This window comes from Lagenorhynchus albirostris, chromosome X (assembly GCF_949774975.1).
Source record: "Lagenorhynchus albirostris chromosome X, mLagAlb1.1, whole genome shotgun sequence".
NCBI lineage: Eukaryota > Metazoa > Chordata > Mammalia > Artiodactyla > Delphinidae > Lagenorhynchus > Lagenorhynchus albirostris.
Window position 1 is genome coordinate 120,136,842 of NC_083116.1, and position 72,089 is coordinate 120,208,930.

The following is a 72,089-nucleotide window of genomic DNA, read 5'->3' on the forward strand; positions in this document are numbered from 1 at the left end:
GACGGAAGAGTACTAAAGAGATCCAGCAGAGGGGAGCACAGAATTTGATGGAGAAGGGAGTGCATTAAGCCTGGTGAGAAAGGCAGGGACTGGAAAATACTCAGCCCCACAGGCTGTACGGCAGATTTGGGAATTTATCCTAACAATAATGGAGAGCTACGAAAGAGGTTTAACCTGGGACTGACATGATCTAATTTACTTTTTGAAAGATCACTTTGGTTGCAGACTTGTTATCATAATTGGGGATAGAATTTGGGGCAAATGAGTCCTAGCATTCTTCCATCTTTGTCAGTGTGCCACACAATACAAACTGACTGTCTCATTTGTTACATTAAAATCAATGACTTTGTTTAGGCATAGTGGCTCCTGGACATCATCCCAGAGAGAGGTTAGAAGGGCTCTTCATAAAATTCTAAATTTACTAAATGAAAATTAGAGAGTAGCCGAGAGGATTGATTTGGGGGCAAGCCAACAGTCCTTGGTGGCACTGGGCCAAGGCAAAGAAGGGCTATTAGGCTGGGTTTAGAAGACTGTGGCCATGAGTAGCTAAGGGGGATGCCATTTTTTTCAATGGTGACTCATTGTGGAAATGAGATTGATAAGAATAAATAGAATTTTTCTGTATGAAAACTAAAAAGACACAACCCTTTCCAGCATAGCCTCTCTCTAATTACTCAGATTTGGATCTCATCTGGAGGTGCACTTTGAGGCTATGTCATATGTCCGAACATTGGATCCTCTCATGTAGAAGTTCAAGAGGGCTGATATCATGTAGCCTTTCATAGGAAAACAAAATTAAGGCAAAAGTGAGATCAGATTGACACTAGGTCTTAGAATCTTGAAATTCTGAGGACAGGAAATTAAATTACAAGAAGAAATTTGCCTTGCTTTTAAACTTGGCTTTTTTTTTTTTTTTTTTTTTTGTGGTACGCGGGCCTCTCACTGTTGTGGCCTCTCCCATTGCAGAGCACAGGCTCCGGACGCTCAGGCTCAGTGGCCATGGCTCACGGGCCCAGCCGCTCCACGGCATGTGGGATCTTCCCGGACCGGGGCACGAACCCACGTCCCCCGCATCAGCAGGCGGACTCTCAACCACTGCGCCACCAGGGAAGCCCCTAAACACTGTTTTTGAAAGTGACTATTGGACAGATTTTTAACTGTTTCTTACTTTAAAAATGGTGCCCAATTAGAAGATAGGCTATTTATAAACCGGTTCAGAGCTCCACGCCAGCCCAATAGGAAGACTTTTGGATACATTATCCTGTGGTTTCCATCATGGCTGAAGCTGTGAGTGAACACTGGGGTGAGATGTCAGAGGTGTTAGTTGAGTTTTAGAAAATCATTCACTGGTCTCTGATGAGGGTGAAAGAGTTTAAAAGGTGTGTGTGTGTGTCTGTGTGTTTGTGTGTTAGAGAGAGAACGAGAACATGAGGGAGAGCCTCAAGATCTAGTTTTGGAAGAGCTTGGAAACGTCTCAGAATTCAATGTATTTTATGCATGTGACAGAGCATGAAAAAATAAATATTCATTGAATGAAATATTCATTAAAGACAAGTTTGCTTTTTCTATTTACCTTTAGCTATTAGAACAGGGATTGAGAAATGCTGTGGATTACCAGGATGAAGGGCTGCTGACTTAGGTCACATGATTGTGTTTAAGAACACGTAGGAAGAGCCAAATAACATTTGTGACCACAAACAAGTGATAAAGGAAATTGAGAGGATGGTTTTAGAAATGACTTTCATTTAAAGAATTACTGGGATATGAAATGAGGAACTAGGCTCCCTAGAGAAATAGCTGAAGTCACCAAGCATCCAGTAATTTGAAATAGGGAGACTCACAGCGTGTCTTAGGAGAGTTTGTCTAGCCTTGAAATACTGATGGGAAGATTAGTCCAGGAAATTAGTGAGATAAATGTACATGTTGCCAAATTACCGAAGACAACGAAAGATGAAAATGGAGAATACAAATAAGCCATTCTCTAGCGAAGAATGGAACACCCACGCACAGATCACCCTGCAGAGTGCTAACATGGAATCATACTTTCATGGCTGGAAGGGCCCTGTAGGGGTTGAGGGTGTGAGCTCTTGAAGCAGACTGGCTGGGATCGGATCCCAGCTCTACCCCTTAGTAGCTGTATAGCCTTGAGTACAATACTTACTTTCTCTGTGCCTCAGTGTCTTCATTTGTAAAATGGGAAGAATAATAGCGATATCTACCTTATAGGATTGTTGTGGGGATTAAGTAAGTTAAACCATTGCAGAGGAGTTACAACTTGTTTCTTCTATTTAGAAAATGTTAGCTTTAATCTCCATAGGAAATGTTAACTATTATTATTAATCAAGGCTCAAGGGGACCATGACTTGCCCATAGTCATCGATCTAGCCAGGTACAGAGCTAGGCCTTGGACTCTCAGTTCACATCATTTACTTTTTTTTTTTTAACATCTTTATTGGAGTATAATTGCTTTACAATGGTGTGTTAGTTTCTGCTGTATAACAAAGTGAATCAGTTATACATATACATATGTTCCCATATCTCTTCCCTCTTGCGCCTCCCTCCCTCCCACTCTCCCTATCGCACCCCTCTAGGTGGTCACAAAGCACCGAGCTGACCTCCTTGTGCTATGCGGCTGCTTCCCACTAGCTATCTACCTTACGTTTGGTAGTGTATATATGTCCATGCCTCTCTCTCACTTTGTCACATTAATCATTAGAGAAATGCAAATCAAAACTACAATGAGATATCATCTCACACCAGTCAGAATGGCCATCATCAAAAAATCTAGAAACAATAAATGCTGGAGAGGGTGTGGAGAAAAGGGAACACTCTTGCACTGTGGGTGGGAATGTAAATTGATACAGCCACTATGGAGAACAGTATGGAGGTTCCTTAAGAAACGACAAATAGAACTACCCTACGACCCAGCAATCCCACTACTGGGCATATACCCTGAGAAAACCATAATTCAAAAAGAGTCATGTACCACAATGTTCATTACATCTCTATTTACAATAGCCAGGACATGGAAGCAACCTAAGTGTCCATCAACAGATGAATGGATAAAGAAGATGTGGCACATATATACAATGGAACATTACTCAGCCACAAAAAGAAACGAAATTGAGTTATTTGTAGTGAGGTGGATGGACCTAGAATCTGTCATACAGAGTGAAGTAAGTCAGAAAGAGAAAGACAAATACCGTATGCTAACACATATATATGGAATCTAAGAAAAAAAAAAAAGGTCATGAAGAACCTAGGGGTAAGACAGGGCAGGGTAAGCTGTGACATCATTTACTTTTATGTCAAGCTGTTCTCTTCCATGTAATGCATCTCTGTACATGTATGAACTGGGGGAGGTAAGAGAGGAACATGAAAGCAATAATAGTAAAACACAATTGTTTATGATTTTTATATCACTTTTATAGCACTATCATATTTGAATCTCAAAACAACTTTATGGTATAAGGTTAAAACTTTTCCATTTTATAGATAGACAATAGAAAAGTTAAGCAATAGGGTTTAGATGGCAGAGCTGATGAGTGGAACTGCAATTCAAAACCGGGGATTCTGACTCCCGATCTGTGACTCTTTCTTTGCACTCCACTCACCACCTATGGCTGAAGCTGAATGCGGGAGGAAGGATGGTGGAAGCATAAGTGGGGTTCTGGGAAGCACAGTGGAAGGAGGCCTGTTGTCTTACAGGCAGGGGCCATCAGGGAGGGCCTGTTGGAAGAGAGGACTCCAGTCTAAGTCCTTTTCTATTCCTTCTCCAAAGAGTTTTGGAATCCATTCATTTAATTCCAACCCCCGCTTCCATGTCCTCCATCATCTCTTACCTGGACTCCTATCTTCTGACTGGTCAATACACGCTCTACATGCAGTCATAATGATTAGTCTAAGAAACAAATCTGATCATATCCCTCCCATCCCCTCTTCCACCCTCATCCCTTCCCTGACTCTTCATCCCCTCCAGATCAAGCCAACCTCCTCCACAGCAGTTACACTCCTTAAGTTCTGGCCTGTGCTCCTTTATCAAGACCCGCCTCTCTCCACTACCCCTATGTTCCGTCCTTGCTGAAACATATTTCAGCCAAAACAGACTCTGCATCGTATCTCATTAGGGAAATGTGAATTAAAACAGCAATGAGATACCACTGTCTACCTGTCAGAATGGCCAAAATCCAAAACACTGACATCACCAAAAGCTGACAAGGAGGTACAGCAATGACAGGAACTCTCATTCATTGCTGGTGGGAATGCAAAATGGTACAGCCACTTTGGGAGACACCACTTAGGCAGTTCCTTACAAAACTAAACATACTCTTACCATACGATTAAGCGATTGTGATTCCTGGTCTTCACCCAAAGGAGTTAAATACCTGTGTCCGTACAAAAACCTGTACGTGGATGTTTATAACAGCTTTACTTGTAATTGCCAAAACTTGGAAGTACGCAAGATGTCCTTCAGTAGGTGAATGGATAAATAAACTGTGGTACATCCAGACAATGGAATATTATTCAGTGATGAAAAGAAGTGAGCTATCAATCTGTGAAAAGACGTGGAAGAAACTTAAATGGGGTATTACTGAGTGAAAGCAAGCAATCTGAAAAGGCTCTATACTGTATGATTCCAACTATATGACATTCTGGAAAAGGCAGATCTGTGGAGACAGTAAAGAGATCAGTGGTTGCCAGGGGTTAGGTGTAGGGAGGGATGAACAGGCAGAGCACAGAGGATTTTTAGGGCAGTGAAACTACCCTGTATGATGCTATAGTAATGGATACATGTCATTATGCATTTGTCCAAACCCACAGAAGGTCCATCACCAAGAGTGAACCCTAATGTAAACTATGGACTTGGGTGATAATGATGTGTCAGTGTAGGTTCATCAGTTGTCACAAATGTACCACTTGGGTGGGGATGTTGATAATGGGGGAGGCTGGGCATGTGTAGGGGAGGGGATATATGGGAAATCTCTGTACCTTCTGCTCAGTTTTTCTGTGCACCTAAAACTGCTCTTAAAAAAACGTCTATTAGAAATCACAATATAAGTTATAGCAACTTATATGATAAAATAATCCGTAATAAAATGTATATGTATATTTTAACCTTCTCTAAAGCATCATGGTCTCTTTTCTTCCTGCCCTCTTCATGTAACCTTGAGGCATTCAACACGTATTTTAATTGTCTCTGTGGACTTTGAGAAATGGGTAGTTTCATCAGGCAATGAAACTTGGGCAGAAGTCCTTGGCAAAATCAGACATTATTAATATTTAACATGTATTAAACATTATTGCTCTGGGTAGATGCTATAACTCGGCCTTGCAAGAGTTATAGTTTCTGCCAGTGGAGTACGTTTAAATTTTAACCTTGGAGCCAACATTTCAGAAAGGATCTTTCACCCTTTGTGAATTGGAAAACCAAAAAGCTCTTCAAAGACATGTCTGCTCTCTCCAACTTCTTCATCCTCTTCCCAACATGAGGGCGTCTCTGATTCTCAGAGAAGGTACATCTGGGGGTATTTGCAGTCTGGGCGCCTGTCCTCTGGCAAGTCTGTGCACGCAGCCAAACAGTATGGAATCCATGCCTTTCCATGGCCTTTCGTCCCGCATTTCTCAAGAGTGGGAACCGAGAGGAGCTGGAGTTGCTGGCTTCACCCATAAGCCGAGGCTTGTGCTCCCCGTCCCAGCACCCTTCAGTCCTGGCTTCCTCCCAGGCATGCTCGAGCTTGCTCCTCAAACTAAGGCCCTGCCTTTCCTACTGCCTAGGGTTAATTTGTATCTTTGTGATCGATAGGAATGGCCAAAGAGTTCATGAAAGGGGCATGTAATTACATTGGCTACGGCTTATCCGGACACATCTTACAATCATAAAATATTCAATCAGTTTGACCTAGAAAAGAAAGATTTATCTGGGAGACTCAATTTAGGTCCTTCAGATCAACTCAAGTGTGGGAGGGAATAAACTGACAGAAGGAATTCTAACTACAAATGTCCCGGATCTTCAGGGCAATTTAATAATATAAACGAAACTAAGGTTTTGATTTAAAATATTTATTTATTTACTTATTTTATTTTTGGCTGTGTTGGGTCCTCGTTGCTGCGTGCGGGCTTTCTTTAGTTGCGGCAAGCAGGGCTACTCTTCCTTGCGGTGTGCGGGCTTCTCATTGCTGTGGCTTCTCTTGTTGTGGAGCACGGGCTCGAGGCACACAGTCTCAGTAGTTGTGGCTCACGGGCTCAGTAGTTGTGGCTCACGGGCTCTAGAGCGTAGGCTCATTAGTTGTGGCGCATGGGCTTAGTCGCCCCACGGCATGGGGGATCTTCCCGGACCAGGGCTCGAACCCATGTCCCCTGCATTGGCAGGCGGATTCCCAACCACTGCACCACCAGGGAAGAGGTTTTGGGCTTTCTTAAAAGGAAAAAGTTTGGTGGTTATGGAAATATCCCATAATTATATGGAAATTGCTGTTGTTTTCTCCATTAAATTTCAGGTCCATGGTGACATCTGGAAGAACCTAATTTAGTCCAGTAAGCATCATAAGTGATTATGGTTTCTTTTTAATACAAATGAGAGTAGATTAAAATGGAAAAGAGCCTTTTACTTCAGTTTGTATATTGAGACAATGTTCACCTATAAATAACTTAGTAAACGTAAGTATTGGTAGAAATCTTATTCCCAAGCATAGCTAGAAATATCTCCACTCATGTTCTCAAATATAAAATGATCTAGAATATAAACTTCATACTTGTTTTAAGTTTTTGTTGCCTTTATACTTTTTTTTTGGCAGGTTATCTCATTTTGCTAAGGCTTGAAGGCTTACCTATACTTGTCTAACTTACCTCTATGACTCTTAACTTCCAGATAATAGGGGGTCTTTCTTTCCATTCTCTGTATCCAGGCTTATATCTAGCAGGACCTTCAGTTAGTATGATAGGAGGCAAAGGAGAATGATTCAAAATATAAGGCTCTAGATCGGTGGTTCTCCGCCAGGCGTGATTTTGCCCCCCTGCCCCCAGGGGATATGTGTAATGTCTAAAGATATTTTTGGCTGTCACAGCTAGGGAGGTAGGGTGTTACTGGCTCTAGTGGGTAGAGATCAGAGATACTGCTAAACGTCCTACAGTGTACAGGGCAGGTCCCACAGTGAAGCGTTATTTAGCCCCAAATGTCAGTAGTGCCAAGGTGCAAAAACTCTGATCTAGGACCATGGTTATAGGCTTTTTACATGCAAAAAATTAAGATTACATTACTGTCTCACGGTACATATGATCCAGGTACATAGAAAATGTAAATGTGGAAAGTAAAACTTTGGAACTACTGAAAGAAAATATCGTTATGGCACATAGAAGATGGGAGAGAAAGCCCCAGTAAAGACTCTCACAGAAATACCAACTTGATATGCGATTAAGGGAGAATTACAAATTAAGTGGAAAGAAGAGCCTATATGTAGCAATTATTTTTTTCCATTTTACGAACAAGAAAATTGAGGCTTACAGAATTTAAGTGACTTATTTTGGCTCAACAGACTATAAGTAACAGTGTGAGGTTTTGAAGCAAGACATCTTAAACCAGATACAAAAAGCACAAACCAGAAAGAAAACATGGATAATTTTGACCATAATAAAGTCTAAAACTTCCATCTAAAAAATACCCCTTAACCAAAGTTAAGAGACAAATAACAGACTGAAAAAGACATTTGCGATACATATAGTAGACAAAGCATTAATATCAGTAATGCACACAGAATGCCTATAAATAAATGAGAATAAGTGAAGTGTCCCACTAGAAAAATGGGCAGAGGATATTGTGATAAGCAGGATAGTGGCTCACTCAAAACTGTCAATGTCCTAATCCCTTCAGTCTGTAAATATGTTACTTTACATGGCAAAAGGGGCTTTGCAGATGTGATTACGTTAGGCATCATGAGATGCGGAGAGGATCCTGGGTGATCTGGGTGGGCTCAATGAAATCACAGGTGTCTTGTGTCTTAGAGGGAAGCAGAAGGATCAGAATCAGAGATGGAGACGTGAGGATGGAAGGAGACAGCAGAGTGATGCAGTTGCTGGCTTGGGAAATGGAAGGGCGCCAGAAGCCATGGAATGCAGGCAGCTTCTGAACCAGTGGTTCTCACCCAGGGGTAATTTGGCCCCCGGGGTACATGTGCAATGTCTGAAGACGTTTTTGGTTGTCACAGCTGGTGGGGGGTGGCTCTAGTTGCTTTCACTCTAGTGGATAGAGGCCAAGGATGTTGCTAAACATCCTACAATATATAGAACAACAAGGAACTCGATTCTTCCCTAAAGCTTCCATAAGTGCAGCCCTGCTCTCACCTTGATTTTAACCTAGTGAGAACCATTTTGCATTTCTGACCTCCAAAACTGCAAGATAATAAATTTGTGTTGTTTTAAGCCACTAGGTTTGTGGTGATTTGATACCGTAGCATTAGGAAAATAATACGTATAGGAAAAGGCAATTTACAGAACAGGAAACGGGCTGGGCCTGTGAGCATGGCCGCTGAGCCTGCGTGTCCGGAGCCTGTGCTCCCCAGCGGGAGAGGCCACAACAGTGAGAGGCCCACGTACCGCAAAAAAAAAAAAAGTCCAGGACCAGATGGCTTCACAGGTGAATTCTACCAAACACACAAAGAACTTATACCGATCCTTCTAAACTCTTCCCAAAGATTGAAGAGGAGGGAACACTCCCTCTTTGAGAGGCAACACTCCCAAAGACATTCTATGAAGCCACCATCACCCTGATACCAAAACCAGACTAAGACACCACCAAAAAAGAAAATTACAGGCCAATATCTTTGATAAATATAGATGCAAAAATTCTCAACAAAATATTAGCAAACTGAATCCAACAACACATAAAACAGATCATACAGCACGACCAAGTGGGATTCATCCCAAGTTCACAAGGATGGTTCAACATACGCAAATCAATCAATGTGATACACCACATAAACAAAAGACAAAAACCACATGGTCATCTCAAAAGATGCAGAAAAAGCATTTGACAAAATTAAGTGTATCGTCTCCACAATCTTTTTGAGACACATAGCCACACTCATGATGTTTGTAAGACCTAGAGGGAGTCTCTATTGCTTCAATGCTCCTTGCTGGAGGGGCTACCAGAACTGGATGAGTAGATTCTTGCCTCCCCTTATTAGGCCAGTGTTAGGGAGAACGATAGACAGAGTGATTCTATTTCTCTCACCTAGGTCAGCATCTCTTCCAAAATAAGAATTTCCTTTTAAGCATCACTGAAAATCATTCATCCAGTTTGTGCTTGAACTCCTCTGAGGCAGCCCATTCCTTTTTTTTTCTTTTTTTTGACAGATCTGTATTTTAGAAGTTCCATATTCTTAGCTGAGAATGGGCATCACTGTATTACTTCCTCACTTTGGTTTGACTAATTTTTTTTCATTCCTCTTCTACTTGGAAATCAGATGGCTTGGAGATCAAAAAGTTAAAGGGAGGTATCACTTCCCCTAAGTTTTCTCTTTTCGCGGTGACATATGACTGGTTCCTTTAACAATTCCAAATTTAACATGATTTCTATACTTTATTACCTTAATAACCGTTGCTTGTTTCTCTTTTACCAGTATCCATCTTCATATTGCTTGCCTGGGACTTTACCCAATAAAGTTTAAACATTACAAGTCCCTCCTGTGATGTGACTACTGTACTAGATATTAACCCAGAATACGAATCATTTGCTTGTTTGTATGTTTGCTTGCTTGTTTAAGCAGCAAGTTCACAGCACAGACTTGTATGGCATTTGGGTCAACTAGAACATCTAGGGTTTTTTGTTTTTTTACAGGAACAGCTATTAAATCAGCCATTTCTCATCCCAGGAGGCAGTTGGTCTAATACAAAAAGCATGGTACTTCAAACCAGAAAACATGCGTAAGTGGCAGGAATAACAACCTCTTGTTCTTGCCACTTGCCAACCGTGAACAACTCACTGTCCTCTCTAGGCCTCCATTTTTTGACCTGGAAAACAGGACTGTTCAAAAGATATGCCTCACCCAGCTGATAGGTTTCTTTAAAAAACTCAGCTAAAAGACAATATATGTTGGACAGTTTTCTTTTTTTTTTTTTTTTTTTTGTGGTACGCGGACCTCTCACTGTTGTGGTCTCTCCCGTTGCGGAGCACAGGCTCCGGACGTGCAGGCTCAGCGGCCACGGCTCACGGGCCCAGCCGCTCTGCGGCACGTGGGATCTTCCCGGACCGGGGCACGAACCCGTGTCCCCTGCATCGGCAGGCGGACTCTCAACCACTGCACCACCAGGGAAGCCCTGGCCCTGGACTTTTGACTGTAGGGATTTTTTTTTTATTACAGATTCTATTTCACTTCTAGTGATCAGTCTGTTCAAATTATCTATTTCCTTTTGATTCAGTTTCAGTGGGCTGTATGTTTCTAGAAAGTTGTCCATTTCTTCTAGGCTGTCAGATTTGTTGGCATATAATTGTTCATAGTATTCTCCTTCTTTTTGTATTTCTGAGGTATCAGTTGAGATTTCTTTTTTTCATCTCTTATTTTATTTGGATTCTCTCTCTTTTCTTCTTGGTGAGCCTGGCCAGAGGTTCGTCAATTTTGTTTATCCTTTCAAAGAACCAGCTCTTGGTTTTATTGATTTTTTTCTATTGTTTTTTAAATTTCCTCCCTGATCTTTATTATTTCCTTCCTTCTGCTGACTAGGTTTTGTGAGACAGTACACTTCAGACCTTGGAGAGGGGTGTGCCTTCTGGCTTTGTCATCCAAACCTACTCTTGTGGGGTCTTCAAGGCTGAGGTCAAGTATGTCACTAAGAATGTCACATGAGAAGACAGAGGAACAGATGGGTATCACCTTTCATGGGAGCTCCAGGGCTTGGCAGGTACATACATACATAAGCAAGTTGACAACTGCAATGAATTGAGGCTACATGGCCGACTGGGAAACTGTGTGCAGAATCTGGCATGTAGGTTGTCTAGTTGCGGTATCATGAATCAGTATATTACTTAATATGAGATCCAGAATTGAGAAGTGCAAGAGGGAAATAAGTCAAAGCAACTTGGATACCCGAGGTCATCTGATATCTGGAGGCTTGTGTGGGAAGAATAGTGGGCTGGGCTAAGTCTTGTGGATAACAGAGAGCAGATCCAGTACCTCCATTTCAGTCCTCCATCTTCTCTAGGAGTACGATACAAAATTGCAACACAATCTCCCTAGAAGGCTTAGTTTTCTTCTCGCACTCTTGTCCTAGAGGTCCACCATCTCTCGTCCTAGAGGTCCACCATTTCTCTCTCGTCCTAGAGGTCCACCATCTCTCGTCCTAGCGGTCCACCATCTCTCCATGCCCTCCTGGAGGCCTTCTTGCTCTTGCCGGCATTGTCATAATCCTTTTTGAGGACTTACGATATCAGAATCTGTCCTTTAACAAGATCATGGTCATTTGTATGCATTGCCTTAAGGATTTATAATCTTGGCCCAAATCAGGACTGCATTTGTGAATTAGCTTAACTATACAGCAACCAACCAATAAGCAGATGTTATTCTGAACCCAAACTTTTCCAAAGTTACAAAATCTAGTTATGTACCTGAACAGAGTGGACCATGGTGGTAAAGATGAAAGATGTGTTGCTGGACACCAGAGTGGAGAGAAAGCTTAGGAACTGTGCAGTAGTTTTAAGAAGATACTACTCCTTCGTTTTTGCAAATTTTGAACCGAGAGAGAGAGAATGAGATCAGAGAACCTACCAAGGGGTTTTCTTAAGGGGCTACTTCTCAGGGCATGGCCTATTGTGTCACAAAAATCTTTGGGACTACAGAAAATGATGGAAGGGTAGGTACTCTCACTTTTAGTGTTGATGATTTTCAGTGCATTAAAGGAAACTGACTTTGCTAAATTAAATCATACTTCCTGAGACTGAGTTTCTCAGAGAGGGCTTCCTGGATGTCCTAAGAAGGTTTAATAGTGAACTAAAAAGTACTATGGTATGGTGTCTCTTGTGCTTAATTCTCCACAATCCACTCCACTCCAGCCAATGAGTCTCCAAGGCAATCATAGAAATTCCATCTCTCTTGCCAGTGATTTAGTTCAGGGCTGGGCAGGCGTAAGCTAGTCTGGACCAAAGAGACATGCTAGGGGAGGCTTGCTGAGGGCATCTGGGAAAGAAGCTTCCTCAGTGTTAGGAGAGGCCTCCCCTCACTTGATAGACATGAACAAGGGTGGATGGGGTGCAAGTTACTACCTCTAGCTATCCTGTAACTACAAGGGGAGCATGTCTTAGGATGAAGCCAACCCTACAGACTTGAGAAGATACTATTTCTTATTTTTTGCAAATTTAAAATCCTCAGAGGGGAGAAACAGAAAGAACTCAGTCTCTATTGTCACTATGGAATCCCTGAAGCTAACCCTACTTCTCGACTTCCTGTTGCACGTGTTATTACATTACCTCCCTGCGTAAGTCGGTTTGATGCGAGGTTCATTGCTGCCCACAGCCATAAACATCCTTGCTGATACAAATCATCGGTAAGAGTCCTCTCTTTATGGCAAGCACAGCACAATGGCATAATCAGCATGGATTCACAAGCGTCATTTCTGAAGCGATGCTACTTAAAATCACAGGCACTTATCCCAGGTGAAAGAATACAATTTTTACCAACTAATAATATTCAACAATCACAGCAGAGTAATTTTGAAAACAGATGTCATGATACTCCCATCTTGTGCAAAGCTTATTTTAGTATTTTTATTGGCAGTTCTTCACAAGGTGCTCAGGGCTGCTGTCGCTGTAACTGATAAGACTGATTGCATCATGAAGAACATTAACATGCTAATTGCATTTCAACTTTTAGACCGTATGTATTGAGTCGACTCTGTGGGAAGGCTCTCACTGTTTTCACTTGAAAAGCTCAAAACTGGTCTCAGTTTTACATTTTATTTATTTATCTCTACCTTTAACCAGTACCCCATGTCTCAACATGTCTGGAATTTGCATCTCAGGGAAAAAGGTGAGTTTTAGAGGTATCTTGGCAAGCTGGTAACTGATTAGATCTGTTAGGGATGGAAATGAAAGTCTGCAGCCATTATTCCTAAAAAAAAACAAAAAAGCCAGTGCATCACAGTTTTGAAGTCAATACATAAGCCACTTGTCAAATATTAATGTGCAGAATTCCCCATATATTAGTTCTCTTCCCTCAGATAGCCCTTCCTTATTTTCTCTGCTAACTCAAATCTTAACTATCCCCTGAATTTTTTTTAAAGACAGTAGTTTTATTTATTTTATTTTAATTTTTATTTATTCATTTTTTTTGGCTGCCTTTGGCTTCATTGCTGTGCACAGGCTTTCTCTGGTTGCGGCGAGCGGGGCTACTCTTCGTTGTGGTGCGCGGGCTTCTCATTGCAGTGGCTTCTCTTGTTGTGGAGCACGGGCTCTAGGCGCACAGGCTCAGTCGTTGCAGCACGCGGGGAGTAGAAGCCCACAGCGTGTGGGGATCGAACCCGTGTCCCCTGCATTGGCAGGCGGATTCTTAACCACTGTGCCACCAGGGAAGTCCCTCCCTGGATTTTTAAGACATAGTTCAAGTAAATTCCTTCTTTAAACCTTCTCTGAGTTATGCCGTGGATTGGAGGATAAGCAGGTACCATATTGACAAAGCTGGGTCTTTGAGTTCCAGCAGATCATTTCAGCACTCAGCAGTGGAGACAGATTAGACAGTCAATATTGCATAACCCCAGTTCTGAGTTCTAGGTCTATCCTGGCTTCTGAGCCTTAGTATTCTCCTCTGAAAAATGGGGAAATTGAAAGCATATAACTCAAAAAGTTGTTCTAAGGATGAAATGAGATAATCCAAATAATGCCTTAATCCAGTGCCTAACGCGTGGAGAATGTTCAAAAAAAGTTGTTATAATTATAGTTTGCATATGAGATTTCAGTGGGCAGAGATAAATATACTTTGGTGGTGCAGAATTCTACTTTTTATTTATACATTGCCGTAATTTTGCTTATTAAAAAAGAAATTCTGTGTTTTATTCCCTTGAGTCAACTCAGGCTCTGAGTTTCATATATAATGATGGAAACTTTTCCTTAATCAAATCACTTGATATCTTCCCAGTAAAAAGGCTGTTTTCCTGATGCGGGCATCTTACGTATATATATGCATGTAGAATCAAGATTCATAAGTGACAACCAACCGCTGGATTTCCTTTGAGATTTTGAGTAGCAGTAAGAGTCTATTCAACAAATGGACAAGTAGATACCAAGCATCTGTTGCTTAAAGGGTATGGTGTGACCCCTTGACAACTGTGGAAAGGAGGAGGAGGACATGGAAAAAACCAGCAAATTTTTATAAATAAATGCTTCATGGGTTGTATAGGCAAAGTAGTTTATATTACAGGCGGAAGCTATCGTCTTTCAAGATAAATCAGAAGCAGTAACACCCCAAATTTACTTTCACTGTATAGTTGCCTCACGTTAATATCGTCTCTCATTTCTGAATTATTCTTTCGGGAAAACACAGTATAGCGGCTGCAGTCCAAACTGTGACATTTAGGTATGAATTCTAGCTCCACCACTTACTCCCTGGGTGACCTTGAGCAACTCATTTAACTTCTGACTAACTTCTCATTTCTTCTCAGCAGCATTTTTTCAGCAAAAGGGACCACATTATCTCTTCCATTATCCAGTATTATACGTTAAGGGGCTAAACAAGCTTGACTTGTAGCTTCTCCCATTAAAAACTGTTTTTGCTTTTGTTTCAGAAAGACTTTTTAGGTAACCAATTCCACTGAATGCCTTACTCAATTAACCACTGTTGGAAATTCTATTAATATTCGGAGAAAATACCCCTACCCACCAATTCTTTCAGTTTCTCTCAGTGACATCACCGAATGTAATAAGGGAAAATAGAGACCATCCAGGAAGTTATCCAGTATTTCTAAAAGTTATTTGACCAAAGTGTTCGTTTCCTGTGCAACACATCTGAGATGAATTCAGGGGGAAACACATGATAGTATATTAATAGTGTTTACCAGGCAAGTGGTCGCAGTAAAGATGAAAGATGTGAGTGGAGTTACTTACCCAACTGTTGCTACTCTTTTTTGTTACAAATGAGATAACATATGCAGAAGGCATACAATAATCGGTTTTGCTCCGAGTTAAGAAAATGAAAATAAAACAACAATCAGTCACCATTTTTCATCTGTTATGTTGGCACACAACATGGTACGCAGTTTTGGTGTGTGTGGTATGGGGAAACAGATATATGCTTGGACAATCTCTTTGGAAGACAATTTGTTAGTTTCTGTCAAAATTACAAAGTCCTATGCCATTTAACCCAACAATCCCTTGCATAGGAATCTGTCTTACATATACATTTGCATATATGTACAAAGCCATATATTTGAGACTATTGCAGCATAGTTTATAACAGTGAGAAGCTGAAAAAAAAGCCTCACCATCCATCACTGGGGACTGGATAAAATACATTATGGGACACCGGTACAATGGCAAACTATGCAGGCAAGAAAAAATAGGTCATTGGAATGATCTCTATGAGGCATTATTAATTAGAAACAGCATATAGATTGGATGGGGCTAAGGGACATTTCAACCAAATGCAATGTGTGGACCTTGTTTGAATCCTTACAGCAAATCAACTTTAAAAGTGCATTTATGGGCTTCCCTGGTGGCGCAGTGGTTGAGAGTCCACCTGCCGATGCAGGGGACACGGGTTCGTGCCCCGGTCCGGGAAGATCCCACATGCCGCGGAGCGGCTGGGCCCGTGAGCCATGGCCGCTGAGCCTGCGCGTCCAGAGCCTGTGCTCCGCAACGGGAGAGGCCACAACAGTGAGAGGCCCGCGTACCGCAAAAAAAAAAAAAAAAGTGCATTTATGAGCCATTTGGGGAAATTTGAACACTGGCTATCTTGATGATACTAAATAGTTATTGTATGTTTTTAGGTTTGATAATGATGTTGAAGTTTTATTTAAAGAAGAGCCGTTATATTACAAAGATACATAATGGAACATTCTGGGTGAAATGATATGGTGTTTGGGATTTGCTTCATAATAATCTATGGATTATGAAGATTACCAGTCTGTTAATCTGTGGGAAGGAAGGAGAGTATGGGTAAGACAAGATTGGCCCTGTAGATGAGTGATGGAAACACAGAGTTTAATGAGAAGAATCGTATAGTGATACTATTCTTTCACTACACCAGTGTGTGAAATTTCCCCTAAGAAAAAGTCAAAACTGAAAGTTAAAAACTGAAGCTAGAAACGTTCAGTTAAAAAGTTAAAAACTAAATAGAGCAAACATGAAAATGTAAGGTGGATAATTATAAGTGTAGTAATCTAACAATGAATCTGCATAGAAAAATTCTGGAAAAAAACCTTGCTGAGGCCGCAACGGTGAGAGGCCTGCATACCGCAAAAAAAAAAAATAAATAAAACGTTGCTGATGATTTTTTCCTTCTTGGGAGGGCTAATGGGGGCCTAAGATAGAAGGAATACTTACTTTTCAGTATTTTGATAATGTTTTAAAACAGAGCGATAAAAACGAAGTGCTGTACAAATATTAAATCTCCTATTAGAAATAATGTATGCCACAGTTAAATGCAAATGAGGTAAGGTTTCAGCAGGCCTATCCAATTAGCACATTTAATTCAGGTCCTGCTTAGACTTCTACTAACATGTTAATTGTTTTAATTAAACTCTTCAGTTCTCTGGCAGTCATTTAGTACTTGGTAGAATAGGGTAATATAGTAAACACTATCCTTTCATATTTATTTATATATAATTAAATATAATATAAATATAATTAAAATATATTTAATATATGCAGGCATACTTCAGAGATATTGTGGGTTTGGTTCCAGACCGTTGCAATAAAGCGAGTCACATGAATTTTTTGGTTCCCCGGTGCATATAAAAGTTATGTTTACACTATACTGTAGTTTACTAAGTGTGCAATAGAATTATGTCTAAAAAAGCAATGTAGGGACTTCCCTGGCTGTCCAGTGGTTGAGACTCCACACTTCCACTGCAGGGGGCATGGGTTTGATCCCTGGTCGGGGAACTAAGATCCTGCATGCCGCGGATGTGGTAAAAAAAAAAAAAAAAAAGCAACGTACATGCCTTAATTTAAACATAACGCTGTCAGAAAAATAGCGCCGATAGACTTGCTCGATGCAGAGTTCAGTTTGTAAAAAACACAACATCTGTGATAAAACGAGGTATGCCTGTATTGGATGTATATTTAATTAAAACATATAACTAAATCTGCAGGTTTGGTGTAATTCATTCAACATTTATTGGCATGCATATCAACTTTTCAAATAAATAGAAATAAATGGACATCCATTGTCTAGATTTTCCCATATTTGCTTCATCTATTTTGTCTGAAGTATTGTAAAGTAACGTACAGACATCGTGATAACTCACCCCTAAATAGCGCAGTATGCATCTCTCAGCTGTGTTCAGTCTACTAATAAGCCCATCAGAGGCTTTCTTCATTTCTGCTGTGGTGGTTTTGACCGCTAGCATTTGTTTTTGGTTCTCTTTAGCATCTCTCAGCTTCCACTGCCCAGCTATTCTTACATGCTGCCTACTTTATCCATGAGAGCCCTTAGCATATTAATCATGATTGTTTTAAATGGGCTGCTAATTCCAAAATTCCTGCTATGTCTGGTTCTGATGCTTGCTCAGTCTCTTCAAATTGTGGGGTTTTTTTTTGCCTTTTAGTATACCTTGTTATTTTTTCTTGACAGCCAGACGGGGATGTATGGGGTAAAAGTTACTGCTATCAATAGGCCTTTGGCAATGTGGTGATAAGGCGTTTTGGGGAGGGGGTCGAGAGTTAACCTTCAGTTAACCTAATGCAACTTGTCCCCTTCTCAGCAGGACCACCCGCTTTGCCTCCCCTGCGATGGAAGTGGCGTGTATTTAGGGCGGTGGGAGGAGAAAATTCTCCAGGTGGATGGGGAAGGGTCTGGTCCGGGCTCTTCCCACCCCCATCCCCTTTCCACCCACTGGGGGAGCCGTGACCATCTCCCCCCACCCCACGCCTCCACGTCAAGGGCGTTCTCACCAGCTGTTTCAGATGACGAATTAGGCTGATGTGCAAAGTCTGCAGCGTCCTTTTTGCCTGCACCTTTTTAAATAAGAATATATTGTAATACTAAAAAATATTAAATCCGTACCACCCCACCTAAAAAAAAAAAAGGTCTCAGTTTTCATGGAGCCTACGCCTCTGGATTGTGAATTTCGCAGGCGCCCCTCAGTTTCCCTCTCCCCTCTCAGGTGGAACAGGACGGCTAGAGCGGGCTGGGGCTGCGTGTTTCCCTTCCTCCACGGCACTTAGGCTCTGCTTAAATAGTTTCTCCTGGGGGTCGACCTTGTTAAGGAAAAGAGTGCTCTGCTGTCTATCAAAATGGCTCCTCTATCCCCGCCTCCGTCAGCAGCACGAGGGGATTTGTCTCCGGTACTTCCTGAGATCCTGGTGGAGCTCCTGGAGTTAAAACTCACAGAAGTGTGGAGGCCCTTCTATGACCCGGTCTACTTGGAGCCCGAGGCTTGTCCAGTTTGAGCCCAGAGCAATTCCTCCATTACGGTTCTGGCTCCCCCGGAGGCTGCAGCTCTTCCACTTCTGCTCCGGTAAGCCGTGATTCTCTGTGTTTGCCTGTCAGTCTCCCCAGTTTGGGGGGCAGCAGTTTGCCTTGTGACCTCACTTCTCTTAGGGATCTAAGAAGAGTTATTGATTTTAAAGTTTGTTCCGTTTCGTACTTGTTTTTAGGATAGATTGATGACTTCCAAGCTCCTCAAACACAGAACCAGAAACTGGAGGTCCCATCCTCGCCCAACACCCACGGCCCCGATATTGACCTGTTGAAGTCCCCATAGGGGATTATCCCTGTAAGGAGACAAGTAGAATTGTCCACTGAATGGCACTTGTTGGTTCTCTCCAGGTTTCTTGCTACCCGGGATGGGTGGCTCTCCTCACCACCACCACCCCCCCCCCGCCCCCAGCAAGTATGCTGTACATAGCCCCACCTTCCCACAAGACTGCCAGGTGTTATCCACAGAGACATCCAACTACACAGTAGTTGTTTACCACTTTCCTGAGTCCAGGATTGCCCTGTCTGCAAAGTCACTTGTGAAAGTCCATCTTTAGTAATATCCCCCATGATGCTTTCTGTAGAAAGCGTGCATCCTACTGTAGAAACCTCTGCCTATGAGTTCCGGCCTACACTATGCAAAGATTGTTGGTGTTTGTTCAAAGCCTTTGACAGTCAGTGGGACCCAACATGAAGCTCTGCTTCAAACCATAACTCCATAACTGTTCCACTTCCTGGACGTGTTCAAGTGTTACCTTGTGGGGTCATTTTCTTCTCCTGATATGCCCTGAATTTTCTGTAAAGTGGAAGACAGATCTCCAGGCTCACTTTAGTTCACATTAAACATTCCTTGGAAGGAGTACTTCATCACTATGGTGTGTCTTTCCTACCATATCGCCTCAGGCGCCTCATAAGGTCTGATTGTTCCATTAGTAGCGAAAATGCTGATTGATCACTGAGTTAAAGTGGTGACAGCCTGATCTCCTCTTATAAAGTTAGATTTTGCCCCCTGGCAGGCAGTGCGTAATCTCTGGGGGTGGTTCTTTGATACCATGTGATTATCCAGTTCCGCGTCAACAATTTACCTAATGATTTTTTTTAATTTAAAAAAATTTTTAAATGTTTTGGCTGCGTTGGGTCTTTGTTGTTGCATGAGGGCTTTCTCTAATTGAGGCGAGCAGGGGCTACTCTTCATTGCAGTGTGCGGGCTTCTCATTGCAGTGGCTTCTCTTGTTGGGGAGAACAGGCTCTAGGTGTAGCGGGCTTCAGTAGTTGTGACTCGCGGGCTCTAGAGCACAGGCTCAGTAGTTGTGGCTCAGAGGCTTAGTTGCTCTATGGCATGTGGGATCTTCCCGGACCAGGGCTCGAACCTGTGTCCCCTGCATTGGCAGGCGGATTCTTAACCACTGTGCCACCAGGGAAGGCGTGCCTAATGTTTTTAACATCTGTGGATAATCCTTGCCCTAATGAAGGACTACGTAAGAGGCTACTGATTGGTGGTTTTCTAATTCTATCATTTGTTCTACTTTTATCAGCTGTCATTCTACTTTGAGAAAGAGCCTTCCCATCAGCTGCGTCAATTCAGTTACTCTGAAATATAATTCCTTTTGCAAACCAGGATAAACGTTTCTTTTTCTTCAGTACATATTCTAGGGTAAAGAGTAGGTGTAATAATCTCCTCCACTGATGGCAAATGAGTATTTTGTTGTTGTTTTCTTCTTAGTTAATGAATTTCAGTTAACAGTAGTCATATACGTATTTTTTGGAAGGCATGTGATTTTTCTTTATTGCAGCAGAGATTTATAAACTTGCCAGCTAATTTTGATTGGAATATTATGAAAATTAGTTTGCATTCTTTAAGTATAATCCTTTATTGTACTGTTTGATTCTTAAGTAGCCCCAAATTTGGACAGTGGGAACTCCTTTGAGCTAGCTTCTTTTAGCTGAATCCCAATAGTCTTTGTGTCCTTCCTTGCTTCCTGGCTCATCAGGTCGTCCCATGTTCACCTAGCATTTTCCATATCCCGTATCTAATAACAGCTGTTTCTCCAAAGACCCCTGCTTTTTTTTTTAGTAGTTAATGGCACTTAGGAATCAGTTTCTGGCATGTCATTGTTTCCAGGTGCCATAGGCAGACAGGCTTAGAACACACACACACACACACACACACACACACACACACACACACACACACACACACACACACACACACACACACACACACACATGAGTTTATATTGATTTTTATACAGCATTCTCGCTTATTTGGTTTTATACTTACAGCTCTTTTCTCTTACCCTGCAAAGTCTTGGCCTGTATCATTTACTTACTTTATTCTTTAATATATAAAAATGGTTTCAAAATGACAATACAGTATTATCACTAACCATAAAACTACTGAATACAATTTAAAGGGGTTTTTTTTTTGCATTTCTTTTTTCCTTGTAATGTGTGCTCTAAGGATGCAAAGTTAACATGCTGTGTTTTAGAGACAACTGAAATAATAATTTTCTCTGGTTATATTGCCAATTTGATACATAATTAGGTTCATTTGTTTCAGTTTGTTTTCAAGCAGGAAATTTTTTTTCTTTGACAATCTGAAATTTTTCTTATTTTAATTGCAGAGGAACCCATTAGTTTTCATGGCCATGAGTCCTTAGCCAACTCTTAAATAGTTAATCTCCCCTAATGGACCACTACACAGAGCTTGTAATCCTTGAATTTTTCAACTGGTTCTCCAGTCTCTAGGTAATAGCCTCTGTGTAAACTTTTATAATAATTATACACATACAGATCTTCAGTTGTAGATAGTTTTTGAATTTGGATAATTGTGTGAAATTATTTCCTCTCTTTCCATCCTTTTAATTTCTTCCCCACAAATTCCAGTTATTTTTCTTTATATTTGCTTAGGGAGTTTAAAACTGATGGTAGAATACCAACTGGAAGAAGAATCATAGGATGTAAAGAAAGAGAAAGGAGCTAAAGGCCTCTGGATGTGTCTCATTCTATGAGAAAAGTCTTCTCATTGGCGGGACCCTTTGTTCAGCTGCTGCACGCCCACGTGGCTGGAAACATTACTTACAGCTGGCATCCATCTTGATCGGTTGGTCCCCATGCCTGACCAGTCATGAAATATTTTTACTATCATTCCTGTTTGAAGGCATAGGATTTCATTTCCCAAGTCAATCCCTGTTCATGTTGGAATCCCTTTCAAATAAAGATAAGCAAGAACAAACTTCTTATGTGATTTAAAAACTTCACAAGGAGTCTTCTGAGCAAATATGAACTGATTGACTTTAGTTCCCATAATTTTATCTGAGAAGATTAAATATAGTTGTTTTCTAGCGCAAGCTAATTAGCTTCTCCCTTGTGTCCACTGATGGAACACATTTTGCTTTCATAAAGACTAACTACACAGTTTTCATGGTAATATGCCTCCGGCTCTGGAAAAGAATAAGAAAAGTTGCTGTTGAAAAATTGATTGCTTTCTGTTCCCTCTTTAGATTAAAAAATAAAATACTGAAGGTTTTCTTGCAGCATGCAATTTGGATGTACTTTACCTTTGAAGAGTGAAGGTGGAAAAGACCAAAGAAATCAATGAATCATTAAAATCCCTATAGAAAATATGGGCACTAGAAATAAAAACATCAGAAAACAAGAAATACAAATGGCAAATATGTACATTATTAGTGGTTAAGTGCTATAAATGAAATTTAGGCAATAATGAAGTTTTTGCCTATCTAAAAATGTGATTTTTTTGTTCCCCTAACACACAGTACTTGGTAGTGGTAAGGGTGTGGTTAAATGATCACTTAACGAAATAGACGTTGGGAGTCCAAATTCGTCAGCCTTTCTGGAGGACAGATTGGAAATGCGCATCACAAAGCTAGATATTCAGTTCCCAAGGATATATCCTAAGGACATAATTGGGATGTGAGCACAGATTTATGGGAAATAATATTCACTGTAGCACTGTTTATTATGACAAAGAATTAGAAATAAAAGAGCTTTAAAGACAAACTGGTTATATGAATTATGGTCATCTATATAATAAAATCCTATGTAGCTTTTAAAAATTTTGAAATATATGATGGCACAGGAAATTTTCAATTGAATTAAGTGAAAAAAGGAAGATATAAATTAAGATCACAATTTTGTAAAGAAAAACAAATAGCAAAAACCAAACACTCCATCCCCCCTCCTTCCCTCACACTTACACACGCATATATGAATTACTGGAAGGAAATATACTAAGGTGCAAAAATAATTTGATATTCTTTTGTATGACTTTAGTATTTCCCAAATTTTTAACAATAAAGATACATTACTCTATAAAAAATAAACTGAGTTTGATGTCAAGAACATGCATTAGGATAAGCATGTATACCTCCACCTTCCAATCAATACCTACCAAAATGTACCCAGAGAACAAAATTTTAATTCAAAACCTTACAAGGAGGACTTCCCTGGTGGTGCAGTGGTTAAGAATCTGCCTGCCAGTGCAGGGGACACAGGTTCGATCCCTGTCCCGGGAAGATTCCCACATGCCGCAGAGCAGCTAAGTCTGTGTGCCACACCTACTGAGCCCACGTGCCACGGTACTGAGCCCGCGTGCCACAACTACTGAAGCCCGCACGGCTAGAGCCCGTGCTCTGCAACAAGAGAAGCCACCGCAATGAGAAGCCCGCCCACAGCAACGAAGGGTAGCCCCCGCTCACCGCAGCTAGAGAAAAGCCCGTGTGTGGCGATGAAGACCCAACGCAGCCAAAATAAATAAATAAATAAATTTATATTTTTTAAAAAAAGCTTACAAGGAAGCTAGAAAAGACTCTCACTTTTTACCAAGTCTCTGGAAAACAATGATGAGGCACAATAAAATTAGTCAAAGTTGAGAGAGGACTTTGCAGCTCACAGCAACTTTTCTGCATGTGAGGCAGGTGCAAAGTTCCTGGAGGTGAGCGAGAAAGGTTCGGAGGACCAGGGCAGGGCCGAGGTGTGGGTGGGCTTTAGCAAGAATGACTGATGAGCATAATTTGTTTAAGCCATTATTTGGGAGTCTGTAGTTGCAGCTGAATCTAAACTTACCTGATACAGTGATATAAACAAACAATTTTAATATAAGTAATTGGATTAAAAATCACAGACACGGTCACAGAACTGGGAGATGAGGAAAGTCAGAATTTTCTCTCATCTCCCATACAATTGTTAGTAGATATTGTTCCATTTCCACTTAAAAATTTTAAAATTAATATATTTTAAATAATTATATGTGTTTATGCTAATCAAAATTACAATTTAAAATAAGGTACACAATTATAAATTTACCAGAGAGGAGCTGAGAGTTGATGAAACATTTGTGTAAAAAAGAAAAAATAAAGGAAACCTCACAAAAGCAGTTAAAAAATAAATACTATGGAAAGATTATTCATAATCAAGCATCTGTTTTATTATTAAATGGAAAAGAGTAAATTTGTACATTAAAAGACAAAGCTCTAAGATAGGTATTTCAAAAACAAAAGTGCATGCTCTGTACAAAAAAACAATGATACAAATATATGCTGAAAATAAGAGAAAGACTTAGAATGATTAAAAATAAAATAATATGGGAAATATATTAGGCAAATAAAAACAAATAAGGGCTTAGAGATTAAAAAGCATCAAGTAGGACAGAAAGTGTCACATTAAAACAGTGAAGGGTAAAATCCACAACAAAGATGTAACTGTCAGAAGCCGTTAAATCCCAATGAACATAATAAGAAATATGACAAAAAATGTTTTGCAAGAAATGGAGTAATAGTGTCCCATACATCTCTGTCTCTGACAGATAAAGTACATAAAAAGAAATTAAGGGCAGCCATCTGCTGGTGCGTAGTCTGCTATCTTTCTTAGTAATAGAACCCTCTTCTTATTGGGAGCACCAATGTGCCCAGACTCTCAAGGAAATTGTATTTTCAGTGTTCCTTGAAGATGAGGAAGACTTAATGAGAGATAAGCAGAAATTGTTGGGTCAGATTTCCTGGAAAGTTAAAAAAGATATTTTTTAAATTTTATTGTGGTAAGATCACTTAACATGAGATCTATCCTCTTAACGTATTTTAAGTGTACAATACATTATTGTTGGCTCTAGGTACAATGTTGTATACCAGATCTCTAGGGGTTATTTATGTTACTTAACAAACTTTATGCCTGTTGATCAATAACTCCCCATTCCCCCCTCACTCCAACCCCTGGCAACCACCATTCCAGTCTTTGATTTTATGAATTTGACGATTTTAATTATCCCATGTAAATGGAATCATGCAGTATTTGTCTTTCTGTATCTGGCTTATTTTCACTGATCACTGGTCCATCCATGTTGTCACATATTGCAGAATTTCTTGTTAAAAGATAAACTGAGGCACAATAAAATTTTGAAGACTTATTTGAGCAAACATTGATTTGAAGCAGGCAGTGTCAAAGTGAAAGTGGTTGGGGGCACTCCACCGGCAGCAGCTAAGGGAAAGGCTTTTATAGAGCAGACATGGAAACAAAGCAAGGAAATTATTTGATTGGCTTTAGCTTAAGCAGTTGCCTTATTTGGGAAAGCCTAGTTGGCTATTTGTGATTGATGGTTCTTAAGTTTTGAATTCTTAACCTTGAAGCATTTACAGGCATTAACTCTGGTTTAGGTTTCAGTCTGCTTCTGTAGGCTGCCAAGTCTGCCTCTTTATTTAATTACTGTAATAGGGCTGAGTAGTATTCCCTTGTATGTGCAGACCACATTTTCTTTATCCAGTAATCTGTCGATGGACACTTATGTTGTTTCTATATCTTAGCTATTATGAATAGTGCTATAATGAACATGAGAGTGCTTAATCTCTCTTTGAGATCCTGATTTCAATTCTTTTGGATAAATACCCAGAAGTGGGTTTGCTGGGTCATATGGTAGTTCTATTTTTAATTATTTGAGGAACCTCCATACTGTTTTCATAGTGGCTGCACCATTTTGTATTCCCACCAACAGTGTGCATGGGTCCCAGTTTCCCAGGAAAGTTATTTTTTTTAAAGGGAACTGACTCAGATAGGAGGCCAGTGCCCTTTTCTTGTCCTGTTTTTCTCCTCCTTCTTGACCTAATAGGTATTTTTCTTCTTTGACTTATCAATAAGATAATTGTAACATAATTGTTGATATCCAAATATTGAAAAAACAAATTTCTAGAATGAATGAAACTGGTTAAGATGGCATATTTCTAGACATACTGGTAGATTTTTTGAGGACACTTTATTTAATATTTTTACATTGGTATTTGAAGAGGTTTAGCCATAGTTTTACAGTGCTTTCTTTTTCAGCTTATGGTATCATTATTTTATCTTTATCTGGTAAGCGCAGTATGATCTTATCTTGGCAAACTCCCTTCCCCCATGCCATAAGATTCTAGAAGGGCTCTCTACCATGGTTCTCCATCCTTTTCTTCCACCTCAGTGAGAAAGAGACTCAGGGTAATCAATCATATTAATCTATTCTTCTGACCACCGTGATTATAGGCCAATATATGACCCCAAATAAGCCAATCATCATCTTCCTAAGATTCAACATATTGGCACTGCTTTGTTAGCAACATGGGAGAAGAGAGAATAAATCCAGAAAGCAGAGAGAAGCAGAGATGAGTAGAAGTGAGGGATGGATAGAGGTCAATCCTTGGTGATAGTTCAACTGAGGATCCAGTCATTCTTGATCTAGCCATTAACTTTTCAGTTATATTATCCAACAGATTCTCCATTTTACATAAACTAATTTGAATTTGGTTTTGTCACTTGCGGCCAAAAGAATCCTGATATACAGCCTCGATGTACATTGACTGGAACTGATTAAAACTATTATGGCAGACATGTGCAATAGAGAACTGTTCAGCTTTTAGAAAGGATATTATAGATTTATGTTTATTGATATGGAAAGATGTTAGTGACACGTTATTGAGTGAAAAGAATCAGTATTTGTAGTATGATTCCATTGAACTAAAATAACATATATACATAGATTTATATGTATTGGAGCCATCCTGAGGACCATAGGGGATTGGTTTCAGGAGCCCCCGCCCCCCCGCATATACCAAAGTCTGCGGACACTCAGTACCTTATATAAAATGGCATAAGACAGTTGGTCCTCCAAGTCCCTGGGTTTCGCGTCCATGGATTCAACCAGCTGCGGATGGACATTTCAGTTCCCCGGTTGGTTGAGTCTACGATTGTGAAACCTGCAAATTCAGAGGGCTCACTGTATATTTACTGGAAAAATAAAACATTTATAAATGGACCCGTATAGTTCAAACCCATGTTCAAGGATCAACTATATATGTGTATATATACAGGTATAATCTTTAATGACCAGTGAGAAAGTGTTTAAAAAAACAACTCACCTGAGAAGTCTGGTGAAGCAGGCCAGAGATGGATTGTTGAGTTTTGTTCTTCCATACGATGTTATTTAAGACTGAGTAATGGGAATGTTGGGAATTGAACTTACGTGATAAATCGTAAAAAAAAAAATCAAAGTAGTCTGGGAACTGAATTTTTTGTTTGCGTATAAAAGGAAAGCTGTGTCACTCAGGTGTGAGTTCAGTGCATCTCTCTGAACAGAAATGAGAAGAGTGAGACACAGGGCAAAAAGGAATATGTACACCACATTGGGCAAGTCATGAGTCGAGTTCTCTGGCTGACGCAGGAGGAGGTTCCTTGTGATAAGTTGTCTTTAAGTTTTGTGTCACTGATGCCAGGAAGCTGGTTTCAAACAAGTTTGGGATGGGTTGTTTAAGATTCTAATGGGCCCAGGGTCAATCAGAGGATGCGCTGTTATTCTCACACTCAGTGCCTAATAAACTGTTCCATTACTAGTTGTCATCTGACCTCTGTGGAGGCCATAAGACTGGACCACAGCTTTGTAGTTGAATAAGCGTTTGTACCTAGACAGCTTGTCATCATTCTCCCTCTTGATCGCCCTGTGAAGAGGTTAGTTTGGCGTGTGAAATGTGGGCTGGTAAGGTGGCCACTATAACGGAGCAAGGAATTCTTCTCTTTCTGGAACTCAGAGTCAGGATGACAGGAAGCCCAATGAGTGCTTAAGAGTGGGAGCTAGTCTGCCACGAGGAGCCTGGGAGCAAGGCTGAGAAATCCTCTTCCGAGGGACCCTAAAGATGGGTCTTCATTTGGGTCTTGTTATCAGACCATCCTGTTTTTATTTTTGGTTTTTTTTAACATCTTTATTGGAGTATAATTGCTTTACAATGGTGTGTTAGTTTCTTTTTTTTAACATCTTTATTGGAGTATAATTGCTTTACAATGGTGTGTTAGTTTCTGCTTTATAACAAAGTGAATCAGTTATACATATGTTCCCATATCTCTTCCCTCTTGCGTCTCCCTCCCTCCCACCCTCCCTCTCCCACCCCTCTAGGTGGTCACAAAGCACCGAGCTGATCTCCCTGTGCTATGCGGCTGCTTCCCACTAGCTATCTATTTTACGTTTGGTAGTGTATATATGTCCATGCCACTGTCTCACTTTGTCACAGCTTACCCTTCCCCCTCCCCATATCCTCACGTCCATTCTCTAGTAGGTCTGCGTCTTTATTCCCGTATTTGCCCCTAGGATCTTCATGACCATTTCTTTTTTTTTTCTTAGATTCCATATATATATGTGTTAGCATACGGTATTTGTTTTTCTCTTTCTGACTTACTTCACTCTGTATGACAGACTCTAGGTCCATCCACTTCACTACAAATATCTCAATTTCGTTTCTTTTTATGGCTGAGTAATATTCCATTGTATATATGTGCCACATCTTCTTTATCCATTCAGCTGTTGATGGACGCTTAGGTTGCTTCCATGTCCTGGCTATTGTAAATAGAGCTGCAATGAACATTTTGGTACATGACTGTTTTTGAATTATGGTTTTTTCAGGGTATATGCCCAGTAGTGGGATTGCTGGGTCATATGGTATGTTTTTTTTTATTTTTTAAAAAATTATTATCACCAGCTTCACAGGAAAGTCTTGTAAAAAGGCGTACCCTGGTTTGTGTTATGCTGATGAGAGATGTGGAAGAGGGTATATCCCTCACTTGTGATGAAGACAGTGATGGGATAGTAGTGTCCCTTGTGAGAAGGTAGAGGGACGTAGCAGCAGAAGTCACCTGGCAGGGATAGCAGTGTCCTGCAGCAGAGCCGGGACCCAGTGCACAGTGCTCTGTTGCAGGGGGTCGGGGTGGAGGCGGCGGGTTGGCCGTGTAACAGGTCTGCTGGAGTGGAGTGTGCTCCCCAGCATGTGTGAGGTGCTCCCTAGGACCTCTCGTAAGACTGGTGGAGAGCTGTTGATGCTAAAGATACATAGGCGCGTGATCCCAATAATTCCACATGGGTGGGTGTGTGTGTGTGTGTGTGTGTGTGTGTGTGTGTGTGTGTGTGTGTGTGTGTGTGTGTGTGTGTGTGTGTGTGTGTGTGTGTGTGTGTGTGTGTGTGTGGACCGTGAGAGACAAAGTAGAGGAGAAATTGACAGCAAGCAGTTTGGAAGGATGTTTAAATGTTCCAAATAATTGTGGTGTGACTTCAGCTGATTTTTCATTTCTTCTTTGTGCTTTTCTGATTGTTTGACTTTTCTTTTTAAATAATGAAAATACGTTGTTAAAATATTTTTACATGGGCTGAAAAAGGAGCCAGGTTCCCAGGTTACCTGATTTATAGCAGCACTTAGCAGGAATTACATTTGCTATTTCATGTTTAATTTTGGAATGGACTTCACCTTTGGAAAATATTCCTCACAATGTAGCAAAATCCGTGAGCTCTTTGACGAGACAAGGGTTCAGTTTTTTTTTCCTTCCTATTCAACAACTATGTGACCTCAGATGAGTTTCTTTACTTCTTGAAACTATTTCCTTATCAGTGAAAGAGAGCGGTAATTTCCGCCCTATGGAGTGGTAGTGAGGTATCATTGAATTGTGTGCACATGCTATGAGTTTTGAAAACTTCAGGTTTTATTAGTGTTATTATTGTTATTTGTACTGGAATCCTGATGATGTCAAGTTTTAGGGAAATAATTTGCTTTCCCAACTGGATATCTGGTTGCTAAAAATGATGAAAAGGCTTAATACAGACTGTCAAAAGAAAGCAAATAAAACTTAGGTCAAAAAAGAGGAACTGGATTTGTGAACTGGAATTTAATGTGCAATGCATGAAATGCCTTACAGAGATGACTTAGAGCACTCTATGAAGGGCTGTTGGTTGGTTGATTTGATTTAGAACAGCAAAATCCGTGAAAATAAACACTGACCCATCTACCCAGGAAGGGCTTTGCAAATCAACTAGCTTTTGGTCAACAGGCTTGATGACGATATGGGAAATTCAATTTACTCCACATCTACTTTCATATAGGATTGGAATATTCTGGCTTTTTGTGTGCATCTGCAGCAGAAATTGAGTGTTTCATCTGCAAGTTGAAAGTATGAGTCAGTTTAGTGAGCAAAGAAATACAAGTTGTATCACTGCTTAGGAATATGATGTGGGGTATAAATGGTATACCTGGGTGAGGCCTTAATGAAACACTGTGAGCCCAAATACATCTATTCTGGTCAAATGTCCTAAAAACTATTTTTAAGGCTCTTTTTAAAGTACGGAAGGCTCCAGACCTCCTGTAGCCTAGTAAAAAGACACAGAGCTCCGTAAAATGTGGGCAAAAGACTTGAACAGACATTTCAATGAGGGTGATATACGAGGGGTCAATGAGCACATGAGAAAGTTTTCAACATCATTAGTCAACAAGAAAATGCAAATTATATACAAGTTTTAAACGTGTGAGTTGCTTTCTGGAACCTCTGAGATGGTTCCAGGAAATACTGCTACCCACCGAACGCTTAAAATTAAAAACACTGACCGTACATACCATGTGTTGGCAAGGAGGTGGAAGCACTGAATTCTCTCAGACATTACTGGTGGAAATGTGAAATGCTATGAACACTTGGGAAAAGTTTCCTTTTCTTAAACAGTTGAGCACACACCTACTTTTGTCCCAGCAATTCTGCTTCTAGGTATTTACCCACAAGGAATGAAAATGTATATTCAGCAAAGTGGAGTTGAACCAACTGTGACTCAGAGCTACGTCTCAGCCTTGACTCTCTGGGGGTTTCAGTGGGTTCTGTCATCTTTCTGAGCGCCACCTTCTCAGTTTACAAGGATTGGTGAGATTAGGTGGTTTCTCAGTTTCCTTAGAAGCGCTACTTATAAGAGTCTATGAAATACTCCCCTGTGATATGGTTCTTACCTCCAGAGCCGTGAAGGCGCTGCCACCCTGGTGCCGGCATGTGTATGGGCTCAGATGGCAAGTAGTCCAAAAGGTTTGATAGCTCTTCAGGAATTGTCCCCTTTTCAGAGCAAGACTCTTCCCCATCTCCTCCCCATCAGGGCTCAAAGGGAACAGAGACAGAGGTGTGTTGGCATATTTTAAAGTTGCTCTGATCTTGTGTCTGACATGGACCCCCCACCCTTTAAGAGAGGGGGACTTTTTTTTTTTTTTTTTGCGGTACACGGGCCTCTCACTGTTGTGGCCTCTCCCGTTGTGGAGCACAGGCTCCGGACGCGCAGGCTCAGTGGCCATGGCTCACGGGCCCAGCCGCTCCGCGGCACATGGGATCTTCCCGGACCGGGGCAGAAACCCGTGTCCCCTGCATCGGTAGGCAGACTCTCAACCACTGTGCCACCAGGGAAGCCCTGATCTTGTGTCTGAATCCATTAAGAAATCCATTCACCAACAAATATTTATTAAACACCTGCTGCATATAAGGCGTTGTGCTAAGAATTGGCTTTGAGGGAATACACAGCCATGGATAAAACACATTTTTCTGTCCTCACAGAGATGATCATGTGGTTAGAATATAGACAAAAATATGATGACTTTGACCTATATGGCACAGGTGAGACATACAAAAAAGGCCGTGAATCAGAAGAATGTGAGTGATTTTTTCTGACTGGGGGAAGAGTCTTCAAGGAATTTCTCATGGAGAACATGGCACAGGAGCTGTACCTTAGGACATGGATGGGTTTTACCATGTAGAACCGGTTAAGAGCAGGGAGAGGAAAATGCATGGTAATATGCCAGCCCGTGATATATTCTGGAAAGATGAAAAACTGGATACCCCTGGATGGAAGATGGCTGGAGCATGGTAGTGGGAGAAGAGGTTAAGGTCAGGTAACAAAGCCTTGGTATGCTAGAGTAAGATGTTTGGATTTTATTTTGTGGACATTTAGGACCCCTGTTGATATTGACAACATTCCAAAGGACAATTTACCTAGATTGGGATCAGCAAACGATAGCCCATGGGACAAATCCGGCCTGTGGCCTATGTTTATACAGCCTGTAAGCTAAGAATGAGTTTTTACATTTTCCAATGGTTGAAAAAATCAAAAGAAGAATAGTGTCTCATGGCAAGTGAAAATTATTTGAAATTCACATTTCAGTATCCATAAATACCTTTCTATTGGAACACATTTCAGTGACCATAAATACAACCACACTAATTTAGTCACGTATTGTGTCTGGTTGTTTCCTGCTACAACAGCAGAGCTGAATAGTTGTGGCAGAGGCAGTGTGGCCCGCAAAACCTGAAACATTTACTATCTGGCTCTTTACCGAAGCAGTTTGCCAGCCCCTGGCCTAGATAATCAAAATCTGAAACCTGTTTAAGAACTTCATTTGTTTTTATTGATCACTTAACCTGAAAAAACCCCGACAACTCTTCAGCTGTCAGGCCCTTTTTATTTTCTACTTATTAACATTTCATGAGAACCCAGTATGCTGTATTAAAAATTCTTTACAGCCAAAATCACAACGCTTCATGGCAAGGTTTTCCTAAGATGAAAATTTCAAAAAGAAGGCCCTAAAACTAATCCACACTGCAGACAAATGCTGGAGTAGCTATAATACGTGGCATTATAATCTGTGACTCCCAGTCATAAAATATATAGGCTGCGTGACAGTGAACGTGTATGTGCACACAGTGAATTCATCCAAGGACAGAGCAGGTGAAGTGTGCTGTGGAGTGCTTTCCTCCTGGCATTTGAGCACAGACTCTTTCCTAGTCAATGCCTGCAAAACTTAGTGGCAGCCAGGTGCAGAGCATTACTTGAGAAGGTTATTTTGCTCCTGGGAAATGAAGAGTTTGGAATAATGAGAGGTTGCGGGCCCATCATTTAAATGACTCTGTTATAAAATAAGTGAATAAGTCTGCCACTTCTCCTGGCTTCCTACAACATCCTAAGAAAAACTGGACGGTGTTGCTTATCTTCTGGATAGGAAAAAATCAGAGAAAAACCAAAGTATCACAGAAAGGCCCTCAGGGTTAGGAATTCTCTTTTCTTCTTCTCCCCTCCTGTGGTACCTTGCAACAACGACAGTATCACCGTCATCACTGTCATCATTACCAGCATTATAGCCATTATTTTTTTGAGCAGAATAGAAGCTTTACATCGATGATGACCTTTAGTATGATGAACGGTGTTACAAGCTGAGTGTATATATCATAGATGAGGGAGCTGAAGCTTAGAACCTCAACTTGCCTGACACAGCAGAACTGGTAAAGGGCAGGGCTGGATTTGAACCTTGGTCCACCAATGTCACAATCCGTGTTGTCTTCTCACTACAGCACACTGCCTCTTCAGCCTCTGTGACAACATACGTAAAGAGTAGTGAATATTTTAAAAATTAATTTAAAAACTTGTGGTAGAACACACACACAATTGGCCGTCTTAACAGTTTTTAAGTGTACAGTTCGGCAGTGTTAGCTTTATTCACATTGTCGGGCAACAGATCTCTAGAACTTTTTCATCTTGTAAGATGGAAACTCTACACCCACTAAACACCAGCTTCCCCTTTCCTGCCTGCCTCCTGCCAGCCCCTGGCAACCACTGTTCTGTTTCTATGAGTTTGACTGCTTTAGGTACCTCATATAAGTCGAATCATACAGTATTTGTATTTTTGTGAGTTGCTTATTTCATTTAGCATAATGTCCTCAAAGTTCATCTATGATGTAGCACATGACAAGATTTCTTTCTTTTAAAAGGCTGAATAATATTCCATTGTATGTATCTAAAGTAGTCAAACTCATCAAAACAGAAAGTAGAATAGTGACAAGAGAATGGTTAACAACACTGAACTGTATACTTAAAAATGGTTAAGCCTATAACTTTTGTGTGTGTTCTACCACAATTTAAAATTTTAGTTAAAAAAAATACGTCCTAATCTTTACACATGTCATCACGAAGGCTGAAGAGGCAGTGTGCTATAGTGGACAGACAACGTGGTAGACCAAGGTTCACATCCAGCCCTTGGTTCATTTCCAGCTCTGCTGTGTCAGGCAAGGTAAGGTTCTAAGCTTCAGCTCCCTCATCTATGATATACTCAGTTTGTAAGACTATCGATACTACATTTTCTTTATCCATTTATCCATCGATGGGTTACTTCCACCTTTTGGCTATTGTGAATAATGCTGCTATGAACACGGGTATGGAAATATCTCTGAGATTCTGCTTTCAGTTCTTTTGGATATGTATTCGGAAGTGGGAGTGCTGGATCATATGGTAATTGCACTTTTAATTTTTGAGGAATCTCCATGCTGTTCTCCATAGCAGCTGCACCATTTTACATTCCCTCTTGGTGAGCATTTTTGAATGAATATAAGCCTAAATGTTTTCATTGCTCTGGGTAGATCAATGATATAGTGATTCTAAAAGTCCCAGTCAACACTAATCTGGATTAATTAAAAGAAAAGTCCCATCAGAACCATTAGAACATATGAATTATAGGATATTTTAAAATAAATGCCTTTTGTTTCATACAGATATTTAGAAACAAAATAAAACAAATCAGCTTGCTATATCACCTAGTGAAGACTCTTCAGGTTTCTATTTAAGGAACAGAGAAAAATGGCATCAAACTAGAAATAAGTCTATAAGTATGAATCAAGTCCATAAGAAGTATCTAATATTAATTGTGTCCAACCTATGTAGAGTTTATTCAGAAGAGGCAAACTTTGGCCCAAGTCTTAAATCATTCACCAATGACGTTAAGTCAATGCAATCTGAAATTGAGACTGTTACGCATTTAAATGTCCTCTAAATAAAATTCAGGCAGTTGTGTCTAAAGCTGATCCTTGACCTCCCATAGCGTGGCCATCTTATCCTTGAGTTATGTTAGCCGGAGTCATTTTTTTTCATTTCTGAATCAATATTTTTCATTCGTTTTTAAGTAACCATTCTTTAAGCTCATCTTGCCGACACGGGCGCTGGATCTTTAACGTCGTCTAGATTTGTAGGCCTTCGAAGAGCCCTCCACAAATGATGTCAGCTGCTCCATCCTCCACCGACAGTGCATTTGGCCCTTATTACTCGCTGTATTGTTAATAGGTATCTGGACTCTCTGGGGGTATATAAGTAGCTATTATTTTTTCCTGTGTAAGTAAGCGTTGAAAATCTTCTAGGTGGATGGTAGGGAATAAGAGGGGGGCAGAATATTTGGAATAATGTGGCTTTTGGTTTGATTGAGAACCATAAAGCCCTCCTCATAACCCAGCCACTTTGCATGAAAGTGCAAAGTGACTGGGTTATGGGTTATGAAAGTGCGTGAAAGAGAGAAGGTTTTCTTATAGCCATTTAGCCTGGAAGTGAGAATCTTCATTAAATAATTGAGAAAGGGCAGCCCAGCCTGGAGCAACAGCCTCGGCCCAGGTTACATCAGACACAGGATTAGGGGTTCGAAAGCTGAAGGGCTCTATTCTCTACCTTGAACAGAAAAGCACTTGGCCTGTGATCATCTAACCTGCTGAGCAGACAAAAGGGCTCAAAGCTATAGCTGTAGCTTTGCGGGAAACTTTTAAGGTGTGAAGTCATTAACACAGACCGTGAAATTTGTACCGTATCAGGAAACATCACTGGACTAGGGATCAGGAAACGTGGGTGTGTATCCTGGCTCTTCCCCTAACTGGCTAGATGGCACTGAACAGCGGCGTTCTCTGAGTCTCCTTACCTATCTGGAAAACGAGGACAAGCTTGGAATTTAGAGCCTCGCTTCTCAAATTGTATGGGTGAAGGATCAGGTGTTTTATTTCCATTTCATCATCAATTGATGCTTTTGTTAAATACAGTAAGAATGAATTGCTGAAAATAATCGTGTGCTTGGATATTGACAACGTCTAACAGCAGTATGGGTTTCGAAATGCTCACTGTCGATTTCTCTACCTAGCTCATTGTGGACTCGTGGCAAACATGCGCTTTGGCTGGGCGTTGGGTGTCAGACTGTATTTTAAGTGTCACTGGTTTAGAGCAGGTATGGCTGTGTACCATTTGCTTACATATTGTCTACGGCTGCTTTCAGGGCCACAGTGGCAGAGCTGAGTTGTTGTGACAAAGACCATGTAGCATCCAAAGAATGTACTGTCTGGCCCTTTATGAAAAAAATTGTACATCCTGGTTTAGAGGGGACACAAAATAAGAGAGCTGGATTAATTTGCTAAGGCTCTTTCGAGCACAAAAAAATAATAATTCTGCCAAGATGCTTGGTAACGGGGAAAATTGGCTGTCTGACCCTGAAAGAGAAATAACCAGAGAACGCTGTCCCTTCTGGTAAATTAGATCAGTATGTTCTCTAAAGACATTCTGTTCCGAAAGGAAATATTTCCATTTTTTCATCCCTTATAGTTCTAATATTCCAGGGTATTGCACCTATGCACTCTGATTACATATATAGTTGTATGTTGGGTCAGTTGAGATCATTCAGAGTCAAAACTCTGTCCAGATTTCTGGCTTATCCCTTTGTTAAATTCCTGGAAACGTGTGCTCTCTTATTTCATTTCCAGAACCTAGTCTACTCCTAAGTCATTGTTAAGTGTCTCCGTTTACCACAAAGGCCTTTCTGGAATGAGCTGCGGTTTGTGGGCAGGACTTTGGTGGTTCTTCTTTACTATCTGGGCTCTAAAATCACAAGGAAAGCCAACATTTAGGATATTGGGGAATGTGATTTATATTTGTGGACAAGTGGGTTTCTTAACACTGATCTCCAGAATCAATCAGACTTACTGTATCAGGTCACCAGCATCCGGAGAAAACCGCAAGCCTCTTATACAAGGGGAGGGCTGAGAGAAAGCAAAAGCCTGTACTCTGCAGGTAGGCTGATTTGAGAGAGGAGGGGGAGGGAAGAACAGTTATGGAAGCCTGTTTTATGGTCCCGTACCAAATAGGTAAGTCATTCTCAGAGGGGTATCTTTCCATGTGGAAGGAAACATGAGACACAGACACGACTGAATACTCACAACCCCAGTATCACTTAGTATGAAACCTCTTCATTAATTCATCTTAACTGCCTACTTTGCTGCAGAAAAGGAAGCTCCCTTAGTTTCCCACTTACTTTCCTGGGTTGAGAATGCTGTTACCACAAGGAATTACAGAAGTCTGGAATGACCTCATGATGGTAAGAGAGTTGCCTCTCCAAACACTGTGGAAACTAGAAAGCTAGCTGATTGCTTATCTTCCACCAGGTATTGGGTATCACCGATCTCTTTATTTTCCTTTAACAAAAGGAAACCAAACCATATTACTACCTGGCCCCATATTACTGCCTCAGTGATTAACTCAATTATCTATCCAGACTTCCATGCTTGCAGTATCAAGTTCATTCAGGATTTTTCTATTTGACTAGTCACGACCCTGGTCATTTCTACCTCCGATGTCTCTTGAAACCTTACTCCCTCCTTCTTCCCACCACAACTGCCTTAATTCAGGCCATGAACAAAAAGCATTTGAAGTATATTTTCCGTAACAGACAGCTTTTTGTCCCATGTCACATCCCTCTGATTTCAGCACCTCTGAGGCAGACAGTTTCACATACCCTAAAGTTATCCAACCTCGAAGACAAACAGAATTGCTTTTCTTTTCTGCCCTAGGGCCCCAGAGGCCCTCTTAACTTCTGGACAGGCACAGCTGGAAGTGCTAGGGGACTCACATCTGGTGGCAGCCGCCAACAAGTGGAGAGCGTCTGGTTGAATGCTTTAGCCACTGCCCTTCTCTTCTTTCAGAGAAACAACTCGGAGGATAATTCTCTGTGGATGCTCAGAGAGTCCCCGGTGGGCTTGAGTTCAAGTTACTTACGGTGGTAACAAGCTCATTCCTGAAATTTTTAATTATATTTTTCTCCTTCCCTGTCTCTTTCTTCCTGCTCTCTCACCCCTGCTTTCTGGGACTACCTTCCAAGGAAACCACCTGCTCTCTAGTTCTTGTCTTGGGCTGTGCTTTGGGGGGGAACACAAACTAATATATTTACTCATTATTTATGAAGTTAGAAGGTTTTATTACTATTGCTTTAAAGATGCGAAAGCTGAAGCATGGATGGGTGAAGTAGCATGTTGAAAGTTTTATTTCTAGGATGTGTCCTAGCTAGGAATACATCCCGGTCCACTGTGTCCACAATGCCAGTGTCTCCTTTCCACCTAAGATCCAAAGCATTTTCCTTGTAATACCTTAAGTATTTGTGTAAAAATTCAGTGGCATAGTTAGGCATAGGGCATTTTACAACCCGTTTGTAGAAAGTGGCCCCTTTGCAGTTAGTCAAAATGGTAAACATTCTTTAGATGAGCTTTGTTCAAGTGCGAGGACCCATTTACGGTGAGTCAAAGAATGGAGACTTTATTAGCTCTTTGTTTTCCGAACCATTCATATTACAAGTAGTTTGCCAATATTGCATTTCTTGAAATACAGCCAAATGAAGCACTTTATAAACAAAATAGGCCACTCAAATGATTTATTATCATTCATAAATTAATGGAAATGCTCCAAAGCTGAACAGTTAAACTTTCAAATATAACTACTCAAGGTCGGCTTCCTCATTAAAAAAAAATTCAAATTAGCTTTAAAGTTTTAGCTCTCATTTCTACTAAGCAGAAAAGAAAATCCCTGTCCAATTGTGAGCTATTTTTATTTTGCCTTTCTCAGTCTTTTAAGACATCAGAAGTACGAAGGCAGAAAAAAAGACTGGTGGAAGAAATTTGCCTAGTATCTGGAATAGTCATAAATAACAGGCAGGAGCCAGAGATGTCCTAGGAATGCTTTCTCAGCTTCTCTAGCTGTGTAATCACACAAGTGAAATGGGAAATTGGCCAAGGAAAATGAGTATATAGGTCAGAGTCCCAGAAGAAAACAGGATACTCAGTTGGGAGTTTTGAAGAGATCTTTTTAGTGAAGGAACTATTTAGAGGCACAGGTAGAGTTAAGAGAACCATTAAGGGACATTGCAGCACCAGAGTAGAACATCAGGCCTGATGAGGCAAGAGAAGAAACAGAGCTACCAGGTACAGTGATAGTTGGAACCCTGGAAGAGCCACCCCTGCTTCTGCCCCCCACAAGAAATGTCATCACAGAAGAATTGTATGGAGGTAAGACAAAGCCAGGGGAATAATCACTTGCACCTTTTTTCAAATCTCCTGTGCTGTGATCACTCTCCAGGTGGCCCCCATTAGCTAAACGCAACCAGAAGCCAGTGGTCCAGAGGTCCGAGTAATGCAGTCCGTAGAAGTCAGCCTCCTGGGGCACATAGAGGGACAGAGAGAGATGTAGGAGAGATCTAAGGGCTGGTAAAGGAAGAGGGAGGTCCTCACTTTGCTTGCTCACTCGTGAATCATTTCTGAAATATACACAAGCAAAATCAGTTTCAAGGGAGCTTTAGCTCCCCAAAAGATGGGACTTGGACCCCGCACTTACAGTTGAGGAACACTTAAAGTAGCTTTTAGCCTAAAGTTTAGATTATCCACTAGTGTTTATATGAAAGTCTGTACACATTTGGGTACATATTTAAGCTCTTCAAATTGGACAAAAATATTTTTTCACATATTCTTTTTGGGAAAATGGAGAGATCACCAGATCGGCCTCCGGGGAATGTTTTTGCCCTAGGGGACGTTGGCTTTTATTGGAGTATGGCTCCGTGCTCGTGAGTTTGCTGAAGTTTGTTCATCCATTTATTCAATGAACACCTGTTGGGCATCTAGCAGTGTACGCAGCATGAGAGATTTCAAAATGGTCCTTGCCTTGTTCAGTATTACACGCTAGTTTAGAAGATAAGAAATGAGTAAATTCTTTCATAAAATATGTACAGATTATGATCAGCACTGTACAGGAAATGAAAACAGTGAGGGGCTGAAATATAACTACAGATAAACAGTCTCAAGCAGATGGGGTGGTCAGGGAAGATCCTTTTGAGACGAGAACATGAAAATCAAGACCTGAGTGATGGGGCGGTGTAACCCAGGCAGAGGGAAGAGCAAATGCAAAGGCCTAGTGGAAGGAAAGGGCCTGATTCTTATGACAGTGTGTCTCCATCTTCCTTTAGGATAAGATGACCTGGGGGTACTTCAAAAAGTGTGAATTTCCGGGGTGGGATCTAGAGAGGAGAGTCCTGGGAAACAGGTAAATGCTATCATTAGAAACATTTGGGAAATCCTGCCCACAAAGAACTAACAGTGGTATTTGGACCATAGAGTGGTGAAGGAGATGGGGGCTGAGTGTAAAGGGTGCTGTGTAATTTTGTTGGTTTTTCCACCATTCCTCATTTCAGCACTGTCAGCCTCTCAGAAGCCATGATCAAAGTTAGCAAGCTCAAATGTACCAGACACAGTCTACTCTCTGGGCCCCGAGGCTGCCATCTGCTTTAGGTATATAAGTCATGAAATTTGGTAGGCAGAATTCCAAAGACGTGCCCCCAGGATTCCCATCCCCTGGTTATTCAATCAAGTACTAATCTAGATATTGCAGTGAAGGGATTTTGCCGATCTAATTCTGGTTACTGAACCTTAGAATAGGGATATTAACCTGGATCACTCTGATGGGTCCGATCTAGTCACATGAGTCCTTACAAACAAAGAAATTTCTCTGACCAGAATCAGAAGAGAGATGTGACAGAAGAGGACGCCAGAAGAGACAGAGAGATGCAGCAGAAACACAGTTGTAGATATTTGAGGCATGAGAAGGACTTGACCTACTGGCGGGAGTCGGGGGAGGCACCCAGAAAGCGTAAGAAAGAATGTGGGCAGCCTCTAGGAGCAAAGATAGCCAGTAAGGAAATGAGAACTGCAGTCCTATAACCCCAAGGAACTGAATTCAGCCAACAACTTCAATATGCTTGAAAACCGACTTTTCCTAGAGTCCCCCAAAAGCACCCAGTGAGCCAACACATTGATTTTGGTCTCGTGAAACATGAAGCTGGGAAACCAGCGAGGCCCACCAGGGCTTCTGACCTACAGAATTGTGAGATAATAAGTTTGTGTTGTCTTAAGCCACTAGGTTTGCAGTGATTTGTTATGGCAGCAATGGAAAACGAATACGGGAGGTAACAGTCAAACATAGCCGTTCCCAACCTTAAGGCCACTCTTTACACCATCATCGTTAGGATTCCCACCAGTGGTTTAGTGAATCGAACTATGTACTGGTTACCTTTATCTGAGACTTACATTCCTGACCTGTAAAATAGAGGTGAAATTATCCGTATCTCACAAAGTAGATTTGAGACTCTAATGAGATGAAAGCACTACTGGATCTTCTTTTTTTTTTTTTGGCCGCGCTGCACGGCATTGGAAGCGCAGAGTCTTAACCACTGGACTGCCAGCGAAGTCCCACTATTGGATCTTTGAAACACCACACAAACATCTAGACGTTGTTCCCATAGATTTGGAGGTTTTAAGATGCATTTTGGCAAGGCGCTCGCTCTTAAGCACTTTCCATTTGTTACAAGTTGGGTTGCCTAGGAAGCAGACTTGGAGATGGTACTTAGAGTTAAGATTTGAGGCATTTATTAGAAAGTGTTTGGGGTTAGCAGCTATGGAAGGGAGGGGAAAGAAGCATGACTGGGCTAGGGAGAAGTTGAGCTGGGTTGCTTGCTAAAAGAAAAAAAGGCCTCAGCAGATCCCATGGGGACTTTGGAGCTAGGATGGCCCTTCAGACTTGTCCAGGGATGTCCCAGGGTCTAGGCCTTTATGCCACTTGTATTGCTAATGATTGGATGAGGCTGACCTGGCAAGAGAACATAGCTTGATCCAGTTTGCTAGATTCAACTGAGGCGTTCCCTGGTGAACACTCCCAGCAGCTTGAGGTGTAAGCCCTTCATCCCTGAAGGGGCATCTGGGCAGTCCATGATAGTGTTCACCAATATTCCTGACCTTTGTGGATGTACAATAAGAAGTTTTTCCATCACACAAAGGAAACCATGTCTTCCTTTTTGACTTCTAAATCTTTCTTGTGGGTCAGCGGTTCTGCCTCATGCAAGATAGTTGGTGTTCTGCTATCAGTATCCTACTTCTAACTCTCAACAGTCTCTTGAATCAACCCGTTGTCTAGGTCCTCCTAATACCCACTGATTCCTTGGCCAGATCGGCGCCTGCTTTACCTCTCTAGCATATATGTCTGACCAGACTGTGTCAAAGAAATAACAGTGGGAAGGAACTAAGGAGAATCCCTCAGGAACCATCTGAAAATGCCTGTGGGCTAAATGCTTAAATGAACTGAACACCCGCTGGGGTCCCCAAGGCTCCAATTTCCTGTGCTAAAAGGGAACGTTTTGTTCAGTGGCAGCCACAGGATTCCAAGAGAGTTTCAGGAGAGACGTTTTAATATTTCATTTTCTCAAGCCTCTTCTCTCTTTCAAGTGGCACAATCAACTGGAAATGTCTTCTGATCTTGAAAGTGTTTTTGTACCATACTCCAAGCCTTACAAGTTACCAGGGCATGTGAGAGCTGAAATGTTTCGGTAATGTGTGATTAAGAAGGAAGAAACTAGGGAAAGAAAGGAAAAGGATGGAAGAGATATGCTTTTTAAACATCTTGGTGAGTTCTACTTCCCAGCTGCTAGTTTTGTCCCTTTGGAATCAGAATTAATTTTCCCCTACCTATCATGAATGTTATTGTTTGGTTATTCTAGGAAGTGGAAAATGTTAACCTGTACTGAGACCTTTGGTATAACTGAGAAAACATATTTTTGACTCGTGAGATTTTTGGTAAATATTCTTTCCTCAGATAATTTCTCAAGTGAATATTTTCCCCCAAAACACTACAAGTAAGACATACTCCTAATTCTTAGAGAATTATAGATTAAAAGGGGAGGAAAAGCTTCTGAGTAGAGAGCATGTAATTTGATCTCTACCTAGATGTCCCACAGGCAGAACATTTGTCCAAAATTGATTTCTTCTATATCTGCTTCTCCTTCTGTATTCCATGTTCTGGTAAGTAACCCAAATATCCTGTCAGTCACCTAAATCAGAAACTTAGGAATTAAAGAAATTGAGGATAGGGAAAATGGAGAGCAGGAAGTTTTTTAAACCTGACACTAGGAACATTCTCCTCTGAAAGCCACGGGAAGAAAATGTATTATAATAAAAGCAGACATTTATTGAGGAGTAACTATGTATAGTCACTATATATATATATATTTTTTTGGGTGTGTGTGTGTGTGTGTGTGTGTGTGTGTGTGTGTGTGGTACGCGGGCGTCTCACGGCCGTGGCCTCTCCCGTTACGGAGCACAGGCTCCAGACGCGTAGGCTCAGCGGCCATGGCTCACGGGCCCAGCCGCTCCGCGGCATGTGGGATCTTCCCAGACCGGGGCACAAACCCGTGTCCCCTGCATCGGCAGGCGGACTCTCAACCACTGCGCCACCAGGGAAGCCCAACTATATATATATTTTAAAATTTATTTTATTGAAGTAAAGTTGATTTACAGTGTTGCGTTAATTTCTGCTATACAGCAAAGTGATTCAGTTACACACACATATATACACACACATTCTTTTTCATATCCTTTTCCATTATGGTTTATCACAGGATATTGAATACAGTTCCCTGTGCTATACAGTATGACCTTGTTGTTTATCCATTCTACATATAATAGTTTGCATCCACTAATCCCAAACTCCCAATCCATCCCTCCCCCTGCCCCTTGGCAACCACAAGTGTCTGTAGGCACTATATATTTTACATATACTAATACACTTAGGTATTCATACCAAACCTATGAGGTAGATAAAATTATTATTCCATATTTTTCAGATGGTGTAATGAAAGCACAGTGAAATTGCTTATCCAAGGTTACACAGATAGTACAAGCAGACTGGGATTTCAACTGTCTCTGGCAGTCTGCCTCCAGAGAACATTGTTCGGTTCTAGGGTGAACAACGTTTGGTCAGACCTATGTTAACTAAGCTTATAGGTTTTTAGCCTTTAGGATCAATCTGTAGACAAATCACGAGAGACTGGACTATGGTTACAAGTCAGGATATACATGTTGTCATGCAAAGAAAGACATAATTGACAGTAGCTGGGAGATTGAAGGGAGGGAGGAGACATAGAAAGAAGGATGGGGGGACTTCCCTGGCGGTCCAGTGGTCAAGACTCCGTGCTTCCACCCCAGGGGTCACAGGTTCGGTCCCTGGTCGGAGAACTAAAGATCCCACATGCTGTGTGCCCCCCCCCGAAAAAAAAAGAAGATTAAAAAAGAAAGAAAGATGGGTTAGTACTATCCTTGACTAACACAATGAGAGAAAGAGAGCCTATGTTTGATAGTTGTAGACATGGAGGTTTAAAATGCTATTTCATGTTGCAGAGGTGATCACTCTTGTCAGTTTATTGGCTGGAATATAGAGGAGAAGTGAAGAGTAGATAAGTGGGTTAAGTCTACATCTAAATATCGAGACATCGATGCAAAATGCTTAAGGTTATACATAAATTAAATATCAGTATAAGCAAATTATTGAGAAAGCAGTGCCTATCATAGAAACATAATTAGAAATAATGGTTTCTCCCAAGGTAGGCAGCTGCAGTTTTTCATCATAAATTCTTTCCTACTACTGTGTTTTTAAGTATATTACTTTGCACATATTAAACAGTTTGGTAAGCCAGAGAAACAGAAGATGCAACATCAGCTCGGTTTCAGGAAAACAACATCATCCATGATATTAAGTGAAATGTGGCTCATTTGGAGTCTATTGGTATTGGAGCTTTGATCATATTTATTTTGTAAATGTGTTCCGATTTTATAATAGAATAAAAGCATAAAGATTTTATATCTAGTTTTATGTGTGTACATTTCAAAATATCATTAGAGTAAACAATGCTGAAAGTCAATTCTGAGAGGCCAAGCCATTTTTTTCTATCGCTTTATCTCTCAAGTTTGAAAAATACCGCTTCACTGTAAGAGGCTGAGCTACCTTGGTACCAACCCATTACTCAGGGCTTGCTTCAATCTCATCTCTGCTGTGAAGGCTTTCCTTAATCTTCTAGGAAGAATTGATGATGGTCTCCTTTGGGTCTCATTATACACTGTGCGTGCATTTATCACAGCCTATGTCGCTTCTTTATAGAGTTACTTGTTCACATTGATGTTTGTTTATGATTTCTAGACTAAAAGTGCTTATGAGTGGGGCCTTTAGCTTATTCATCTGTATCCTTAGCACCCAGCTCACAACCAGTCACATACCAGGAGCCCAGCAAATGTTTGCTGAATCGATGGGTGGTAACAGCAATGATATTCTCCTGCCTTTCAGATTTCCCTTCAAGGGTTAGCCATCACACTGGAAAAGCACAAGGTACTTCATCCGCCATAGCTTAAAAGCTTTTTAGAGGGCTTCCCTGGTGGCGCGGTGGTTGAGAGTCCGCCTGCTGACGCAGGGGACACGGGTTCGTGCCCCGGTCCGGGAAGATCCCACATGCCGCGGAGTGGCTGGGCCCGTGAGCCATGGCCGCTGAGCCTGCGCGTCCAGAGCCTGTGCTCCGCAACGGGAGAGGCCCGCGTACTGCAAAAAAAAAAAAAAAAAAAAAAAAGCTTTTTAGAAACAGGAAAACATCGAGCTTTAAGCCGTATAGTCAAATTTATGGCACGTTAAGGGCATCATGAAAGAGTTGTCTTAAACTCCTCTTCTGAGTATCTGTACTACTACTGTACATAGAGAGATAAGGTAATGGTGTCGTCATATTCAGGTATAGTCAATGTTGGCACAGTGGTAGAATATCCTAGCATATAGTGACATATCATAGTTACTTATCCATGACCAGCTTTGTTAAGACAACTCGGCAACACAGATTTTCACTGCCCCAGTTCTTACCTCCCATAGAGATTATCCTTCTCCCAGATAAAAATGAATCTGCCTTATTGGCATACCTATTTAAGAAAGGAGACAGTAAATCTGTAATAGAAGAAAGTGAAGAGGTGAAATGGTCGAATTTTTCTGAAAAGGTCAGATTCAAGGGAGGCAGTAGTAACTTCACTGAGCTCCATATCCCTGTGGGTTTTCATTGGTGAGCTTGTCACTCACTGCCTCATCTGCCCCCTCTACCCCCGCCCTCCCAGCACGCATCTCCAGTGCAATCACCTATTCATTAATTCACTCGGCAAGAATTATCATACAGCGCTTAGGAGTAAAATGTTGCTCTAGGCACCGTAGTTGATTCACAAATAAGACGTGGCCCTAATAAGCCAGAGTTAGAGCTTCAAAAGGGAACATGTCTCTTTCTAGTGATTACAGGTTTTTAAAGGGAACCAAATAGCTCATAGGCAGGTATTTAAACAAAGCATGAAATTTTCCTAGGAGCCAGTAAAGCTGGCTTAGTTTCTATATTCTAAAAACGAAACAAAACGAAAACCTTATTTTATCGTGATCTCAATTACAGCAGTTCCTCAAAGGATGATACCTAACAAGAGCCACTGTGTGCTATGGGAAAACCATTACGTGATACTTAACCCTACCCACTTTAAAAATATCTCATTTTATTGCCACTCCTGAAAAAAATTGATTTCTTTGAAAAATGAAGAATAAGACCTCTTTTCTTAAATCTTCTGCTTTTTAAGCTTGGAATTTGTAGACAGTGATCTAGTTGGAAACATCAACATTTGAAAAAATAAGGTTTATTTAGTTCCTTCTGAATGTTTTTATTTTATTTGTCACTGAAGTTGCTTCAAAACGTTCTTAAAGATCTGCAGTACGTGTTTATGGAAACTTCTTACTCTCTAAATTATAGGATTTAAAATAAAAAAGTATAATTTACTCTCAGCCAGGTGTCAAACAGGAATATCTGAAGGATATTAAGAAGTCTTTTGAATTTATTTCCTTGCAGCCATCGTCTCCATTAGCCCCAGTTTCCTTTAAACTACGAATGCTTTTATAAGTTACAAGAAGTCTCATCTGAAATGTGGGCATCAAATGCCAATACTAATTATTTTCCATGCCCCTAAACTAAGGCCAGGTATCATAATCTTAAGATATCCCCAAGTGCCCATGGGAATATATCACTCATAGAACTCAGCGCTGATGTACACGGCCACAGTCCTCTCTAGAGGAGAGAAAAGACATGGTGCCGTATTTAGACTTAGTATAACAGAACACCTTTCTATGAGCTCTGGCCAGTAAATTATTGACCCAATTCACGTGTTCCATGTTTCACCAGGCCTGGTCCCCAAATAGGGTCTCAGTAGTAATTATAAAGCAGTATTTCTTCATCCCACACCCAGAAGTGACAAAACCAATTCTTCCCTCAAATTGCCATTTCACCTGCTGACTCCTTGGGCTCTAGGCTGCTGTCCTCAAGTTTCCTGTTACCCTTGTATGGGAGGGGCCAGCCTCAGGTGACTGTGAGTCTTCTCAAGCTGGGGGCCAGCATCACCAGCAGTCACCTCACTGAGAGGAGGGGAGGGAGGGCGCAAGGGCTGGAGCACAGGACCGCAGTAGCCTCAGTGATACTACGCTTATTATTTCACTTGGGAGTGTAGAGGAAGTCTCTGGGGGGTTTACATGCCTGAGAATTAGTACAGTGGGAGGAGAGATGAGAGGAAGGTTGTAGAAGATAGAGGACCAATGGATTGACCTTCAGAGCAGGAGAGACTGCGACTCCACATACAAGGGAAAGCAGTTGTTGGACCACTGATGCAATGGGCCGCAAGACATGAGGTCTTTGAAAAATGCTCCCTGGGACATCAGAGACCCTCAGTGGAAGTTTCAGAAAAGTCAGACTAGGTAAATATGCCATTGTCAGGCTGAGAGTTGACCCACTGGTATGAGTTAAGGGAAGCGTTAAGTTAGAGAACACTGCTCACCTTTCTGCCAGCTGATCTAATAACAGTGAAAGCTTCAGAGTCACCACATTGGTACCTGGGAGGTTTGGCTAAGGAGGAGGAGTTTCTGACCCCGCATTTACAGTTTTTGTGAAGTAGTTCTTTTCCGGCAGGGCCTCAATGTTCCTATTTAGGTGTCGTTTCACTCTTTTTCCAGAAAGGCAGCGCCCATGTACCTGCTCCTTTGGGTAGGTAAGAGCACGCAAAGGTGGTAACTTTCGGGTGAGTTTGACTGCATTACTTCAGAAGGAGCCTTACTAGGAGCTGAAGGACAGCTCCTGAATGTGTCTTGACTTTTAAGTCCACTGGTCTTTTCTGCTTTGCTTGACTATTGTTGTTGGATGACCTTCGGTGGACTTCAAGTCTTAGCACGGGGCAAATGGAAACCCAAGAATTGTTCACCACAGATTGATCACTTCTTAGTTTGCAATCTTGGACAAGTTACTTGGCCTTTCTGAACCTGCTCTTTTTATGTAAAATAGAGATTACAATGCTTACTTTGCAAGGTCATAGTCCGATTTAAACAGGGTAATACACAGTCGATCCTCACTCTGTGCAGTTCCATATTCGTGAATATGCCCACTTGCTGAAATGTATTTGTAACCCCAAATTAATACTTAGGTCTCTTTCGCAGTCATTCACAGAGATGGGCAGAGTGGCAAAAAATTGTCCCTGTTTTGGTCTCTTTAGTGCCACAGGTTTGGCATTTTTGTACAATTGACCCTTGAACAATAAGGGGGTTGGGGTTCCGACCCCTGCACAGTTGAAAATCTGCATATAAAAAACGTTGGCCCTCTGGATCTGCAGTTCTGCATCCGCAGATACAACCGAGGATGGGGTAGTACTAGATTATTTACTCTTGAAAACCATCTACATATAAGTGCACCTGTGCAGTTTACACTTGTGTTGTTCAAGAGTCAGCTGTACTGTTGGTGATCTTGCTGTTTTAAATGCCCCCCAGGCATAGTGCTGAAGTGCTGTCCAGTGTTCCTAAGCGCAAGAAGGCTGTGAGGGGCCTTATGGAGAAAATGCGTGTGTCAGAGACGCTTCTTTCAGGCGTGAGTTACACTGCTGCTCGCCGTGAGTTCAGTGTTAAAGAATCAGCGATATATATTCAATAAGGTGTCTTTAAACAGAAGCACACATAAAACAAGGTTACGTATTGATTGATTCTTTATATATTTTTTTACATTTTTATTGGGGTATAATTGCTTTACAGTGGTGTGTTAGTTTCTGCTTTATAACAAAGTGAATCAGTTATACATATACATATGTTCCCATATCTCTTCCCTCTTGCGTCTCCCTCCCTCCCTCCCACCCTTCCTATCCCACGCCTCTAGGCGGTCACAAAGCAGCGAGCTGATCTCCCTGTGCTATGCGGCTGCTTCCCACTAGCTATCTACCTTACGTTTGGTAGTGTATATATGTCCATGCCTCTCTCTCGCTTTGTCACAGCTTACCCTTCCCCCTCCCCATATCCTCAAGTCCATTCTCTAGTAGGGCTGTGTCTTCATCCCTGTCTTACCCCTAGGTTCTTCATGACATTTTTTTTCTTAAATTCCATATATATGTGTTAGCATACGGTATTTGTCTTTCTCTTTCTGACTTACTTCACTCTGTATGACAGACTCTAGGTCCATCCACCTCATTACAAATAGCTCAATTTCGTTTCTTTTTATGGCTAATGTTCCATTGTATATATGTGCCACATCTTCTTTATCCATTCATCCAATGATGGACATTTAGGTTCTTGGTTGTGACCGGAGGCTCGCAGGAACCTAACCCTGTATTTCCCCAGGAGCAGAGGTTCAGTGTTTGCTAATCCACTGTTTAGGTGACTGTATAGACCGCAACTACCATGAATAACAAGAGTTGACTGTACTTTAAAGGCCTGGTATTTAGTTGGAGCTAAACAAATACTTATTCCTTTGTCTTCTCTCTGTATGAATAAGGGTAAAATGATGAATTTTCTTGGATGGAGGAGCGGTGGCTGCTTTTCCACCCTCCTCTCCTTAGAGTGTTTCCTGGAAAACATTATAGTCCCAATAAGAGGGCTAACATTTTAATTTTTTTAATAACCATTTTTTAATTGAAGTACAATTTACAGTGTTGTGTTAGCTTCAGGTGTACAGCGAAGTGATGCAGTTATATATATATAACTTTTATATATTCTTTTTCAGACTGTTTTCCCTTACAGGTTATTGCAAGACATGGAATATCGTTCCCTGTGCTGTACAGTAGGTGTCCTTGTTGTTGATCTATTTTATACATAGTAATGTTTATATGTTAATCCCAAACTCCTAATTTATCACCCCCCCATCCCTTCTGGTAGCCATAAGTTTGTTTTCTATGTCTGTGAGTCTGTTTCTGTTTTGTAAATAAGTTCATTTATATCTTTTTTTAAGATTCCACATATAAGTGATACCATATGATATTGACATTTTAATTTTACAACGGAACGTCAGGAGGCTTCCTGATCCTTGGCGTTGTATACACGCACCTCCAAAATTAACTCTCTCCTGAGGTGTACAGGAGACTATCACAAGGTGAATGCATTTACCTCTCAACAAGATAAGAGAAGGTTGAATTATTCCTTCTTCTACTTCACTGTAGAAACTTGGATAAAATTCTGTCTGGGCTTTGCAGATACTTTTGAGCTCACTTACATGCACGTAAATCTGGTGGTGCCTTGCCCTTTAATAAATTGTGTTCCGTCTCTTTTCTATATTGATACAAAAGGGTGTTTTGTTGGTTGGGGTATTTTATTTCTCCACCATATGCTTGGGTTTTATTCTGGGAAGGCTGTTGTTTTTAAGTTTCTTGGGCTTGTTTGTATCTGTCAATGACCAAATGGCTTTTTGGCTTTGCCATTACGCAGTTCAAATTATACTAATGCACCAGTTAAGTTAAAGTGGTTATGCTTATGGACTCTCAGTGAATCAATTTTGTTGCTGAAAAATGAAGCACTTCAGGTTTTCCGTATTTCTGTATTGACTTGGAAACCAGAAAAATGGACAGCCAGGCATTTTACAAGGTGCCTGATGACCCTAATTTTTGACTGAGTATGTTGCAGGCATGGGAAAAAGGTTACTTAGACAATTTCAGGGCGTGATTCTCAGTTATTGGCTCCAGCTATGAGCCAGATATATGATTTTCTAGGAGATGTATAAAACCAATAACTGAAAATAGAAACCAGTTTAGGGCTCCATTGATCCATTTCATTGGCTTTTTAAGGGACCCATTTCACCAAAGGATAATGCAGGTCCTGCTTGCTTTTATACTCAGCAATGTGTTCCCTCTCTCTCCATGCTCTCCTTTTCCTGCAGATGTTCAGGTTGGTCAGAGACTCGGCACACTCTTTCCTCTAGGGCAGAATTTCCCAACTATTCTTCGTTGTGGGGCTGTGCTGTGCACGCTAGGATGTAGAGCAGTATCCTTGACCTCTACCCGTTAGATGCCGGTAGCACCCCCTGCTCCAGCTATAGTAACCGCGAAACCCCAGACACTGTCAAAAGTCCCCTGGGGTGGGGAGTGGAATTGCCACGCTGAGAAGCACTGCTTTAGAGAGAGAAGGTGTATTCTGTGCCAAGTGGAGGTTTCCAGTGTTTCCTGTCTCTAAGCTTCCAGGCCAGCCCCAGTGTGCCACTGAGGATGCCCACTTGGTCGTCCTAAGAGGGAATGTGGCTACCGTATGACAGAGGTTCTTCTCAGTAATTTATTGAACTATTCTCAAGTCGCCAGCATCTCAGGAACAGTGCCTGATCTGTGCCTTGGTTTTCTTGTCCATACAAGGAAGAGAACACTGTCCCTCACAGAAGCTTCCTTTTGTTTTGCTTTTAGTTTCTTTTGGCCTTCTTAGAGGACAAGAAGTATTGCAGCTTCTGGAAGATGAAGAACAACCTGATCTCTAAATTTCATCCTTTCTCTGTTCTCCAGAGCTCCTGACCTCAGGAGTTTCACTTTTTCAGTAGTTCCTTCCCTGGGACCTTTGTCCAACCTAACTAATTGGTTTACCACAGAGAGGCAGGAGAGCACGGTGGCTGAGAGCATAGACTCCCTTCAGAGTTTGGTTCTGCCATTCACTTTGTGTGACTTTGAATGGCTCAGCTTAACTCCTGGTTGCCTTGGATTTCTTCTTTACGAAACGCTAATAATCATATTACCATTCTTACATCGTTACTGTCGATCTTAAATGAGTCAGTACCCTCACAGTACTTGGAACAGTGATGTAATGAGAAATGTGTGTTTTAGTGTAGATCTATACTCTCCCCCTTTATTTGCTTCTGGTGCTGTGGGAGAGATGTACAACTCTAACTTGTAGATAACTGAGAGCAGTGCAAAAGAATTCTCGTCTACAGACACGAAAATGTCCAGTCATTGATGTCGTAGCCATGTAGCCCCTTTTATTTCAGTGTTTCCCTGAGTGAGAACCTTGGGGAGCTGACATCTTTGGCTAGTCTTCCTTTCAGTGTCTGTGTAATAAATTGTCTGAATCTAAAAAGAATTCATGTTTCTTTACTGGCCAGATCTGTCATGGCTTGCCCTTGCCTTATGCTTGACAACCAGAATTTGAAATTATAGTAGATTTACCTGACTTTCCAAAGTCTATCTGCTTGTTACTGTGTCTCTTTACACCCTTGGGTATTATTTTTGTTAATGGCCTGCCATCTTTTAACTACCCTTTTTATTTTTATTTTTTTGCAGTAGGATTTATGATTGAGTGTGAGTGCCCAGCTGAAACTGATTGTACAAACATCTGTGGTCTCCCAGCCCGTATTATCCCAACCTGTACTAGTTATCTACTGCTGCATAGCACATTATCCCCAAACTTAGCAGCTTAAAACAACACACGTTCATTATCTCACAGTTTATGTGGGTTACGAATTCAGGCATAGCTGAGATGTGTTGGTCCTCCGGCTCTGAGGCTCTTACAGTACTGTGAGAAATGTATCACCAAGGCTATGGTCTCCTATCAAGCTCAACTGTGGAAGGATCAACTTCCAAATTCGCTCACCTGGTGGTTGTCAAGATTCCGTTTCTCAAGGGCTCTTGGACTGAGGGGTCAGTTCCCTGCTGGTTGTTGGCTGGAGGCTGCCCTCAGTTCCTGGCACTGTGGACCTCTCCAACCTGGCAACTTGCTTTCTGAAAGCGTGTGAGCTAAGAAGGCAATAAAGACAGTCTACTAGCAGGATGGGGTCACAGTCTTTTATAACTTAATCACCAAAGCGACATCCTATGACGTTACCATATTTTACTCATTAGGAGCGTGTCACTAGGTCCTGCCCACACTTAACAGGAAGGGGTTATGCAGGACCGTGAATACCAGGATGTGGGAATCATCAGGGATCATCTTAGAAGTCTGCCTATCACACAGACAAATGTGAACCAAATCGGATGGGGCAGACAAGATAGCCATAACCCAAATCCCCCAAGTCTCACAAACAGGGGTACGAATGAGGTGACATTGTGGTTAATGCCCAGATATAGCTGGATCATAGGCCCCACCTGCTAACACCATGTCTCCAGGCTTTCCCTCAAAGTCGACTCTGTTTAGTTCTGAGAGTCCACAAAGAGTATCTTACATAGTCTCATGCATCAGCCCACCCTGGACTTCGGCTGCAGCTTTTAGGAAATGTACCGAGGCACTGACGTTACTACCGGTGCTCTTTGTCAGAAGTATTCCCAGTGATGGAGTTTCCTCCGGTCCTCCTGGCCCTCTTGAAGGCATCTCCTACAAAACAAACAGAAACACTTGACAAATACTCCCTCCCTGCTCTAGGTCGCAGCTTAGATTCACATGGGGCTGCTTGTCTCCCAGTGTCCCTGCTGTGTAGACATCCCTCTATTTGGTTCGCATCTCCTCGCTCAGGTCAGGTTGGGGAATGGATATAATACCATCTTCTTTGCCTCTTGATCGCTCTCATCTCCGCTCCCAGATGCTCAAAACCTCCTCATAGGTCCCCTCACCCTTTCCCATCTGTGCTAATACCTAGAGGCAGCTGTAAATGTTTAACAACTTGCTCTTTAAAAGAGAAGCCCTGATTTAAGCATTTGCCAGTTTCCATGGTATAAATGCTCCCACCATGGGTGATTACAAACTACAAATGTGACATCGAGGAATGTGGAGTTGGGAAGAGATGTGTGCAATCAGCTCTTTGCAAGCTGATACAGGCTGGCTCCGGCATACCATTGTTCGGAGGGCCAGTAGCCCAGAAGACGCAGCACAATGTGAATCCCAGCCTGGACTAGCTGGAACCTCATTACGTCCTCTGCACTGAAATTCACCTCTATCTGCTGGGGCATGGAATTAAATCGCTTCCCTGATACTCCAGATATGACTATAGGTCTCTTGTGCATTTCTTTCACAGAAACTGCTTTCACTGCAAACTGGGTCTAGACCTCAGTATCCTAAGAGAAAAGACTGAAATACTCAAACGTTCCCCAAAGTTACAGCCCCTTTATTTTTTAATTTTAAAAAAATATTTATTTAGGCTGCACCAGGTTTTAGATGTGGCACACGGGATCTTTTTTTTTTTAATTGTGGCATGCGTGCGGGATCTAGCCCCCCCTCCCCCGACCACCCCCCACCCCGGGCCCCTTGCATTGGGAGCGCAGAGTCTTACCCACCGGACCACTAGGGATGTCCCCAGCCCCTTTAATATTGACTTCATGTTTCCCCCGATCCTCCTGAACTCTAAGCTATTTCAGACTCGGGTTGTTTGTCTTGGTCTTTGATCTTTCCACCCTACATTTCTCCATGTTGCCCCAACCCGAAGGACTGAGTTTCTTCCAAGTCTCTTCCCCTTGATTCTGGCTAGGACCCCACCTTATTGTTAAGGGACACTACTACCCCCATATTACTTGATCTAGTTTCTTTACCTGAGGCTTGGTTTTGCACCTCTCTTCTGAATAGCATCAGGGACTCAAAGCTCCTTGACAGATAAAGCTTGTGGAAATTTTGGAAAAATCCAGGCAGACATAGCCTTCTAATTCCTTAGCAATGTGACCTTGGTGAATTACTTAACTTTCCCGAGTCTGAGCATCTCTGTAAGTTCAGTGCAGATAAGAATACCTACTTCCTAGGTTTGTTATGAGCTTTAAAGTAGAGGTGGATATGGGCTTCCCTGGTGGCGCAGTGGTTGAGAGTCCGCCTGCCGATGCAGGGGACGCGGGTTCGTGCCCCGGTCCGGGAAGATCCCACATGCCGCGGAGCGGCTGGTCCCGTGAGCCAGGGCCGCTGAGCCTGCGCGTCCGGAGCCTGTGCTCCACACTGGGAGAGGCCACAGCGGTGAGAGGGCCGCGTAAGAAAAAAAAAAAATTAGAGGTGGATATAAAGTTCCAGACACAGGGTAGGTGCTTGACAATATCTCCAAATACCTCGTGATTGCTATTTCTCTTCTTTTTTCTCTTCCTCCTCCTCCCCCTCCTCCCCTCCCTCCTCCCCCTCCTCCTCCCTCCTCCCCCTCTCCCCTCCCTCCTCCCCCTCCCCTCCCTCCTCCCCCTCTCCCCTCCCTCCTCCCCCTCTCCCCTCCCTCCTCCCCTCCCTCCTTCCCCTCCTCCCCTCCCTCCTTCCCCTCCTCCCCTCCCTCCTCCCCCTCCCTCCCCTCCCTCCCCCTCCCTCCTCCCCTCCCTCCCCCCTTCTCTCCCCTCCCCCTCCTGTTCTCCAATCATACCAAGTCCAACTAAATCCTCTTCTATACACCATGTTCCAGGAATGCCATCCTCAACAGAACATTAGAGGCTCTAATTCAGGGGTGTGTGCAGGTGATCAAGCTCTAGTTACACACTAGGTCTGCATGTTTTACGGCAGGTGATGATGCCAGATACTAATTTTGAAAATAGCACTTTTTTTTTTTCCGCCAACAACAAAACTAAAGTTGTACCTCTCCCGACAGTTTGATCAGGTCATAATGATCTCAACTCTTTACTTTCGGTACAGATCTCTTCCCAGAGTGTCAAATGTATCTGGTTGCTTGGAACGTCTGGATTTCCTACGCGCGTCTCTAAAAAGCCTGTCCGAGACGACGCTCATCATAGTCGTAAACGCCCTTACTCCGGCATTCCCTCCGTGGGTAGATGGTACCACCGTACGTACCATCACCCAAGTCAGAAATCCGGCAGACGCCACAGCCTTCTCCGTCAACCCATTCTGCATATGATAAGTTATCTAGGGCATGTCAAGCTTTCCGAAATAGTTCTCTAATTCATCTTCTCTTTATCCTCACTGCCACGACATTGATTCAAGCTATCACAGCATCCTGCTGTGTACCACGATCTGCCGAAACACACAGTGTTCCAAGTTTCAAGGTGCGGAAGGATATCTTCTTTGCCTACGGTATCCTTCCGCATCTTGTGTGCCTGGTTAGTGTTTAAATCAACTTCTAAGACTCAACTCAAATGTCACCTTCTGACACCTCTTCCTCCCTTCTCATTCACATCAGGTGAGTTTCCCTTTGCTCCTTGGCACACTGTTCGTACCATTATTTTAGCCCACACCACATTGTAGTGTAGTTACTGGTTTAAGTTGTCTATTTCTGCTTTCATTTGATTCTGAAATTCTGTCTTTTTTTTTAATAACTGTAGCTCACATATCATTAGTACTAAAAAATGTTTGTTTAATAAATGAATAAGTAACCTCTTGTATATAAAAAAGAAAAATTTGGAGGATCAGTTTTTCATTTACAAATATATTTGGAATATCCCCTCATAAAATCTCAGCTGTTGGTTTGTAACATCAGTCTTAAATTCAAGGGTGCTTATCTAAATATGTAACTGTCTTCATCTTTGCTTCCTCCATCTGATTTGATAAATCTTAATGATTAAATTCTGAAAAATTGAAGAGACTCCTTGAAATGTGCATAATAGTTCTATTAATAGTAACATTTAATTAAAGAGTATTTTTTAAAGGAGCAAAGTGATAGAATAAATCCATTAAGTTCCCATTAACTCTCTCCATGAAAGTGAACACTTTGCATTTGTTAAGGGTTTCTTAATGAACTATCACTAACCCAAGTAATTCAGAAATGAATGTGGAACTCTCCACACAGAATAATGGCTTATAGAGGCCTATGTCTTGTTATGTGGCCCACAGACAGAGCTCATCAATTCCATATGTTTATCACACTGAAGAGATTAAATTTCATGCTTTGCTAAAGATTAATAGAAAAATATCGTTAGAGTTGTACACAGTTTTTATTAATCTAAACAGATGACCTTCTCTTCCTACCACAAGGAGCTTCAAAATTAAAGTACTATAGAGGATTTTGAAATTTTCATATAGGAGAAAACAAAAAGGATAAGAAATAAAAAAGGAGGAAATACTAAATATTTAAATCTACGTGGGACATGCTTACCAGAGCTCTGTAGGTTTATGGGGACTAGGAAAGCACAGTTGACTTTGTCTATTCTATGAAAGGGAGCGCTAAGCAAAATACTAATTTCTTTTTTCTGTGTCAAGAGGGCAAATTTTACCCTCTTCTGCACTCGATAGTTCCTTGGATGTGTCAAAAGAATTGCAAGAATTTTGATAAGCTCATGGCAGGTCTGGAAAGAGACTTGGGTGCTACCGTGAGATCAGACATTTTGAGGAATGTGGAAGTTTAAAAAATAGAGTTGGATTGATGGAAAAAGTGGAGGTGAAAACCCCTGCAGCCCACCCAGGTGGATGAGGAGACTTCACAGAAGTGAGCAGACAGGATTTTACAGGGAAGTTCAATGCTGCAGAGGGTCAGGGGAACAGAGGATGAACCCCCTAGTGCTGGTTATTATTCAAGGTAGCTCCTCTTAGTAAAAATCTACTATATGCTACTTATTTTATAACTCACTTTCAAATTATTCTGAATTGCTTCTGGTATGAAATAACACAACTTACTGAAGGAAGGCAGTCTGAAATTAATTCCCAATTGCTTGTACAGAGAGCATGTACTTCAGCAGAATATAGCTCTCCTGTTTTGAACATAATTGGAGTTTTTGTCTCATCTCCCTCCATTCAATAGCCTAATCTTTCATCATTACCAGGAATGCCTCTTCTACGTTCGACATTTCTAGAAGTTTGTGTGATATCTATTGAACAATTTCCCCCTTCCCCGCCTTTTTTTTTGGCTTCACGGGATCTTAGTTCCCTGATAAGGGATCAAACCTGCACCCCCTGCAGTGGAAGCGTGGAGTCTTAACCACTGGACCACCAGGGAAGTCCCAATTTCTCCTTTAAATACAATCCTATTCTCTAATTTGTGTTAAAATCCCAAATCTGATGCACTCCTTACCTTACTTCCTGTAGGCTCTCTGGCCTGCAGGAGGAAGTAGATTTTTCTCTCCTCAGTGACGACTGCCATATAGCTGCACTAAGAAGGAAAGGCTGAAATCTGTTTGATCTCAGCGACATGCTGTTTTGTGGAGAATGAAAACAAATGAAGCATAACAGTTCATTTTGTTCTTTTCTGTCACAGATGGGGTCTCCTGTTAAAGAAATCTCTCAATCAAATAAACTCTGTTACTTGACACTGAAGACCTAGAGAATTAGACAGCTAATGTGGTCACCTCTCTATTTTCATTTAGAGAAAGTTCAGCAAGGACAATGCATATTTGCTGCCCAACTTCCATCATTCTCTGAGCTTTAGACATTTTAATTCCAAGACCTCTGATCATCATTGCCTATTTTTAAACAGCGAAAGGCTGGAAAATTATTCTTCTTTATGGTCCCTAAGATAGATATCAGTGCAGGACCAAAAAAAAAACCACTAAAGAACTTCATGTTTTAAATGGCTTGTCTCTCCAAAGTTTCAAGGGCACATTTTCTTTGTTTTTTTTAAAAAAAATAAAAAGTCAGTGCAAAAATAAATGAATTGCCACAAAGAGAAATACCAAGTAAATACAGCAGAAGGGCAGCCTAGGGCATTGGGGAAGGGTGAGGGGTGAGCTGAGTATCAGTTGGTGGGGTCTGAAATAGGAATTTCACGCTCATGAAAATTCTTCTTGAAATCATTATAAATCTATTTTGCAAAAGCTTAAAAACAGTGGCCTCAAAGCCAAAGTTAGCTCCTTTTCAGAGATAGAGTATTTTCACAAAATGATTCTCTGTTATTTTTTAAATGTCTTCCTCAGGAGTCCTTTATCATTTGAATGACATTGTGCAGAGATCCTGAGAATCAGAGAGGGCATGTGACTCGTTCATATTAAACACATTCTTCCGTGTCCAGGATTAGAGGTTCAGGATTGTCACTGTCGACCAATGATTTGCCGGGATTTTTTCTTATGGACATATTAGCATTATGTACAGATAATTATGCAAAATTATTTTTATTTATGTAAATCAGATTACACAGTACATATAATTCCACAATCACTTATCTAATTGAACAATATACCATGCTTGTCTTTCCATGTCAGTAAGTGCATCTCTGATGCATTCTTTTTAAAGACCATGTCATATTAAATCAGTGGTTCATAAGGGGTGGGGGGGCAGTTTTGCTCCCCAGGGGACAGTTGGCAATGTCTGGAGACATTTTTGTTTGTCACCATTGAGCAGAACATGTTAGTGGCATCTAATCGGTGGAGGCCAGGGATGCTGTTCAACACCCTCCAATGCACAGGACAGCCTCCGAACCAAGAAGGATCTGGCCCAAATGTCAACAATGCCAAGGTTGCGAAAGCCTGGAACTAGATGTACCACAACTTACTTAACAAATTCTCTTGGCGGACGTTTGGAGTATTCCCAATTTTATCTACTATGGTAGCATTGACTATTCAAGAATCTCTCTGTGCATTATTCCAAATATTACTTGAGGATAAGTACCTAGAAGGATCATTTCGTGGTCAAAGACTATGCCACCAAGGGGTTATATATGTTGCCATCTTGAACTACTAAAGGCTATACGAATTTACGTTTCTTCCAAGAATACGTGAAGGTGTGTGGTTTCCCAAACACTGTTCAACTGCCAGGGGACATTATCTACCTCTTTAAGCTATATATGGCTTTTTGATATATGGCATTCTACTTCCTTATTGTTATTTCAAATTTAGTAATTGTTAGTGTGCTTAATCATCTTTTCTTTTTTAAATGTTTGTATTGAAGTATAGTTGATGTATAATATAAGTTACAGGTGTACAATATGGTGATTCACAATTTTTAAAGGTTATACTCCATTTATAGTTATTATAAAATATTTGCTATATTCCCCATGTTGTACAATATATCCTTGTAGCTTATTTTATACCTAATAGTTTGTACCTCTTAATCCCCTACCCCTATATTGCCCCTCCCCCGACTGGTAACCGCTAGTTCATTCTCTATATCTGTGAGTATGCCTCTTTTTTGTTTTATTCACTAGTTTGTTGTTTTTCTAGATTCCACATATAAGTGGTATCATACAGTATTTGTCTTTCTCCGTGTGACTTATTTCACTTAGCATAATGCCCTCCAAGTCCATCCATGTTGCTGCAAGTGGCAAAATTTCATTCTTTTTCATGGCTGAGTAGTATTCTGTTGTATCTATGTACCACATCTTCTTTATCCATTCATCTGTTGATGGACACTTAGGTTGCTTCCATATCTTGGCAGTTGTCAACAATCCTGCTAGGGACATGGGGGTGCATGTATCTTTTCGAATTAGTGTTTTTGTTTTTCTGGGATATATACCCAAGAATGGAATTGCTAGGTCATAAGGTAGTTCTATTTTTAGTTTCTTGAGAAACCTCCGTACTGTTTTCCACATTGGCTGCACCAATTTACATTCCCACCAACAGTGCAGGAGGGTTCCCTTTTCTCCACATCCTCGCCATCATTTGTTATTTGTGTTCTCTTTGATGGTAGCCATTTTGACAGGTGTGAGGTGATACCTCACTGTAGTTTTGATTTGCATTTCCCTGATGATTAGCAGTGTTGAGCATCTTTTCATGTGCCTGTTGGCCATTTGTATGTCCTCTTTAGAAAAATGTTTATTCAGTTCTTCTGCCCATTTTTAAATTTTTTTTTGATGTTGAGTTATATGAACTGTTTGTTGACTATTCACCCTTCATCAGTCATAGCTTAACCATCTTTTCAAATGTTATTGGTCTTTTTTTCTTTTGTGCACTGTCTGTTCATGTCCTTGATAACTTTTCTATTGAGTTGGTTATCTTTATCTCCTTGATTTGAAAGAACTTTATCTCATACATGTTACAAATTTTTTTTCCTAGTTTATTGTTTGTCTTTCAACATTAATAATTTTTGGAGATGTGGAAGTGTTACATTTTTATAAAGGCAAATTTATCCTTATTCAGATATTTCCTTCCGGAGTTTATGTCATGTTTAGAAATGCTTTCCCCACCCCAAGAGTATAAAAATATATCCCTAGGTTTTCTTCTAGTCTTCTCCCAATTTCTTTGGGGTCTGTTTGTCAGTTTGTTTTACATTTAATCCTTTACATCTAGCTGGAACTTACTTCAGTGTAGAAAATGTTAACCCACTGACTTGTCCTAATACAGTCATCACAGCTTCGCAGAAACAAGCCAAGTGGAGATTCTCCTTACAGAGAATAACCTCCTAACCTCACCATCTGTAATCCATTCCGGAACACCAGCCAGGTTTCTTCATAACATCACCCAGAGGCAGGAGTGATACCCAGCACTGTTAAGTGTTAAGCTTGTTAAGCTGAAGAATTTACAAGATTTCACATTAGTTTTTTTTTTTTTTTTTTTTTTACAAGCAGTGTTTTATTTATTTATTTATTTTTGGCTGTGTTGGGTCTTCGTTTCTGTGCGTGGGCTTTCTCTAGTTGCGGCGAGCGGGGGCCACTCTTCATCGCGGTGCACGGACCTCTCACTGTCGCGGCCTCTCTTGTTGCGGAGCACAAGCTGCAGACTCGCAGGCTCGGTAGTTGTGGCTCACGGGCCTAGTTGCTCCGCGGCATGTGGGATCTTCCCAGACCAGGGCTCGAACCCGTGTCCCCTGCATTGGCAGGCAGATTCTCAACCGCTGCGCCACCAGGGAAGCCCCTCACATTAGTTTTTAATGTCACATTATTTTGTTTATTCATATTATTTCATTTGGTTACATTTCATATTGTTTAATTTTATCTTCCTATGATATCTTTAAAGCAGGTTATATTGTCTCCACTTTACAGATGAAGTCCAGTTAAGGCTGTCTGCTTGGCTATACATTTCTTGAGAAGACACTGTTTTTTTCCTCTCCAGGGCCAGGCACATATCACCTATTGAATAAATTCCTGGTTGGCCCAAGGGCACACTTTACTGTGTAAAGGAGGAGAGCAGATTGATGGCATAGTTGATGTTTCTCATCTCTACTTGATTTAGGTATAACTTAGCCCGATATCATCATCAAGAGAAATTGCACAACACTAGGTGATTTTGTTCTTTTCCAGTTGATCTTCGTGCTGCTGTTGATTTTGTGCTTTTCTACGTATGTAAATTGAAGATAGATACTTTGAAATCACCCCAAGTTAGGTTAGCATAGGATGTGGCTGCTTGAAAGTCAATAAATTCGTATTTTTGAGATGTTGAGAGTCTATCAGCTTACATTTTTGGTGGTGGTGGGGCTTAGAAACTAAAATTACTGCTAAAACTCTAAATAAGATATCTTAGTTAGAGAGAAGGAAAATGGGATTTTTACCCAAATAGACCATAATAGTATTTTTGTCTGAAAACATTTCTACTTCAAGAAAGATAGACTGTTCAATTCCCTTGCAAATAATTTGCTATGATCCCCTGATTAAGAAAACAAAAACAAAAACCTCTAATTATCATGTTCTCAATCTATAAACCAGAAATCACATTATTTCTTGACTGCTAGCCCACGTGTAAGGAAGTTCCTAGGTGATTTAAAAATGCGTACAGCTGCATTGCCCTGGAGGCACCAAGACCAGGGACACGTTTTGCATGGCTATGGAAACAGACAGTGCTGTTGGTGTCCTTAAAAACAATTCTCTTCACTTGGTCAAATCAGTTGTGTACCAAACCAGGAGCATCACTGCATAAGTGACATGGAGAGACTTTCAGAAGCATACCCCTTTGACTCAAATGGCTAGGGCCGTGACCAGATACATTCTAACTTTGTGAGTAGTCAGCAATTCTTTTTCTTTTTCTTTTAAATTGTATTTATTTTTGGCTATGTCGGGTCTTTGTTGCCGTGCACAGGCTTTCTCTAGTTTCGGTGAGCGGGGGCTACTCTTCGTTGCGGTGCGCGGGCTTCTTGTTGTGGTGGCTTCTCTTGTTGTGGAGCACAGGCTCTAGGCGCGTGGGCTTCAGTAGTTGCAGCACGCGGGCTCAGTAGTTGTGGCTCGCAGGCTTTAGAGCACAGGCTCGGTAGTTGTGGCGCACGGGCTTAGTTGCTCCGCGGCATGTGCGATCTTCCCGGACCAGGGCTCGAACCCGTGTCCCCTGCATTGGCAGGCGGATTCTTAACCACTGCGCCACCAGGGAAGACCAGTCAGCCATTTTTTAAAAAGAAAATTGTTCTATGAGAAAGTAGCAGCAGCACCTCCAAACAGAAGCCTTTCTGTATTCATGGCTGGTTGCATCCATAACCACCAGACAAGAGATAAAAATTGATAAAACTACAGGCTTGGGGATATAACTTTCTCCCTGAGGTCTCCTCAGAGCCCCAGCTTTATATAAATTTTCCATCAGACTCTCAGCCAGCTGTTCAAAGTACAGGAATCTATTTCCCCGATGGGTAAGGAATCTCAGGGTAGAAAACATATTCAGAACAAAATTACAGAATTGTACTCCTTCCTCAATAGAAATTCATTTCTGTTCTTACTTTCACAGAACATTCGGAGTCTAAATAAATTTCCAGTCTGATGTCCTTAAGAAAACAGGGTCTTCGGGGTTGGTCTTACACACACCACACGGCTCTGTTTGGAACTATATTTCCCACGCCCGTTGTTTCAGTTGGTTGTTTTGGCTCCTGGATCCTTAAGTCTCGAATCCTTTAAATAGACCTTTTCTTTGGATTTACTGCTAAGTTCAGTGGTAGCAGGTGATTGTTCCCACTTCCTAATGTTAGTCAATTTGCTGATTTGTCTTTACCATTTAGGGACTTTGCTCTGTTCTAGAATCTTGGTCTGAGCTAAGCCCTGATTAGCTGGGGAAGGTGGAAAGGGTGGGTGGAAGCGGCTGCAGATTAGAGAATGTCAATTAGAAGCAGTGTTTGAGATGTTTACATTTTCAGGTCGGAGAAGCCCCAAACCAAACTGGCAATAAAAAGGAGATTTACTAGTTATCACAAATTAATAATCGACAATTTACAAAACAATTCCACCTGTATTATTTCACTTTATCCTCAAATAATCCTCTTAGGCAACATTTGTTCTCCCTGTATTTCAATGGAAAATCGCAATTCCGAAGGTGAGTTGCCAAGGACCACATGGCCACTAGGTGGCGCAGCGAGATTTAGAGCGAGGCTTTGGCTCTGTGGGTCTACTACACCTCGCCACTCCCAGGGTGATGGGTTAGTTTTTGTTTTTAAGTATCTTATTTTTAAAAATTGAAGTATAGTTGATGTACAATGTGTTAGTTTCAGTTATATAGCAAAGTGATTCAGTTATACATACGTGTGTGTGTGTATTCAGTTTCTTTTCCCTTATAGGTTATTACGAAATATGAAAATTCGTGGATTGGAAGTGGGAGAAAATGCAGAATAAGAAGGTAGTGAGGGAGAGAGACCCTGGTGCATTTCAGTTAAGGATACATTTTATAGACCTGGGTTAAAAATAAAATGGAGAGAAATCCCGGAGAGCAGAAACAGGAGGGAGCTTCGGGATCTCGCTTCCTGGAGGGGGCTGCTGGGGGGCACTTGGAGGGATGCAGACTGGTGCCGAGGGGGCAGGGACCTTGCTAAAGGGCGAATCTCCCTCTTCATGGTCTGAGCGCCGTCGTCCTGCAGTGATACAAGACTCTGCCCATCCAAACGTGCTCGCTACATATTGGGCTTTATTTGCTTACACTGAAACCAGGCTCCGTGGGCTCCACAGCAAATGAAGATACTGCAGAGACGGTTGTCTGAGGCCACACAAGCAACTTTCGGTTATTTAAACCCTGGGGGTCTGGCCTCACCTCTCATAATAGAGGCGCTTTCATTCAGAAGCAAAGAACGCAAGTGAGAAAGGGCAGAAAGGAGTCATCCTTTATATTAAATTGTATACGAGTTTGGCTAGTCTCCTGAACTTTCCTCGGGCTGCCTTCACAGCTGAGAACAGCTTTTCGTTTCCAAGTCTGATTTTTCTTATAAGACAAAACCCAAAACCAAAGTACCTTTCCTCCCAGAGATTTAGTCAATTCAGGTCGAGTCAGTTCTGCTGCTTCTATTTTTCTGCCTGTTGATAATCGGTTGTGGTCAGAGGCTAGATTAAATAGCGAAGGCTCATCTTGAAGGTCTCAGCTGGAGCTCCAAAGAGGTTATGGGGGGGGGGGGGGAAAGAGGAATGGAAAGGACTAAAGAAAAGGTTGTGTAATCCCCCCGCAGGAATCAACTTGACTCTAGGCGGTTGGTGTGGCATATTTGATTAAAACCCTTGCCAAAATGACCTTTTCTCCTCTCACCTGTACTATGCATCTTTCTGAACCTGAGCTGGATGGCTTGATAAGAAAGGGCAAGGCTTGACACCTCTTTCAGAGTGTGATAAACTTGTTAAGCGTTCAGACCTCTGGTGCAGGGCTTGGAAGGCACTGAGTAGAGCGGAAATCGCAACAACCACCAAAAAATCTTCAGGCTGATCAGGCTGAGTTTTTCCAGTACTCTCTCTGCGACTTCTTGTCCATCTCCTGTGTGTGTGTGTGTGTGTGTGTGTGTGTGTGTGTGTGTGTGTTTTGGGGAGGGGGTCATAGAGGAGACTTTCTTAATCTCTACCTTACTCTCACGTGATAAAAGCTGGTCATCCCAAGGCATCAAACATACACACAAACTATAATTTGAGCTTAAAAAGACTCAACTCTTAGGACAGAACAATATTTCAGGAATCCCAGCACATAGATTTACTTTAATATACACGTAGTCTCCCATCTTCATATTTGCATGCCAACCTTAGCATGGACATCTTTACTTATTTTTTAATGTATTTGCAATGTGGGTTTGAAGAAGGTGAGTATTTCAGAATTATTACCTGGGAAGAATTCTTTTTTACTGGAGTGTAGTTGATTTACAATGTCATGTTAATTTCTGCTGTACAGCAAAGTGATTCTTTTCCATTATGGTTTATCACAGGATATTGAATATTGTTCCGTGTGCTATAGAGTAGGACCTTATTGTTTATCCGTTCTATATATTGACATAATGGTTTGCATCTGCTAACCCCAAGCTCCCAATCCAACCTGCCCTCCTCCCCCTTGGCAACCACCAGTCTGTTCTCTATGTCTGTGAGTCTGTTTCTGTTTCATAGATAGGTTCATTTGTGTCGTATTTTAGATTCCACATATAAGTGATATCATATGGTATTTGTCTTTCTCTGTCTGACTTACTTCACTTAGTATGATAATCTCCAGGTCCATCCATGTTGCTGCAAATGGCATTATTTCATTCTTTTTTATGGCTGAGTAGTATTCCATTGTATATATGTACCACATCTTCTTTATCCATTCTTCTGTCGATGGACACTTAGGTTGCTTCCATGTCTTGGCTATTGTGAATAGTGATGCTATGAACATTGGGGTGCATGTATCTTTTTAAATTATAGTTTTGTCAGGGTAAATGCCCAGGAGTGGGATTGCTGGATCATATGGTAGCTCTGTTTTTAGTTTTTTGCTAGATCATATGGTATGACTATTTCTAGTTTTCTGTGGTGGCTGCATGAACTTACATTTACCTGAGAAGAATTTTTATATACTTACCTCATTGACGCTTGGAAATCTAATCAGCAGAAAACCTCTAAAAGGATGACAGATCCCTACATACTGTGTTTGAGGAGCCTTTGGAAGAGATTTCCAAATTTTTTTGAGGTTATACCCAGTCATAAGACTATATAACATTTTCTCTCTTAGTGGTTGCCATCTTAGTTTCCACATCTTAAATTGAAACTGGTGAGTCCAGAGAGACGGAGAATCCTTCATTGCAGCAAAAATATATGATCCCCTATCTGTGCCTAATATGGGACTCAAGTTGCCATAGCAAACTAGTTTTCTCGCTAGGAGCCATTTTTTTTTTTCAAATTTCATAAGGAGAAAATTACCACGTAAGATGCTAAAGGATAAAAAAGCTATGACTTTTGGCTTTCTTTAAGTATAGTTTATAGATTGTAATTCTTTGCAGTTCATTTCTGCAAAAGGCCTTCGGGAGCCAGAGCAGAGGTGGAAGGAAGGAGGTCGCACTGAGAGGCCCTGGGAGCAGAAGTCATGACTACATCTTGACTTCCACATCAGCAGTGCCCAGGGTGACCTGGCACTTGGAAGACATCTTCTGCTTATTAAAAAGGAAAGGCATTACCATGGGAAAATGACTTATTTTCTGTTCTATTTTTGGCCTTCTTTTTGTTTTTGTTTCTCACCTACCTCTTTGACCCTCTAAGTATTGAGCATTAGTTTTCCCTTCTTCCACCTAGTGGGATCCCCTATCCCCAGCTTCTATAACAGTGTATTAGTCAGCTCTTACCACAATAATGCTTCATAACAAACAATCCCCAAACTCAGTGACTTTAAGCAACAGTCATTTATTCTGGTGCTCACAGGTCTGTGGTTTGAGTGCATCTACATGGAGCTAGGCTGGTATCCAGGCTCTAGGATCTAGATTTCAGGTTCCAGACTCCAGGTTGAATACAGTTCTGTTTGGCATGCCTCTTCTTCTGTGGTCCAGAGGCTACCCAGGGCATGTGGTGAACTCAACGTGTCCCATTCAGGGGCCCAGAATGAAGAGGCAGTATCTATGTGGGGTACGTACTACTCATGGCACTGCACCATACTAAAAAAGGACAAGAGTAAGTGCACTTCACGCCTCTGATTGTACCATGTCCACTCACATCCTACTGTCCAAAGCAAATCACTTAGCCAAACTCAAAGTCAAGGGGTCAGAGAAGTAACTCGCCCTTTAAGAAGATCTGAGAAGGATGTGGATACTTAATGTGCCGGCAGCTGAGTGAAGAATTAGGGGCAAAGAACTCAATCTTCCACAAGTAGGAGGTATCACAGCATACTGTATTGTTTGGTTACCTGTATCCACCCAAACTGGACTGATCAGCTTGAGGACAGAGCCCAATTCTTATTTGCCTCTGTATTTCCACATCTAGCATAAGACCTGCATTTATCTGAGGTATTCAATAAGTTATTCTAGAAATAAATTAGTAAATTGTTTTGGAACAACAACAACAAAAAGATAGACATAATTCTCTCAAAGCCCCATTTCAAAAGAGAGAGAAAGACCAGCAAGGGCCAGCCGTCCTTTTCTGTTGGTGGCTCTTGTAGGGTTTCTTCCCCTCCTCCTCTACTCAGCCTCATTCTTTTTGGCAAGTGTTAAGTTTTCTTGGTTTTGAAGCTATTGGCTCCTCTTGCAAAAGGCCACCATGGCAGGCAACGTCTTTACTCTGATTTTCATCTCTCTGTATTTCCCAACACCTGTGTGGACGCTTGCTGTTTTTGTTTTCATAAACAGAACAAGAAACATTCCCCAGGAGAACACATTTTTTTTTTTTTTTGGCTTTTGATGAAACTTCTTGAAATTAGTTGGGCGCCTAAAATAAGATGAGATTATCTTGAGGCTTTTTGTCCCCCCCCGAAACTGACAAGAAATAGAAATTCAGGCATTCTCTTTTCCTCTGTGATCTTGGCCCTCCAAACCTGTTAACTCTAATGCTAAAATAACAACTTGTTATCTCCCTTGATATTACGTGTATTAGGGTTTTGCAACACAGGACATCAGTCTTTATTAGTTGAATAAAAGGAACAGTTATTTATGCAGCACCTACTTTTTCTTTGCATAAAGTATTTGAAGACTAATGAACCACATTTATCTTGCCAAGGCCTACCTTAGCTGGAAGGAAACACTGTCATGACATGCTCTGCACATCCTCTGTGGTAGGCATAGAATGATGGGTCCTCAAATATGTCCATGTCCTACTCCCCAGAACCTGTGAATATGTTACCTTACATGGATAAAGGGATTTTGCAGATTCGATGAGGTTAATAATCTTGAGATGAGGGCATTATTCTGGACTATCTGCGTGGCTTGATGTAATCACAAAGGTCCTTAGGAGAGAATAAGGAGTCAGAATCAGAGAAGGTGATACGGTGACAGAAGCAGAGGTTGGAGATGTTATGCTGTTGGCTTTGAAGATAGAAGAGGCTCTGCGCCAAGGAATCCAGGTGGCTTCTGGAAGCTCAGAAAGTCAAGGAAATGGGTTCTTCCCTAGAGCTTCTAGGAGGGATGCAGCCCTACCAACAAATTTTAAACTTCTGCTCTCCAACATAAGATTATAAAGGTGTGTTGTTTTAAACCACTAAGGTGGTGAGAATAGGAAACCAGTACACCTCCTAAAGGCTTTCTACTGCAGATACTAAACTCCCTAGAGGCCTGAGAGCTTTCTCTGGCTGTGGAAGCAGGCTTGTTCATGCACTGGGCAGGCCACGTGTGCCAAGCAATCCAGCCCCTAGGAACACCCGCGACCATTGACTGATAGGATGAACGTGCTTGCTCCCTGACCCCTCAGCTGGGACAACTCTGCAGTCTCCAGCAGTCTGCAGCTGGAGTGAGACCAGTTGCCCATAGCAGTCATCCCCCCAGTGGGCCACCCTGCATTGGCTTCCTCCCCTTTCCTGTCATACTTCTCTACTTGGCCTACTAGCGCTTCTGGGGAATGCCTCCCCAATGTGTTACTTGTCTCAGGGTCCATTTATTGAGAACACAGCCTAGGATACCCACACACATGGCCGGAGAATTGCTATGGTGGGAAGGAAAGAATGGCTGGGAAACAGCTTGATCTGACATCCCTGAGAGCCCAGCTGGATGTATGCTTGGGGCCCTCTCTGATAGAGATGGAGGGGCTTTTTGGTATTTTTAAGGGACTTCCCTGGCGGTCCAGTGGTTAAGACTGCGCCCTTCCACTGCAGGGGACACCGGTTTGATCCCTGGTTGGGGAACTAAGATCCTGCATGCCGTGTGGCATGGCCAAAAAATACAGAAAGTCTTTCTGGTATTTTTAGAAGAGAGAGCAAGTTTTTATCTGTAAAAATTCTGATAAATAGGAAAGTGTAGAATGATAAGAGTAATTGGAGCTCTTGAAGAGGAAATAATTAATTTAAAAATTTGCTCATTCATCCTGTGATACTCACATATCCCATGAGATTTTCTAGGGACCTTTAGAATCAGAAGCACCATGCATGGGTGTTATTTTCTTCATAGGTCAACAGGAGAACAAAAGATAATTTCAAGTGAAATAAATAGGCAAAATAAGTGTAATATTCTGAGTTTTGTGAAAATCATTTTGCAAGCAAACAAAATGGAGAGGTTCATAGGCACATTCTAATATTGGACCGGGGGGAATTCCCTGGTTGTCCAGTGGTTAGGACTCTGCGCTTTCACTGCCGAGGGCCCAGGTTTGATCCCTGGTTGGGGAACTAAGATCCCACAAGCTGCGTGGCGTGTCTAAAAAAAATTTTTAAAAAGCCAGTCTGTTAATATTAATAATGTAGAGATTATGGACATTCACAGTTGCATATTAATAACTTAGAGGTTATGGACATTCATGGTTGCATCCCACCTCCTATCTCAGGCAATCCAAATGCTACATTCAAAACTACAGTGCCTATTGTTTGAGTCTTTAATGTCCATGATGCAGGAGTACTCATGCTATGGAGCAAGGGGCAGGGAGTGTTCCAGCATCATTCAGAGAAAGCAAGCTTAACCACCATGCCTTCAACTACTTCAACTTTTTTTCTTTTTTTACATCTTTATTGGAGTATAATTGCTTTACAATGGTGTGTTAGTTTCTGCTTTATAACAAAGTGAATCAGTTATACATATGTTCCCATATTTCTTCCCTCTTGCGTCTCCCTCCCTACCATCCTCCCTATCCGACCCCTCTAGGTGGTCACAAACCACCTAGCTGATCTCCCTGTGCTATGCGGCTGCTTCCCACTAGCTAGCTGTTTTACCTTTGTTAGTGTATATATGTCCGTGCCACTCTCTCACTTTGTCACAGCTTACCCATCCCCCTCCCCATATCCTCAAGTCCGTTCTCTAGTAGGTCTGTGTCTTTATTCCTCTCTTACCCCTAGGTTCTTCATGACTTTTTTTTTCTTAGATTCCATATATATGTGTTAGCATACGGTATTTGTCTCTCTCTTTCTGACTTACTTCACTCTGTATGACAGACTCTAGGTCCATCCACCTCACTACAAATAACTAAATTTCGTTTCTTTTTATGGCTGAGTAATATTCCATTGTATATATGTGCCACATCTTCTTTATCCATTCATCCGATGATGGACACTTCGGTTGTTTCCATCTCCTGGCTATTTTAAATAGAGCTGCAATGAACATTTTGGTGCATGACTCTTTTTGTTTTTTTTGTTTTTTTTTTTAACATCTTTATTGGGGTATAATTGCTTTACAATGGTGTGTTAGTTTCTGCTTTATAACAAAGTGAATCAGTTATACATATACATATGTTCCCATATCTCTTCCCTCTTGCGTCTCCCTCCCTCCCACCCTCCCTATCCCACCCCTCCAGGCTGTCACAAAGCACCGAGCCAATATCCCTGTGCCATGTGGCTGCTTCCCACTAGCTATCTACCTTACTACGTTTGTTAGTGTGTATATGTCCATGACTCTCTCTCGCCCCGTCACAGCTCACCCTTCCCCCTCCCCATAACCTCAAGTCCGTTCTCTAGGAGGTCTGCGTCTTTATTCCTGCCTTACCCCTAGGTTCTTCGTGACATTTTTTTTCTTAGATTCCATATATATGTGTTAGCATACGGTATTTGTCTTTTTCTTTCTGACTTACTTCACTGTGTATGACAGACTCTAGGTCTATCCACCTCATTACAAATAGCTCAATTTCGTTTCTTTTTATGGCTGAGTAATATTCCATTGTATATATGTGCCACATCTTCTTTATCCATTCATCCGATGATGGGCACTTAGGTTGTTTCCATCTCCGGGCTATTGTAAATAGAGCTGCAATGAACATTTTGGTACATGACTCTTTTTGAATTTCGGTTTTCTCAGGGTATATGCCCAGTAGTGGGATTGCTGGGTCATATGGTAGTTCTATTTGTAGTTTTTTAAGGAACCTCCATACTGTTCTCCATAGTGGCTGAACCAATTCACATTCCCACCAGCAGTGCAAGAGGGTTCCCTTTTCTCCACACCCTCTGCAGCATTTATTGTTTCTAGATTTTTTGATGATGGCCATTCTG